The sequence below is a fragment of the Thermobia domestica genome, chromosome 16 (genome assembly GCF_964235325.1).
Source record: "Thermobia domestica chromosome 16, izTheDome1.hap1.1, whole genome shotgun sequence".
NCBI classification, from domain to species: Eukaryota; Metazoa; Arthropoda; class Insecta; order Zygentoma; family Lepismatidae; genus Thermobia; species Thermobia domestica.
Window position 1 is genome coordinate 99,001,084 of NC_137469.1, and position 72,089 is coordinate 99,073,172.

The following is a 72,089-nucleotide window of genomic DNA, read 5'->3' on the forward strand; positions in this document are numbered from 1 at the left end:
TTTTTAGTATTTATAAATTACACAAGATTATGATAAATCACACCACAATTATGCACTTTAGGAATTGTATATTTCGTCACATATATCGAATTTGACACATTAAAATAATGAACATTCAATTATTACAAGATGGTTCTTCGATCTTTCTATTGGAGCGTATTTTATACAATTTGATGTTTACATAGAATTGACCAACAACAGAGCAACAGCACTTTCAAACTTTCGCCGAGATGATTACGGAAAAAAGATCTCATCCAGTTCCTTACCAGAGGGTAGCGTTCCCAAAACTGATGCAACGTTCCCTCTTTGTACTGCCATACTGATGCGTTGCAGTAGAAAAGAGGTTGCTCTAGCGTCTCCTGACGATAAATAAATGTGGTGTCCGACTTCTTTTATGAAGTTAAGACCTTCGGGACCCCAGAAACCACCTGATTCGATAGCTTAGTGACAAAATGATATTTTTCAAGTAAGTTGCTGTACTTCCTGCGTTTTTCTGTTTCACGGCGAGCAGCCACGTTGCCAGCTTGTGCTGAAGAAGAATGCAGATTTGATGGGGCGAAGGTATCGGAACAATAAAATCCTATAGAAGTTCTTTTTCTTTCTTCCACGGTATTAGGGTCATACCATCTGGCCTCTTGCCGTCTGCACGATTGCATCCCAACGGTTCGCGTATAGAAGGAACGCCTGCTGAAATTAGTGCCCACATGATGATGTCGTTGATGCTGGAGTGGCGTGAATGTCTGCCCGCACTATTGGCACAGGAGAGTCCGTAAAGGCCCTTCTTGTTTACGACACTTCTACAGGCAGGACACCTGTGTTGTTCGCAAACATCTGCTCCCAAACGCAGTGCACTGGCAATTCGAAAACTGTCTTTGAGAAGATGCGATCCTAAAGAAGGTGATGGGATAGCATGGAGCCAAGCGCCTGCTTCAGGAGATGATGTAGCTAGGAGTCTGACCTTTTCTTCTGGATTATCGGATGATTGAAGTAGAGAAGAAAAGTGATGATTTATAAGGGGATCGTCCCAAGAGAATTGTAATTCTCTCTTATCAAGATCAGGGGGATCTGATCCCACGATAAATGACCACTTAGAAATGTTGTCGTTGACATCCGAATCCGTTACAAGGCTAAGATCTTGTTGGAGAATGGTCTCGATCAATGGCTTAGCGCCATAGAATGAAGACAGAAAGAATGAAATAGCCAGGTCCATGGCGCGGCAAATGCCGAGACCTCCGAGGTTAACAGGGAGGGACGCCTGCAACCAAGAATTATTGTTGAGTGAGCAACTTAGAATAGATTCTAGACCGGTTTTTAAGGTGTTGTCATAGTTCCAGAAGATCAGCATCCCGCCAAGATGGAGCACAGCGAAGAAAGTATAGCAGCCTTGGCATGGACAATGAGGCGCATAGTAAGTAAAAGGCAGAGTGTGCTGAAATCAAGGAAAGACGTGTAAAGAAGAATTCTAATTTAGAAATGTGTCTTTTAATATTGTTCGTCTTGCCTTATTAGATAATGTTGCTCCTAGTAAGCTGGCGTTATCTGTCGACATCCTTTGAATCCCAGGCGCGGCTTCGTCAAACAACTTGAAGAGGTTATTAGCCTGCTCATTGGAGACTCCGAGAAAGCTGACCTCACATCTGGAGAAATTCATTTGCAATCCGATTTCCTTAGCCTGTTTACGGATTATTTCTAATGTCTCTAGTACTGTATCCTTGTCACCAGCTACAGTTCCGTCATCCAAATACCATATGTTCAGTTCCGTATTGATACTGTTAACGATGGATTGTAAAGTTAGTGCTAACAAACCAGGACCAAGAGGGTCACCTTGTACGCCACGCTGAGAGATGTCTCCTAAGTATAAGTTGCTTGGTTGCGAGTAACACTGATGGACGTATCGATAAATTGACGGAAAACTGTTTTTTTTACCTGTATGAGCATAGCATCACGATTCAACTCGTTAAATGCGTTTCTAAAGTCTATCTTCAGAAACACTTTCTCCTGATGGTGTGGAAAAGAGTAGTACATACGAGCAGCGTGGACTGCTGCTTCTGCTCCATGTGAGAGGCATACCCCCAGTTGGTGTGGGGATAGAAAATGTGTTAGAGGTTCTCTAATTCTTTGACAAATGATTTTGGCTGACAATCTCCTCCACACATTGCCTACTGCGATGGGACGAATCCCACCACTTTTCTTCCTCAAAGCTATTAGTGATGCTCCAAAGAAAATAGGTCTAATTTCCGTGGGCACATCACCCGAAATAATCAGGTGTAGAAAATCACAGATGGCGTTAGTCAGGTTGTATTTAGCTTTGCAGTCTTGGGATAGTAGGAGGTCCTTTAATATTGAAGGACGGAGACTGTCCATACCTCCTGATGACCCGGAGGGAAAGGATTTAAGTGCCGTCGTAAGCTCGTCAGCTGATACTCTAGGCGCTACAATACTGGGCTCAATGAGATCGGGAGGTTCAAAAGGGTGGCTGTGAGCCGGATGTTTCTCTTTTAATGCTTCTAATACAATTCCATTCGGAGAAGCTATAGTATCTTCTGAGATGAGAATCCGTACTGCGTTGCGGACATCACCTTCTACTAATTTGTTCTCGACACTCTTGATGTTAAAAGTGGAATTTGCTGGTCGTCGAGCTTTGAAGGATTTTTAAATGTGGTTAGGAAGGGCTTCGCAGAGAGAATCAGACTAACATTGCACTGTTTGTTTAACCCGTGATGTTAAATTATTCACTTTGTCAACTTTTGATGGAACGCACAGTGTTACGTAAGGAAAAAAGAAGAGATCCATCCAAGCTTCTGAGTCGTTTGTATGTACTATCTTTTGCAATACCTCGCACAGAGAGTCTGCCACTGTAGCTCTAGATCCTCGAGGTACCCTGCTTAACATTGGAGTAGAAGACTTTAATCTTGCTAGAAGCTTATTGCATTTGTAGATCAACATCTTTCTTGGGTACTCGACATTATCAATGGATGATTGTGACTTCCGTGAAAGCGAGCATGCTTTGGTTTTATTGATTTCATAAGGGCACCTGCTAGACCTTTCAAACTAACACACAATTTGTTACAAAGCTTAAGGTAGTCTCATTAGGTCTATTTGAAAATTCAATGTTCTTGTTTAAAGCGGTATCATTTTGGGTTTGATTTTTTTTTTTTTTGACTAAATTTTGATTCTGATGCGTTGCTTACATGGGAGATATCAGCATTTATGGACCTGCAGTCTTTATTGATGTCATCGCTAATAAGAGGTAAAGGATTACTGATATCGTTAGAAGAATCCCGATCATCTTCCATATTCGTTCTTCGTTCTATACTTCTTAGTTACCCTATCAACGAGATAAACAGGTTGTCATAGCAACCAAAACAAGAAATATGTCGATACAAATCAAGGATCCTTGATACAAATACAAATATTTAAATTATTTTCTTTTATATTTTTCTTCTACTACTACTTCTTAACAGCTTGTGCCTTTTAAATAGCACTTTTGTCCCTAAATAGAAATAATATTGTGAAGAACATACAAAATATACATTATCGTTGTATGGTATAAGCGTTTATTTTTTTTCTTAATCCCAAATGCTCAGATATCAAGAATAAGAAGTGGGTTTACATGAGTGTAGTGGTGAGAGTTATTTATATTTGAAACGCATATATACCATTATCAATAATTGTTGATCCATTGCTGGATTAAGGTCTTTCCATAGTTTTGACACCCACCTATCTTGGATAATTTGTTTTTAAAATATTCTCAGTGCTACTTAATTTCGTCACACCACCTTGTATTAAGATGTTGTGTAGTTTCTCTACTTGCCACTTGTGGCATCAGTAAAAAAATTTGCTTTTGTCTACCTTGTATAGTTTGTTTCCTAAAAGAGTTGTATCTATCTACCTACCTGTCCATTTGCTATCTCTCTTCCTCTCTCTCGCTATATATATTCATGCTATTTTCAGGCTGCAAAAATCCGAGAATCTCAAGCCGGGCACAAGCGGGCCGGATCCTAAACTGGCCGGGCACAAACGGTCGGGCTCTAAATGGGCCGGGCACAAATAAGAACAACCAAGTCTGATGTGACAAGTCAATCCTTCAATATGCAATGGAAAACGAGAAATGTGTCGTCATAACACTGCAATGTCTGTTTCTCCTTTTCGAATGAGAAAAGCGTGTGAAAGGTTACCCAAGGTTTGCTTTCTATATCCTTATTCTGTCTGTCTATTTGTTATCTGTGCTTGCTCTGTCCAGCCATGTTTATTATATATTGAATTGAATTGGAGTTTAACGTCCCGTTCAGCAGCGAGGCTATATGAGACGTGGACCTACTGATTAACGTGGAATCCGAACCACATGAGCTCCCGCCGAGAATAGAACCCAGGTCTCCCACGCCAAAGGCGCGTACGCTTACCGCTTAGCCACGAAGGAGCTCATTTTTATTATATGATACAGCTTATGGACCTAAAAGCCTTATACTACACTCATTAGTGCGTTACGAGTAACAGAGAAGATATGTAAAACTGCTATACCGCATGTAATACTAATACTACAACTACTACTGCTAATACTACTATTCCTATTACGATTACGAATACTAGTGCTAATTCCTCTATTGCTGCCACTGCTACTACACTGTAAAAAATCGTTGTGTTATTTCAACGACATGCCTATGTGTTAATACACAATTGTGTTAAAATATAACACAAACAGGTGGTTAGAAGAACTCACTCTCCATTTGGAGTTGTGTGTCAAATGTCGGTAGTTGAAATGACACACAGCCTGTGTGTTAAATTAACACAAGTGTAGAATCTCCGGTGTTGTTTTCTGCGTGATTGCCAAATATGCTGGCCATCTAATTATAAAGGCTTTATGTCTGAAGCTACAGTCAAACACAGTAGAAAGCAATACTTAAACAAATTCAGGTATTCGCAAAATTTCAACGTGAAAACCTCACGATGTGTTCTCAATTGTTTTACATAATGTTTCTGAAGCAATATGTCAACAGCGACAAACAACACCGTATTACTGTGTCACTTCTACACTGCACTAGACCTCACCAGTCAAACCGAGGATTGTTTCAAAAATGGCGGAAAACCAGTAGAAACACGCTTAAGAATCAAACATACTATAAGGATATAGGCAGGGGTAACAGTGCGGGGAACACGAGGTGACGCCTTCTCCCCACCTCTAAAAAATATGTACTGCGTCCCCCAGTTTTTAAGAAATTACAATGGGCAAAGATAGGCAGTGGGATGGCGTGACGTCATGACGTTACCTACTGCTATTACTAGTAATACGAATACAAAAAATGAAAATGAAATCTTTGAGTTTTACGTCCCACGGTTATGCCGGTTAGGCTAAAGTAGACGGTGATGATGAGAAATAAATGACATGGTGGAATGAATAAAGTGGGAGGAAACGGGAGAACCCCGAGGAAACAAACGCACACGGTGTTTGTCCACCACAAAGTTCACTTAGCGCGAGCTGCGATCGAATCAGGGAGCCCATGCATCAGAGGTGAACGCTCTACTACTGAGCCACGTTCCAGGAATATCTAATCGGCCCTGGCGTCTTGGTGATTTATTTGATCATTATATTTTGTTATCATATTTGTAGCATCATACTATAAACAAAATAGGGACATGTAACACTATTTGGTAATATCTGCCTTGCTAATTGAACATTACTACAAATTGTGCTGATCTCATGAACACGTCAGTTCACGGTTTCGTCCTCTTTGTCTAATGGTAGCGTTACAAATTCTATTTAGTAGGTGAAAAACTTGACTTTATCATACGTTCTTTAGGTAACTACGGCTCAGGCCGTATTGATGATGATGGGATAAATTGGTGGAATGAAAACAGTGGGAGGAAACGGGACCACCACGAAAACTCCCACACACACGGTGTTTATCCACCAAAACGCTTACATAGCGCGAGCAGGGATCGATCCGACGACGTCTAACACCAGATGTAAGTAATTTACCTACTGACTGCCCATCGTCTGTTTAATCTTTACAGTATACTTCCAAGTTAATTATTGTTCAATTTGTAAGTTGGACTTCGATCTTAAATGAAAGTCAAATTATGTGGGATTTGTGCCTGTTATCATCAAATTCTTTACAAATCATTTTCTACCATCATTTGACAAACAAGTTTTTTATTACTCCTGTTATGACGCTAATATTTTTTTGCTAAATAGACTTTGGACAGTCACAAGGTTTATCTGTATGTAACGATTAATTAAGAGATTATAATGTAATAAAATAAAATAAAAAGAATATATCAACGATTAGAAAGTATGTAGAAGGTCGTTTTGGAAGAAAGTGTAAATAATTTATGTATTTTTCTTTAAAAAACAAAGAAATATGACATTTTAAATGTTACTTCCTTATTTATGAGATAGTATCGTCAGTTTAATGCAATTTGCATTTATAGGATATTATTGTGTGATAATAACAAGAAACTTTAGTACGAACCTGTAAGTACAAAATAAGATAAGTGTTGATTCTAGAACAAAACTGTAAATGTAAATTGAGATAAGTGTAAACTCTAGAGCAGAGCTGTCCAAGAAGTAGCTCGTTAAGCCTTTTCATGTGATCTGCAAAGCCATCATGATTGATGATCTAGTTTAATACTAGTAGAATGCCCGTTCTTATATATATATATATATATATATATATATATATATATATATATATATATATATATATATATATATATATATATATATATATATATATATATATATATATATATATATATATATATATATATATATAGGGTGTTTCAAAACATCGACAACTTTTCGGAGGTGATTCCTCACACCAAGATAAGGCAAAAAGTATAGTATACACCAACCTGGGTGCACAAATGCTTCCTTTCGGAGTTATAGGTTGCCGAAAACTTGAAAAAATGAACTTTAAAGGTACATAGCTCCAAAACTATGGGACCTACCGTAGTCGGGTTAAAATTTCACTTAGGAAGTAATATGTGCACTATCCAAAAATACATGTTTCAGAATCCTAAGGTATCCACGCAACAATTTTTATAGATATAGTTGGTTATAACTTAAATTATATGCCCGTAGCGAAACTCCCTCTATAAAAATTGTTATGTGAGTACCTTAAGATTCTGAAACAAGTGTTTTTTTGATAGCGCACATATTAGTTCCTAAGTGAAGTTTTGACCTGACTACGGTAGGTCCCATAATTTTAGAGCTATGGACCTTTAAAGATCATTTTGTCATGTTTTCTGCAGCCTAATAACTCCAAACGGAAGCATTTGTGCACCCAGGTTGGTCTATACTTTTTATCTTATCTTGGTGTCAGGAATCACCTCACAAACGTTGTTGGTGTTGTTTTGAAATATCGTGTATGCGTATATTAAGTGGCATATTTGTGTAAAATGTTGAAAATTATTGTTGTTTATCTTTGTTTTCGCAGGATTGCAGATAGCTCTTGGTAGATACAATTACAATAAGTTCTCGCAATAACATAATTTTAAACCATGTTGCAAACTTGACCAATGTTCATAATTTTTCCTCAACGGGTTAGGAAAGAAATTGCTGTAAAAGAAAAAGGATAAAGTCAAAGTTGAATCTACTTTTGAGACGCAGAAGACGCAGAATTGATTTCAGCAACCTGCCCTTTACTATCTATTGCCGTTTATGTTCTTTGACGAATAACGTTGAAGGCTGAAATATTTGACTTCTACCACTTCCAGTTTGAACAGAGGGTTACTAGAAGAGACAGAACACATTGTTGAGACGCTGAATTAATGTGAAAAAAAGCTTGTCGCTATCTCTGCCGTTTATGATCTAGAATTTCTGATTTCAGCAGAAAGATAATGGTATCTTTTCTTCAGATACTGAGTCGATTGTAAGAAAACTCTTGTTATTTGTGAAAGCATTTGTCCTATGGCGATCAACGTTAAAACCAAAAGTGGTTTATTTCTAGAGCTTCCGGTTTAAAAATAGGGTCAAAAAGAGGACATAGAAGATATTCTCGGGACCCTCAATTCGTTCCAAAAGACCCCTTGTTGCTATCTGCTACATTTTTTTGCTCTATGGTGATCAACATCGAAACCGCTGTGGCCAATTTCTAACAGTTCTTGTTTGAACAGAAGGTTAACAGAGTAAATCGAACCTATTGTTGAAACGCTAAACCGATTCAAAAAATCCGCTTTATTCTATCCTTTACCGTTTTTACTCTACGAAGGCCAATATTGAAACCGGAAGTAGTGGTGAATTTCTACCAGTTCTGGTTTTAGTAGAGAGATGTGGGTGAAGACGATATCTTTTCTTAAGACACTGAATTGATTCCAGAACACTGCGTTTTGCTATCTGTCACCGTTTTTGCTCTATGACGATCAACGTCGAAACCAGATGGACATAACAGTTCCATATGACTTCCGATAATTATGGAGCCAATAATTTTAGAAGTCTGATTATTAATGTAATACATTGCAATTACTTATTATAAAGGAACAGAGCATTGATAGATTCTTTTATGTTGCAACAATAAAACACTGCATAAGGATGATATTTTTTAAAATGCGTAAATATGGAACAAATATAAGTAGCATTTTAACAATAATTCAGACATATTCCTTTCAGTGAAGGCATTGGCCCAAATCCCGGGGAGATGGGGGGGACACTGGGGGACTGCCCCTCCAATAATCTGATTTGAAATGTATTTTTTGGAGAGAAATATGATAATTTGGTCCTATTGGCACTTCATCTACGCCTCGCCTGTCATAAAACAGGTTCACCTCAGAAATCAGATTTATCTACCGTAATATGAGTCTCATCTCCTCCTCCCTCAGAATAAGCCTTAAATCTGCCCACCTCCCAATGTTGAAGACAACTTTGCTCCCCTGATTCTCCACAGCATTGTTTTTCAACTTCATAAATATTTTGAACATCGCTGTAAAACAAAAAGATTATGGGAACGGTCTTACCCGTCCCCCCGAAATGTTGAAGACAGATTTGCACCGCTGAGTGAAGGAGCAGTTCTAGCGTCCTCTTTCTAATATACTATCTAGTGTACACCCTGTGGTATATAAAAAACAAAATGTACAAATGTTTCACGGTTAATTCCCCCTACACCACTGGACTGATTTTGATAACTTTGGTACATAAATGGGTGCTAGATCAATTTAGGTTTTTATTACACATGTACATTAGTTTACCGGAGTGGCTTATCCTAAGGGGATTTAGAGAGGGTTCAAATATTTATGCCAAAAATACAGTATCGCATGAGCCCTTCAAACTACAATAATGAAACTCGGTATATAAATTCCTTATTAAAAAGAGGGTAGACATATCAAAAGAATTTGGAAATTTTCCGTTCTAATACGGAAGGGGTCATTTTCTATATAAATAAAAATCAATATAACAATGTTTGATGACCTACTCTCCCTAGACCGTTGCACTGAATTTGATGATTTCTGGTATATGAGTGGACTATCACCTAACTTGGAATTTTTATCATATTATCGGCCCAGAGTGATAAGGAGTGAGAGTAGGGCATGGGAAGGTGTGACATGTAAAAATAATTAAAAACAACCGATATTAGTGTCTAATCCATAGTTAACAGAGTCGTTGAGATGAGTAGTAACCCTTCCCGATGACATTTAAATCCACGCCCATTCCATATTAGTGTGAGGGATGAAGGAAGGGGATAAAATGTAAAAGAAAAGAATCGAGAGCAACCGAAATTGGAGTGACATTTTCCGTGTCATTTAAGTTCAAAATTATTCCCCACCGGTATAGAGGGTGAAGAGTGAGGGTGGAAAAGTGGAAACATATGAAAATATGACCGATATTATTATCCAATCTATAGTTTTCGCTGTCGCTGAGATGTTTACCTCTAGAATTTGTTTATCACCACACAATTGAATCTTTCTCCGCTCTATAAGTTACTGAAATATTAAGTTTTAAAAAAATGAAAGTTTTAATCTACTAAATTTGGTTCACGGTATTAATCTATGTCGACTTAGGGAAAACTCAGAGTTAGTGTTCCAAATAACGAGTGGAAGATGAAATGACAAATGTTATCTTAAAAAAGAAACAAACGTGGTTGAAACAACTCATAAAACCGAAAAGGAAATTAAGTGTAAGACCATAAAAAAAAGTAATTTAACACTTGAGTACCATCAGGAAAAAGGAAAACGTCCATAGCCAGGAAGAAAAATATTTAAGAACTAAATATGGCCACACTACTTAAGCTACATTACATGAAAATGTAATAAATTAAATAAGGCAAATTAAATTAAAGACGCAGTAGTATACAGGTTATAATTATAGCTTTAACATATTCTAAAGATCAGGTATGAATAAATAACAAAGGTTTATTTCCTGCATATTCTGAAGTCACTAGTTACAAACATTACCAAAAATAAGAGAAAAGGTCCAAGACATGTAGCCTTCATTTGCTCTGTGTGTTGTAACAAAATTTCCAAGTGTGAAAGGACCGTTAGAGGTGTAAAAATAATGAAGATTTTAACGCTGCAGGGGTATAAAGGTCTTATAATACTTTTCCAATTTATGATAATGTTGAATTGTCTTAATAGTTTGTCAAATATGTTAAATTTGAGTTTATTGATACGTTCAACTAAATAACATGAAGCATATTGCGTGTTCAGTGCACAAGGAAGTCAAGTTCAATTTTGGTCATTTTAGACATAGGTTCATCTTTCAGTTCTCTATCTGAAGCTCATTTGAAAAATTAAAAGAATCATGTCCTGATATTCTAATTAATTCTTATAATGTAAAAATATAGTGTTTGCTTTCTTCATGTAGGTACTTAAGCATACCGTCCGGCAGGAGGTCATGTGGTTCAGATCCCATCTTCCACTGTAGGTTCACGTCTCATACATCTATGTGCTCTGAACGCCCCATATACTAATTACTGTTGTGGTCATTTTTGTTGCCATATCAAAATGTCGCTAAAATTATCTAAAATTTACATTTAATAATGCAATATATACGTACTTTAGCTATAGTTAACAATTGATATTTGATTTGTATCTATCTGTGATGAAATTTAAAACCGAATGTATAGATACGACTGTCACATCAGATGTAAACCAGAAAGAAAAATCTATCTTGAGGTTTTATCAGCCATTTTTTATCATCAATCATTTTCATAAATTTTTACAGTATAATTACATATTCCAAAACAATTATCTAAAACAAAACTCAGGGATGTACAGGTGACTGGGACTAGTTTCTTTACCTGCAGATATAAAACCTCAATTAAGGTTAAGAAAGAAGAGAGACGTAAAATAAAATTTGTAAAATAAATCCTTAGATTTGCCAGGAAGCTTACATCAATGTAGAAAAATAGTGCAGCCAACCAAGAGTTTGAATCTCATATTTAATTAAAATTTTATATTTTAAAAGAATTTTTACTTTAGACAATGGTAATAGTATACATGAGAACCCCCTGATCTGCGTTTCTTCTGTGTTCTATTACCACTTCTACATTAAATACCATAAATTTTATACGTAGTGCAATAGTGAGAAGTATCCATGTGCACAAGACATGCGATATGCGTTTAATTCCCCCCTTTCCCCCACACACATAGTCATAGATAAAGTACAAGGGCACTACACATGCAGATATAAAGTAAGGTAGGCCTACGTTCTTTTTTATTTTCGTATCACTCGCGAAGTAAATGAAAGTGCGTTTGTTACCCCCTTTTTAAGTTCGTAGATACTCAATGAATAATCCCTAAAAGTATGAGCGTCCAGCTCCTTCTGGAACTGCTCCGGTCTTACGTATACTATATCCTAGACAATTTATATTTTGATATGCTTTTTATGCTACAGTCCAATTTAAACAATTCGGTGTCATTAACAATATTTATTTATAACAATTTAGTAGTTTGAACATTTCAGCTTCAAATAGGTATTATGAACGGGTCACTTTAGTTACGGTTTACTATGAAACTACTATATAACTACTACAGTGTAACTATGAAACTACTATATGTTAAATATTTTTAACATTATAACAATTTTAGTGATATAGTCGATTTGGCTCTAAGGCTACGATTCTAATTATTTTTTACCGGAAAGGTTTTGGAAGAAGCGTAAATCTACACTGAGAAAAAAAATTGTAGGTGGCGTACTTAAAAAGATAGGTTACATGCGTAATTCCTGTAGTTTTTGGACTTAACGTACAACAGACGTATAACTGAAAACGCATGTTTTATAATACTTTCTAAATAAGTGTTCCATCTATACGTACTTTCCGTATGAAACAATGTAGGCGGTCAGGATCTTACATACAAATGGACGTATATAACATATAGCTGACGATGGTAACATAAGTATATGCATGTGATATACGGAAAACTGTTAGATGTCAGACATCCTGCAACGGCGTGATGTAACATCTAAGGGCAGTGCCTATGTAGCATACGGATAACGTATGCTCCGTTCTGATTTCTATAGTAAGCAAGAGGATACCGTATATTTGTACAATATACCGCTGTCCGGAGAACGGATTTTTCTCTGTGTAGTCAAATTACTATGAATTATTAATCTACAATCTTTTCATCATCAGCGATAATTTTCATCAACTTTGCACTGATTTTATTATGATACAAAATAACTATCAATAACATTTCTTAGTGATATAGGTAACTGGGACCTAGGTCTATAGCGGAAGATTTAAAACCTCAACTGAAATTATGAAATAGAAAAGAAACATCTTAAAAGTATCAATTAATAATAGTTAAACATCACTTAAATATTAAGTATTAAAACTGCTACTTCATAAATTCAAAACGATTCTATTAACATCAATTTATAAAGTTCATTGATAAATAACAATACAGGGTTTGTCCGGGAAGTAATAGGACTGATTTTATTCTGCCATGACTGTACTTCGGAGCGTGCGCACACCGACTGGATCCGGTAGAGGGCGTTCCTAGCTAACGAACGAGCGGCTGGTCAGTTGCAGGGGACTCTCGGGATAGCTTTTCTGCTCTCATTTTTCCCTGGATACTTTGCGCTCGGTGACGTCACATGGAGGTATCGCGGTATTTTTCAAAATAAGTGAAATTCTGCATAAACAATAACACTGCTGTTTCAAGATGGGGAAAAGTTATCTTACTTGGGCATTTATTCCGAAGTTGGGCGTCCGCTTTCGCCACGTTTTTTCGCTGTTATATCCTTTCCACATTTTCTGCAATTTGTTATTAGGTTCATTAATCCGTGCTCTTCATAAACTTTTAAAAGGTTTTGCTCGTTATCAACGTATTGCTTCACAAATGTTAAAACTGTTAGTTCATTGTCCTTGTACATTCGCCATGTTGATAACATAAATGCTCGTTACTTTAGCACAATGCAACTGTTTGGTTACCTTGCGCCAAGTAGTTCCCTCCGCTCGCCGTATAGTCCCATGTTTATAACCCCTTATATATAACACATAAACAGATTTTTCGAGACCATTATATATTATCAAGCACACAAACGATCAAATTATCCATATATTTCCTGTAAATTTTAAAAATGTTCCTGGAAACGGACGCCCAACTTTGGAACTTAACCCCTTACTTGTGCAGTAGCTCATTCTAATAACATAGGAAGCAATACAAATGAAATAATGTTCCATTGATTCCCTAAAAGTGATGAACTTCGAAGAAGATTGATTTCCCGCTGTAAGCGAAAGAACACTGTGAATAACGCACGAATATGTTCTGCTTACTTTTCACCAGAGGATTATCAAAGAGTTTGAAAAACCGAGCTTCTAAGTTTCCTGCAAAAGTAGTGTTTAAGATCTGACGTTGTTCCTTCATTATTGATACCAAACTGGCATGGGGAAAAATAAACTAGACACTAGTCAAGTTGAAAAACAGGTGTGTAACAACAATAATTAATGTTACTTTTATGACATTTGTTTCTGAGGGCCGGAAGCTTAAGGAGTTTATGTACGTAAAGCGAAGTGGAAGAGGGTACCAACGAGAATATAAATGTATACTCTCATATATTCTTTAGTTTAAATGATATTCGTAAGTTTTGTTAAGTATCTGAAACATTATTCTAGCAAAGTGCTCAAAGTGCATTTTGAGCAGAACATTCATAGGAACCTATTACGAACCTAACCTAACCTAACTTTACTTAATCTAATCTTGTTTAACCGAACTGTACCTGTTACGTACAAATCACATTGATTTTATTCCTTCTCGAATGCCACATCGTGTGACAAAATCATTTGTTCTGATCAAAGCGCACTCTTATCATATTCTTATAATTAAAGGGCTGGCTGAGAGAGAGGGCTAAGCCACAAAAACTAAATTCCGATAAATCGAAGAGCACAATGTAAGACAAATAACTGCAAATTTTCCCCTGTGAAGGTGGTTTTCTTATGTATGTATACCACTCTATAGATATCTGTGCAACTTATAACCTGTAATACATAATGTATAATGTGTTATATTGAGTAGTAAACAAATATTAGTAATGGAAAGGAAATGTTTTGCAGTCACGATTTCTGACATTTTGGTTAATACACACTAAATACAACGGGTTAGGTTAAATTTCTAACCTGACCTAACTTAACCTAACCTAATCAAATTAGGTTAGGTTAGATTCGGTTATATTAGGTTAGGGTGGATTAGATTTCTAACATAACCTAACTTATCCTAACACAACCTAACCTAATTTGTTACTACATATTCGGAATCTCTGAAATTTTGAATATGTTTGCTTTATGTATTTTACTACCTGAAATGTTCTTATTGAGAGGATTGGTTTATGGAAAGTATTTGAACTCCTTCCACCCTTAGAATTCACGTTTCAATGAAAGTGCAACGACAAAAATCCATAATGCCACTCCTTCCCCACGCCCAAAGAGGATGAATTTGGTTTTAATCGGTATCAGTGGTCACTATTAAGTGACCCTGAAAATTATGGACTGGACATCAATTTCGATTGTTTTTGATTATCTGTCACCTCCTTCCTATCTCCTCTCATCCCGAGCGAAAAAATGATAAGATCCTAAGTTAGGCCTGGATGCATTAAAGTACCAAAAATCGTTAAAGTTAATCGAGGAGAAGTTAGCAATCAAACATTGTTACAATGAATAGAAAATGCCCCCTCTGCCCCTTAAAACGGAAAGTTTCAAAAACAATGGGACATGTTTTTATTTAAGTTTTTATGAGGAGTTGATATACCGAATTTCATCTTTCTAACTTGATAGGTTCGTGAGATACTGTATTTTAGGTACAAATTTTGAACCCCTTCTACCCCTTAGGATTCGCCCTTTAATCAAAGTTATAAGGGCCAGGTCAACTCATGTACGGTACTAAAAATTATAAAAATCGATCCAAAGCTCTAGAATGAATTAGCAAGTAAACATTATATTCATTTTTATTTGTATATATAATTAATCATTATTGACGGTATTTATATGTTTATTACATTATATTGTCTCCTCTGTGAGTAGAAAAAACTCATTATTTGTATTTGGAAAGACAAGGAATATCATAATTATGTTTTGAATCCAGTTTTACGAATAAAGCGCGAAGTGTAACAAGCAGGCAAGTGAAAAAAATCTTCACCGATACCTCCACATGACGTCACGGACAGAGAGCCAATCAGAACGCTAATCGCGAACTGGGGCTACCTGTTATTTTATATACCTTGGGTCAGTTGTATCCGAGCACACGGAGAGTCAGAACAGGCTTTTTCGCGCGACGTGTTTCTCTGAGTGGTGCAAGCCGAAAATGCAGCGTTCGTTAGAGCAGAGGTACCCGATTAAATTCTGTGTTAAACTCGGTAAATCTGCGACAGAGACGTTTGATATGATCAAGCAGGCTTACCCAGATGATGCTTTAGCAAGAAGTGGCGTGTTTCGGTGGCACAAGGCCTTTTCGGAGGGCCAGGAAGAGGTCGCCGATGAAGACCGTGCTGAAAGACCTTCGACTTCGACAAACACCGACAATGTGACTCGTGTGCGCGAAGTTTTGAACTCAGACCGTCGACTAAGTATTCGTTTAATTGCCCAGATGTTAAATTTACCAAAAACTGTGGTTCATGAAATTGTGACGGAGCATTTGAACATGCGCAAGGTGTGCGCGAAGATTGTCCCAAAAGTGCTCACTGACGACCAGAAATTGCGGCGAGTGGAATTGTGCCAAGAAAATTTGAACATGTGTGAAAGTGACCCCCAATCTTTGAATAACGTAATCACAGGTGACGAATCATGGATCTTTGAGTATGATCTCGAGACAAAGAGGCAATCTTCCGAGTGGCACACGCCGGCGTCTCCTCGCCCAAAAAAGGGAAGAATGAGCAAATCCAAAGTGAAAACGATGCTCATTGTCTTTTCTGACATCAAAGGCATCGTCCACCATGAATTTGTTCCTCCTGGACAAACCGTCAACGCCGAGTTTTACGTGGATGTGCTCAAGAGACTCAAACGAAGGGTCAATCGGGTCCGACCAGACATCGGAGCCGACTGGAAGCTGCACCACGACAACGCCCCGGCTCACACCGCCTTTCTTGTGAACAGCTACCTGACCAAGGCCGGCATCCCAACGCTTCAGCAGCCGCCCTACAGCCCAGATGTGGCCGCCCGGACTTCTTTTTGTTTCCTCGCCTGAAACGCCCGATGAAAGGCAAGCATTTTGAGACGACAGAGGGGATCCAAGCAGTTTGCACCGCGGCTCTCAAGGCTATTCCGGAGAATGACTTCCGTGACGCCTTCAATGCTTGGAAATCGCGCTAGCAGCGCTGCATCGACGCAGAAGGAGCCTATTTTGAAAGTTTTTAAAGAATTGTAACGATTGGCTCAATCTTTTTTTTTAAAATCGACTCAGTCCTATTACTTTCCGGACACACCCTGTACGTCTCACTAAACAGGTTTACGTCCTTTCGTAAATTTCCTCATTTTGTTTTTAGTCACCTGAATTTGTTGTATTTGAACTTTGCTAATGAATTTTGACAATTACAATGTCTAAATATATCTCCTAAGTACCACAGATCGAGTTTCACGAAACATAATTTCTGTTCACTCTGATCACATACATGATAACGTTACGATAAAATAACATTTATAGTTGTGTTCTTTCCACACAATCAAGCTAATTTTATGCATATAAGGGTTATAATTATGATAATTATTAATGAAGCAATGGATGAGGATGTGCATATTAAATAAAATAATGAATAATAAATGCAATTCACAGTTACATTTACGATGTACGTTAATGAGATGTTTTAAGATATATTATTTGATATGAAAAGAATAATAATACGTTTAAGTTGCATTTACTTCAAGTCCTTGTAATTTATTTTATAGCTTCTGTTGCTACGATTTAATGTACTTTCTTTTGCTTGCATCAATTCTATTTAATTATTTCTGAATACTAATGTGACTATCGGATGCGAAGTTTCTTATTTACGTTACTCACTTTCCTGTTATCTTATGTCAAACTATTGTCTGCAATTGTTGATCGTGTCTTACTTGTTATGAGATACTAATGTATTTTGAATTATCGATTATCTGATTATATTATATAGGAGATGGAACCTAAATAAAACAATTACACTGAATCAAATTACTATATTAGATTATAGTTTTTGTATTCTGCTCGACGTTATATCTTCAAAGCAGAATCTAACTATTTTTTTAAAAGTCCGAACTTGTTCTTCAATGGATATCCAATTTTAAAACAAACAAAATCTATTTGTAAGATGTATTTTTAGTTAGAATTATGTGATGAAGGAGCTGATGCGTTATAAGAGCTGAAAAGCAGTTTGGATCCTAACGGAAAATTAGTGAACTGGGAATAATTATAGTTTATGGCAAACACGAATCAATGTTCACATTCATTGAAATACATCATATAGCTATAATATAAAAAATATATGTATTACATTGTATTCCCTGCTGGTACTTAGGGGGAAAAAACACGTCGGTCAGGATGATATTGGCGAAATTCGATTCAGGAGCTGACTGATTAGGCGGCGAGAACGCTGTTTATCTGTTTGAACTATTACTGGAGATTGTAGCTCTGCTTATTTTTAAAATCGTTAATTAAAGATACAGATACAAGAAAATGTATCAAAACAAAATTTGACGCAACGAATTAAGCATCAATCAATATAGTTTGCTTTCTGAAACTGGTCTTTTGGTTTAGCAGTAAAACCATTGATCTGGGTAAAATCTAGGAATAAAGTATGGATCTGTTTATAGTGGAATACGGAAATTCATTTATCATTCAAGGGAATCACTTCTAATGCATAAGAAATACACACTAAAAAAAGGGGAAAAGGGATCGAAGAGTGTTTTGATATGGATTTCCAATTGTCACGAACTTGATTAATTGAAGTTGAATGCCTGTTCTTAACACTGAGGCTGTACGATGTTGGGCCTTCTACTTAACATGGAATCTTACCCATCAGTCAGTTTCGCATCCAAAGCTGGCACCTCCCTAGGAGATAGAACCCTGAAACACACATACAGACAGAATCCATGTACGTTAGCCACTTACCCATGAAGTGCATTAATTGTCATAGATATTTTTAAGACTTTTGCTGTTGGGCTTATGTAGCAAATTCTTGTCAAGTGAGTGTATCAGGTAGTAGTAAAAAATGTAGGCATGTGAAATACATAGCATATAAATCTCTAACATTCGTTTTTTAAGATATATACGACATTTGTTGATATTGCTGATATTGGAATTGCTACAATATTATCGAGCTTCTCCGTTTGCACATTAGATCAAAAAGTTCACATTTTCGAATTATCTCTAGAAATTTATTTCGCCTTTACTTATTATTATTATTATTATTATTATTATTATTATTATTATTATTATTATTATTATTATTATTATTATTATTATTATTATTACTTATTGATTTTTTCAATCCTACGTCTTGTCTGCAAATTGCCTGCACCCTAGCGACATGTATTGGTGTCAGGTAGGAGGCAGTACAGCTAGCGACAACTATTAGCGCTAGCTAATAGTTGTTGACTGTCAACTAAGGTATTAGTGTGACTGACAGACTGAAACGTCTTGCTTTTATAATAAGAATTAAACATATCTAAACATTTCGCCTAGATATTTATGCAACCTGTAACTCAAAAATGTTTTGAGGTTTCCATATTAGCATTACTGACAGACTGCTCTTATAGCAAAGATTATTATTATTTAATAATTATTATTAACCTATTTCAGTGGAATTAAAAAAACAACATTGTGCTTCTGTGTGGAAATGAATAACAATAATGTGGTCAATTTATTGATTGAGTTTTAATGGGGACGTCAGCTCGAGACGATTTGTTTCCGTCACGATCAACACGACTGCTCAAACATGGACTGCCGTAATTATATGGGTACATCATTGAGCCAGTGAATGGGTCCAGCGTAAGAATTTTTTGATTTCTTGTGTGATAGCTAGTTTCATACAGAATTACTATTGACAATAAATTCAAGTTACCATGAAGAATTGAGTGCAACATTTTGACATCAACAATAATCCTTCTTTCAGACAACTTCAACGTATCCAATGACAATCTAACTTCATCTAAAGATATACGTTTATAACACCTGAATTTCCAACGTAGCCAAGCGAGGAAAAGGTTTTGGATCGTTTCCAAGGTATTTAATATATAATATGTCCTTCTGTTCCATATATTTGAACAATATTCCAGATGACATGACTTCTGACATTAGAATAATAGAGAATAAGAAAGGTTTTGACAGAATTGGTCTTTGGACATCCATTTCAGAACGCCAAGATTCCTTCTCGCTTTAGAAGTTATATCTGCAACGTGTTGTTCAGAGTTTAATAATAATAATAATAATAATAATAATAATAATAATAATAATAATAATAATAATAATAATAATAATAATAATAATAATAATAATAATAGAATATATATTTTTCTTTTGTATTCGAGAAAACTAACTTAAGTTGAACGTAAATGGATACGATATTCTCCAGAGCCTAAATTTCCTTCTGTCCTGAACAAAACCGAACTCACGATATTTTTGCTTGTACGAACAATGTGAGCTTAATATAGGTAAATGCAGTAAAGTACAAAATTATGCTACCTTAAAATATTTTAACAAAAATACGTGTATACGAAATTGTCTGACTCGTAAAAGGTGCTTTTTACTATTTGCGTGATGTGGTTGGAAAAGTTAAGAAAGTATTTTGTTCTAACTTGCCAATGAGAGTCCTTCCAAACAAGGATTTCTTGCAAATGGAGTAATCAGTAATATTCCATTACAAAATATTTTATCGTACATAAATTTTCATCTTTGCACTATGTATATCTATCTCCATTGCATTCTTTATCAGTTATTATCTAATTACGTATTAAACTGTAGGATTTTGCGTCATTCATTGAACTTTAAACCATAAAATAAAAGTAAAAATAATATTGGACTTTTGAACACGATTTCGAACACTTTGTGATGCCTGTTGTGCCCCCATCACGTAATGACACTCTTATCTCAAATCTAAACTTAAAATAGAGATTAATTGTTATACTTGTACTGCATATGTATATCCGTGTATCTGATATCTATATATTTGCAAAATATTATTCGAAACTATTTTCAATAGGTCATTACCTTCGTAAGATAGTTTTCATAACAAATGAAAATTAAAAGAGTAGACAGGTTAGCAAGTTTATCTACGGGGAGCATTATTATTATTATTATTATTTTTTTCAGGAAGGGGAGCAAGCTTTTACATGATAGAAACAAACTAAAAGTCCAGTTTCGGAATATTAAAGCATCATTTACTCATCACATATGCATATCATTTTTTTTAAAGCTATATCGCATCGCTGTTTGCAACAACAAAAAGAAATCATAGAAATGTGATGCAAACGAAATATTGTATCGCAGAATGCAATACATTTATGATCATAATGCATTATGTAAGTGAGCTGCTTTTCCAACAATAACAAAGAAATTAGTATATCATTGTCTTTCCCTCAAGACAGAACGGTTTTCTTTCTATGATAGATATCTAGTAAACGTTCAATAATAAGTATCCCCTCGCTCGAAAACTTAATTTTTGTCCTTTAAGTGTATATTGGGCTCTCAACAATAAAAAAACAATCTACAATTTGCAGATCTTCTCACCTTATTTATCCTCTTCCCAGAGAACATTATTAGTAATTTTCGATTTGTAATAAGTTTTTTTGATTATTGTCGCTTATCGCTCACAGTTGCACATGTTTTCATTTTGAAATCGGTTTTAATATGCAGTTTTTATTGTATTTTGTTTGCATTTCAATACTAGTTCGGATACCCGTTCTTCCCACGGGAAAAACAATGTTTAAAAACAATCTTTCAAAGTAAAGACATGCGAAAAATGTACATATAACGACTAGGAATACCTTTGGTATTGCCACTATTGATCCTCGGGTCAGCTGACATATCTATTCTTTCAGGATTTAATGCAAAATGCAAAAGGATGTAAACACCCAAAAGCTATCAACCTGTACTACAGAAAGAACTGTTGAGTTGCCTACCTCATAGGAACTAAGGTTCAGTGAGCATAAATTTTCCACCAAATTTTGATATCCCAATCCCTACTTGAGCCCAAACTCTAAAAAAAAAAAAAAAAAAAAAAAAAAAAAAAAAGGCTTTTGTGGCTCTAGGTGACTTTTTTATTCGAAAATTAGGTAACTCTAGATTACGTTTTTCCTATTCAAAAATTTGGTGGCTGTAGGTGACTTTTTCTATTCAAAAATTTGGTGGCTCTAGGTGACTTTTTCTATTCGAAAATTTGATGTGACGCAGTTTTTCATTCCTCGTTTATTAAGAAAAATAAATAGTTTAAAATTTTTGTTTAACATGTGTTATATTTAATAAGGTTATACATAAAAATATGTCTATCAAACTAAGAATAATGTTTAAAAAATATACTTTCCCGCTACTTGATCCTAATTACATTTTCTCTTTTTCACTTGCTTTTGCGACCCCATGAATTTCTCTCGCGAATTCGTCAGGTTGAGAAATCCTGCACTTTGGACTACACTTTATATTTCTAGAGACTGACTGGTCATAGAATTTGCGACAAAAATATTAAGTGTGCTTTGGTATATATTTTTTGTCTTAAAAAAGACTAAAACCTTTGGGGCCCTTTGTCGAGTGGGATTCGACATTTAATTTTGTCATTAGCAGTCTAATATCGAGTCACGCTTTTTGCAGTTGATTTAATAATACTCAACTAATAGAAATATTTCACTCCTTACCTTTTGGTGAGTGTTCACCTATTACACAGGCCTACAGAAAAAAAATTTTTTCTTGGTGCCTAAAATTTTAGAGCTGATTTTAACTATGTGTGGGGCGCTGAATCCAATAATGTAAGGAGTTTTTTTCTATCAGCTCTACTTTGGTAGATACAGGCTACTGTACCAGTAGTGTTATTTACGTTACAATGTATGTGGAAGAAATATTACAATCCAAAATAAATATGTAAATTATAAATGATGTAACCACTATTTCTGCATGCTTCTTGCAATAGTATACAAAATAAGCAAAAGAAATACAAATATTCTCGTAATAACAAGTTTGAATATGATCTTATAAACTCTGCAACTCAAATAAATCCTACTGTGCTCTATAGAGATTTCTATTTGGAAGAACGGCGCTCTTTTCTCATTAGTGCTGCTATCTGTCGGTACTAAACGGAAACTAGTCATATAGTAGTTCCAGGAACGTCCACTAGATTGCATTGGTATTCTACTTGGCTAGTGGATCGTAGTTGTTGTCTTGCAGGTGGAGTGACATGTTGGAACATGTGAGTTTTGTTCTGAAATCATAACTTGTATCGCGTATACTAAGGCTTTATATTTAACATCCGTGTTAGTGGCCTGAACATAAAATGAGTTCAAGTCGAAGAAGTTGTGTTAACCATCCTGATGTGTTTTGCTACATATGTGGTGAGTACACATTTAAAGACAATAGAAAACATATCAGTGACTTTGTAAAAAAAGCATATCATGCATATTTTGGTGTACGCCTAGGGGACCAAGATAAAACGTGGGCTCCACATATTGTGTGTAAAATGTGTACTGAACACTTGCGACAGTGGACAACTGGAAAAAGAAAAAGTCTTAAGTTTGGTGTTCCAATGGTTTGGAGGGAACCCACAAACCATGTTGATGACTGTTATTTCTGCCTGGTAAATGTTACGGGTATGAATAGAAATAACCGGAACAAGTGGACATATCCTGATCTGCCTTCAGCAAGACGTCCAGTTGTTCATTCCGATGAAATACCAATCCCAACGTTTCACCACTTGCCAGAGCTTTGTGAGACTGAAAACGAACGTAGTGAACATTCTTGTGACATGGATGATGGAAGTGACAGTGATTATGAGGGAATGTCAACAATTCCTCAACAGTTTAATCAAGATGAGCTAAATGATCTAGTTAGGGACCTTAATCTTTCAAAAGAATCGTCTGAATTACTTGCTTCCAGATTGAAGGAGAAAAACGTACTAGAACAAGGAACTAAAATCACATTCTACCGAACAAGGGAAAAGGAGTTTTTACCATTTTTCACTGAAGACACAAATCTCGTATTCTGTCACGATGTTAGAGGTCTCCTAGAACACATGGGTCTTCCAGAATACAATCCAGATGATTGGCGCCTGTTTATTGATAGCTCCAAGCGAAGTTTAAAATGCGTCCTTCTACACAATGGCAATAAATATGGCTCAATTCCAATCGCTCATTCAACACGACTGAAAGAAGAATATGAAGCAATTGCTTTGGTTATGGAAAAAATTAAATATCAGGACCATCAGTGGGTGATTTGTGTGGATTTAAAGATGGTGAACTTTCTTCTTGGACAGCAAAGTGGCTACACAAAATATCCTTGTTTTCTATGTCTGTGGGATAGCAGAGACAAAGCAAACCATTGGTCAAAAAAAGAGTGGCCGCAGAGAGACGACATGGTTGTTGGTAAGAAAAATATTATTAACATGTCTATTGTTGAGTGCGACAAAATCATTTTGCCACCTCTACATCTCAAGCTCGGTTTGATGAAGCAGTTTGTAAAGGCGCTAAATAAGGACGGGCCGTGCTTTGCTTACATGGGAAACAAGCTACCTCAGATCAGCACAGAAAAATTAAAAGCTGGAATATTTGATGGTCCCCAAATAAGACAACTCATGAAAGATCCGGCTTTCGTGGAGTCCATGAATGAGACTGAACGTAGAGCTTGGACCTCATTTGTAGAAGTTATCAAGAATTTCCTTGGCAATAATAAAGCTGATAACTATGTTGAGCTAGTGAACCAGATGCTTAATGCATTCCAAAAACTTGGATGTAATATGAGTATCAAAATTCATTACCTGCACAGCCATTTGGACCGTTTCCCAGACAACGTAGGCAGTCTGAGTGAAGAACAAGGTGAAAGATTTCACCAAGATATTAAAACAATGGAGGACCGCTACCAAGGAAGATGGGATGCCCATATGATGGCAGATTACTGCTGGAACCTAAAAAGAGACTGTGCAAAGAAACATTCAAGGATGTCACGAAAACGAAGCTTCCGAAGTGTTGAATAGATCGTTTTGAACAAATTATTTGATTTTTTATTCATAAAAACTATTATAAAATGTAGTTACAGAGTTATTATGTACTTGATGTTTGTGTTTATATGGTTTTCATTATTTTCAAAGTGTTCCAAATAACAGATTTAAATGTCATAGTTTTCTTTTCACTTACAGTAAAACAGCACCTATGCAATTTTCAACGTTGTAGCAGGTCAGTCTTGCAATTCCTATATCTCAAAAACTAAAGCTGTTAGGGGAAAACTAACGCCATATTTGGATTCAGCGTCCCAATTCTACTTCAAATCAGCTAAGAAACACCCGGCACCAAAACCACTGTAAGCCAGTGTTTTAATTAATATTCACATTTCAGCAAAATACAAGTTGACAATTATGACTATACTGCAAATTGTCATATGGCATCCCGATTTTTAGTGTATTTTTTATAGGGTATCCTGGTTTTTAGTATATTTTCATAAGGTATCCCGGTTTTTAGTGTATTTTTTATAGAGCATCCCGGTTTTTAGTGTAATTTCATAGGGTATCCTGGTTTTTAGTATATTTTATATAGCATCCCGGTTTTTAGTGTAATTTTATAGGGTATCATGGTTTTTAGTGTATTTTCATAAGGTATCCCGGTTTTTATTTTTATAGGGCAGCCCGATATTTAGTATATTTTCATAAGGTATCCAAGTTTTTAGTGTATTTTCATAGGGTATCCTGGTTTTAGTGTATTTTCACAGGGCATCCCGATTTTTAGTGTATTTCATAGGATATCCCAGTTTTCAGTGTATTTTCATAAGGTATCCCGGTCATTAGTGTATTTTCATGAGATATCCCGGTTTTTAGTGTATTTTCATGGGGTATTCCGTTTTAGTGAGTTTTCGTAGGGTATCCAGCTTTTAGTATATTTTCATGGGTATCCCGATTTTTAGTGTACTTTCATAGAGTATCTCGACTTTTAGTGTATTTCATAAGGTATCCCGGTTTTAAATGTATTTTCATAATGTGTCTTGGTCTTTAAGAATGAGAGGTCTACTGAATTTCTTTTCCTTTAGATGTTTCCCATTTAATCGGCACAAGAAAGATTTGTGATTTCATATTTTAAAACACACTTCTATTTCTTTTCAAAATTAGATTCGTAGTCCAGTGGTACATATGCTTTCTGTGTGTCCCGATTATTTGCTCGGTTCCTAAGTTAAGTAAGTTCCATCTCAACTGATCGAACGTTAAAACCTAAATCAAACACAAAAATTTTCCTGGAAGTAGAGACACATTTTTGTTTTATATTATTGCTCTTAGTTATTGAACATGTAACGTAAAAGCTACATGTTTTAAGCTACTGTAAATTTATACATATGTGTGTGTATGTAGAATCAGGGGTAAAAGTAGATCTGAAAAGGTAGGAGGACGCATGACGTCACGCCTTCTCCCGTGCCTATCTTTGCTCATTGTAAATTTTTAGGAAGTGGAGGGATGCCGCAGATATTTTTTTGAAAGTGGGGGTACGACGTTCCCCGCGTTCCCCTCACTTTTACCACTGTGTAGAACCTTAGTTAGTAAAGCAACTGTAAAAAATACAAAATTAAACAGCTACAAGCATTATTCAACATGTTAGCTGTGGCTTCTAAGCAAACTCAAATTAATTCATTTTAATATAAGCATTAATGTTCAAATTATTTTTCCAAGATATAATTCCATATATACATACAACATTTGTGACATTAGGTAAGTCTTCCTCCTTTAACTTGCAGTGATAAAATTTATTTTTTATGAATATGACTCCCGCAAGAGGCGCCACTGAAGAAGTTGTTTTTTTACGAATGCACTTCATGCTAGTTTAATTAACTTGACTCTTAATTTCTTTAACTTGCTACAGAGGTTGATTCAATTATATTGAGCCGAATTAAATGTGGAATTGTGCCGCATATGCGCAACCCATTGCCGTGAGACCGTTACGAGGCAAGCAAAAGTATCTCGTTAGTCACGTAGTAGAACAGTGAGATCGAGAGTAGTCTGATGCCGCCGAAACTGAATAGGTTCTGGGAGGAATTCATTGTGGCCCTTTTCGACACTAAGTTCACAGCGTCGAGTGTTGTAAAATGTGTCACGTGCGTAATTTTCGTGTAGATCGTACCATTGTGAATTGTATTATACGGGAATATGCAGAAATATGAGTTCTGGGCCCACTACTGTGTCTCCAAAGGGTTCATGATTGTGGTCGGTTTCTCGTACAAGGGCAAACTGTGTCTCCGAAAGTGAAGAGAAACTTCAAAATCAATACTGCGTTCTACCAGATTCATGTCCTGACTGAACCTATGGTTTTACATATTTCTTTACGAAACATCAATGTTGCAACAAATTATACGAGAATATTTTATTCACTGAACTACCTTGAGCTTCGGTAATGATTTTAAAAAAATACAGAACTTCTAACTTTCTAAACGAAGAAGAAATACATATATTTTTTATGATATTCTGTTTAAAGTACGATGGAAGGAAAAAAATAAAATGAAATTAAAAATTTTTTTAAAAAAACAATATTTTTATTTTGAGTTTACAACTACAAAACATAAAGTACACAACACAGTTCAGTTTTACAAAGTTTATTATCTAAAATTATATTAATTAATGCCGTTACGCTTTTTATGTGAAGGAAAAATATAGTAGTTGTACTCCTGGATAGATCATTATCTTTGTCTATGTTCATTTAATGTACTAGCACGATTTTTTAAAGGTAAAAATCTTTTTTGCAACAGTGAAATGTTTTATAGACAAAGTTCATTATTTTTCTTTTCTACAATTTCAACACACCACTAACAATTTAACTTCCTTGAACTCTATGAAGAGGTTTTAGGTACCTTCATAAAATATTCTTTTTTTAATTCTGAAGATTAAGGTTACAAGAAATGTAAGTTTACAAGTGATTCTGGAATTAATGTTTTAAGTATTGAGGATGACTTTTCTTTTTTTGATTTCAATATCAAACTTATAGTAATTACCAAAGAGTAATTAGGCACTCGTAAGGCAGAAGACTAGACTCGTGCCAAAGAGTAAGCAGTCTTGTAAAGTATATTAAAAGAATGGCTAACCACTTGCCTTTTTTAATGTTTTCTACTCATAACAAAATTATTAAATATTTTATTAACGAGGTGACAACAAAAGACTAGAAGATATAAGAAAATTTGTTTCGTACGAATGTTTCTATAAATATAGGTACAAATCCTACAAAGTAAACCATTTTATTCCTTGGTTGATAGTTAGGCTAGCTATACACTATGAGATAAATCCTAGGAAACATCTTAGAATTTATCTTAGGACAATTGTTACGACATATCTTGTATTAAATCCTACCCTTTTGTGAAATAAATATGAAGATTTTTCCTGTTTCACATCCTCCGAAAAGGTGCCAGGTCTCACAACGCATAGTCAGCAAGCATTGTTTCCCAGTGCCTTCTGCCTTGCATGTCTGTTGTGATAATGCATTGACTTTGTATTATATAAAAAAAAAATGTATGAACCTCGTATGGACTCATAACTGCGCAAATAGCATCTTTGCTGGTGGGGAGAAAACAAATTTGTTTTCACTTTCTATCACCTGATGTCGCTTGAATCGAAATCTTACGAATTTTCTTTCCGAAATAGAGGTGCTCTAAACAAGAGAAATCTCATAGGAACGTTCAGAACATAGAAAATGACATGCGATCTGATGCCATACACGTTAAAATTTTGATTCGAGGAAAAATCGTGAGATATTTCCTAGGATTTATCTCATAGTTTATAGCATGCCTTAGTCGTACGCAACTAAAAAAAAAAAAAAAATCGTACATTAACGAATTGATCTTAGAAAATCTTATGTTTGCAAAATTAGCATGCATTTGTTTTTTTTATTTATTATTATGAATGCATGATTAATCGTTCAATTAAACATTTAAATAATGATTTGTAATGGAATTAGAATTGAAATGTGGGGCAACGGTGGATCAGTAGTAGAGTGCTTACCTGTGGTACGTGGAATCCCTGGTTCGATCTCCGGCCAGGTAAGTTTATGGTGCCCAAAATCGTGTCCGTTGGCTTTCTCGAGATACTCCCGTTTCCTCCCACTTTTTCATTCCACAAATTTTTCCATCATTAGTCACCTGCTTTAATCATCGTCTCCCTTAGCCTAGAAGGTATATACATGGAACGTTAAACTAAAAAGAAAGAAAAACAATTGAATTGGTTTAGAATTATTTATTATTATGAATGCATGATTGACCGCACAGTTAAAAATGAAAATAATGTTCTGTAATAAAATTGGAATTGTACTGGATAAAAAGAGTAAACAACCATCGTTGCCAGGTCTTAATTCAGAAGCTGGATAAAACGACAGGAAGTCTATTGCCGGGGTCTTTATCCTCTGCTGGTCTGTAAGTCCGCATACTCAGCATGTAATGTGGGTTTCATACATGTAAATATTTTTAGAAATGACGAGAAAGGTGCATATATTTTTTTCACTCCCTGCAAATCCCTTGCCCCCGAGCTGAAAATCGAAAGAAAGAAAAGCTTCGTATGCGCTTAGATCTGGTAAAAAAAAAAAAAAAAAAAAAAAAAATCGATTTGTATACAAACTTTCGTAGCTGTATGTGACTCTGTTCTATTACAAAAGCTGATGATAAACAAATGAATTATTTTATATCCGTATTATTATTGAATAATAATAATAATTTTGGCACATAATATTTCAGTAGGGACAATTCCAACTCAAGAGCGTGCTATGTTGATTATTTAGAAACTTTTGAGGCATAGAATCAAACCTTAAAATACATTGAAAACCCGCTTTTATCCCGTCAAGTTCAGCCGTGAGTTTTCGACAATGGTATTAATGGGTAACTAGCATAATTTTAGTTTTCGTATATATATATATATATATATATATATATATATATATATATATATATATATATATATATATATATATATGTGTGTGTGTGTGAGTGAATGTGTGTGTGTGTGCGTTTCGATAGAGAGCAATACTTTTTGATAAACTTTTATTCTTTAAAACTTAATGGAATGGACTTTGAGAAACGTTTAATTAGTCAAACTTTTTTGTAATCTTATATGTTAAATATTTTCTCGAGAGAATTAATTAGCTAAACGTTTAGTTGGCTAAAAATTGACCTAATGGGAAAGTACTTACCTTTGGTGCGAGGAGACCCTGGTTCGATTCCCGGCCAGGTGAGTTTGTGGTACACAATATCCTGACGGCGAGTTTTCTCCCACATTTTTATCCTTTCAATTATTTCATAATCCTTCACTTTTATTAATCATCTGTTTCTTTTACTCTATAGAGTATAAACGTAAGACGTAAAAACAGAAATATTTTTATTCTTTTTTCCTTTTTACATTTTATTCTTTCGTAAACTTAAGTGTGCTAAAACTATATTTGAGGCTGTCTGTAACACTGTAAATATGCAGTAAATCCAACACTTTTAATTTAAAACCAGACTTACCGTGAATGGTGGAGAAGTGTTCTTTATATGCCGGAAGTTATTCTGAGTCAATTTCTATAGGGAGCAGGAGTTACAAATTGCTGCTGTCCCAGACTTTGATCGTTGCTTCTGATACCATTAAAGACCGAGGAATGAGTGTATTGAGACAAAAAAAAAAAAAAAAGTATGAACAAGGGTGCCCATGTTGTGGTTTCCAGGGGGGGCAAGTATAAGCGACATTACAAATGAAGTCTCAAATTTTGTGGTAACTATTGTAAAAAAATCTATTGGGTTTTCGATCTTCTGAAGTACAATTTCCTCTAGAGGGGGGCGAGTGCCCCACCTTGCCCCCCCTGATGGGCGCCCTTGGGTATAAGGACTAATTGCAGTAAGCGTTGACTTTAGTGGCAACACACAAGACCAAGAGTTGTTCCTCTAAATTCATAGAACAGTAAAATTTCTACGCTAATTAGAAGTTTTTGCCGTTTATATATTCCATTAAAAACAAGTATTACAGTATTTATTTTTATTTGTAGTTTAGCGTCCCTTTTAACACCGAGGATATGTGAAACGTGGGCTATAGCTTAACATGGGATCCGAACCATATGAGCACCGACTGTAAATAAAAACAGAGTTTTCCGCGCCAATACGCTACGAAGGAACTCGTTGTAATTCGTTTTATTAGACAATACAGTAATTTTTACAGTTCAAGAAAAAGTAAAAATAGATGCCGCGGAAGTGAATATTAATGACGTATACACAAAAGAAAATGAATTCTCTATTTTAAAAAAAAGATTAAAATGAAAGATATGTAGGAGCAGTTCCTCTTGAGTAATCAGTAATATTTAAGTCACGTAGTTACTGAAAAAAAAAAGTTTTTTAATTTGCAAGACAAGAACATTTTTTAAACATTAACTGAGTAATAACATACATAAACAACTTCTTACGATTACTGAACCACGTGATTTACGTGAATAATAGTATCTATTGTAGCTGTTACAATGTGTTAAGTGGCACATAATATCTTCAATGTATTTTTTAACGATGTCTTGTAACCTCTATACATACTTGCCTTCATTTTTGTTTCATTCAATACTTTTTTTTAATCTCCTGGCAAGAAGTAAGAGCCTACATTGGTTTTGCAAGTGGGAACTCGAAAATCTGTTTTCTCATATGAATTTCATGTTTTCTCATGTGTATCAAGGCCATGAGCAAATAAGAGAACATATTAAGAAAGAAGATTGATATTAAACGTATTATATTCTACAAGTTTGTAGTACAATGCCCTATTATTTTATTTTATTGAGAACTATTATGCAATAGTTTTCCGAAATTTACTGAAACTTGCTTCCTTTTTTTTAATTCTTTTGTTTCTTTCAACAGAAAATTTTGTAATTACTTCTTCCTTGTGTATTTCATGATTCTCTTCTTCTTCTTTCAAGTTGCGAAGCGTAATAATTACAAGAACACTGACTCGTGGCAACTATGCATTCCCATTAAAACAACAATGTTGCCAAATTGTTCTTTCTAAATACATTGAGGATAACACTTTCATACAATGGTTGTATTGAAGAGAAATAAGACAGGTTAAATGATTGCACTTTCCAGACTTAAACATAGATTTATGACACTATGCAAGAGTTAGAAGTCTGCACGGGCTCGGGCTTAAGCCCGACCCGTTCCGCGGGCCGGACTCGGGCCTACAAAACATATATCGCTTCGGGCTCGGGCCGTAAATTTTTAAATATACAGCCATATTTCTCGGACTTTTTCGGGCCTAGCTTTGTAAATATACTGTACAACGATGTTCACTTGACCGTTCTTTCTGGAGAACTTTTAAAGCACAACTGCGAAATTAAACCTCTAATTGATGTAAATAAAAATACAATTTTGCGTTAATTATTAAATTTCTGTAATTCGGGCTTATATCGGACTCATTTGATCATTTAGCTCGGGCCTAAATGTTAAACATATTTCGGACTCGGGTCGGGTCTCAAATTATAAATTCACGGGTCTGGCCGGGCCCGGGTTAAAAATTTCGGCCCGTGCTGACTTCTAGCAAGAGTACGGTTTAATATGGGATCCAAACAGTGGCGTAACAAATCTCTTCGAGGCCCCGGTGCAGAAGGGTAATTGTGGGACTCCCAATCAACGAGTTACAGTATTTCGAAGATATAACAGTTGCAGCTTGAAGTACGATAGGCATCCTCCTTATTATCCATATTAGAACAGACCCCCAGTTCTGCGGAGTTCCTTGCTTCAGCAGTGGCTGGCCCTCTTCTCTTGAGGCAATGAATATGTAACACCACTAAAACAAAACAAATAGCCTACAAGATCTTTAAATTTCAACGAACACTTTACAGATAAAGTTTCTATAATTGACGTAATGACATATCAACGTTCGGTTTTGTCGTTATTTAAATGGCTCTTTTGCTATTCTGGATTCAAGAGCCTAGCCTAAGCTTGCTATCTGCAAGACATCGTCCGCCTTATGCAGAGTCGTTTTGACTTATGATTATATGACTAAGCGTCTGACTACTGAAGGAATCTTATGTTAGTCGAACTCATTAGTATGGCACTAATCACGCGTCAATACAACTCTGCATAAGGCCCCGTCTGTTGTACACTCTAATCACAAAAAAACCAGACTGCCTTCCAGAGACTACCAGTACATTGAACTTAGATCTTTACGCCCTTCAGATCTGTGCTTACAGACAAATTTATTTTCCCTGCCTTCTGACAGAGATTAACGTGTGTAGTCTTACAAAAGGGTAGGGAGGTAGATAGATGAAAATCAACGTATTGGGTGATGCGGGATTATTCGAGCCTGAAAGCGGCAGGATTATCAAGAAAGTTACATTCAGAGAAGGAGCACTTCTGAAATCATGCTTCCGTGGTTTGATGGCTAGCATCACGGAACTGTAAAGCTTTTTATTTTAGCATGGGTTCGAATCCTATCTGCTAGAATATTTTAAAATAAAAGATCTGCTTTTTATTGCGAAGAGCATTTATGTTTCCTGTATCACATATGGATGCAAGAAAATTATAAATACGTCACAGCTACTTAATAATAGGAAATTAAATCACCTATATTAAACAAAATCACATATCCTCCTCGTCTTGTCTCTAATGTGCATGTGGTAATGGTTCGATTCTCGGTGGGAGAGAACAAAAAATTAATTTTACAATTAGTTACGTTCATTTATTACCCGTCTCATTTAATCTATAGGGCATAACCGTGGGGTGATAAACTTAAAAAAAAAAAAAAAATTCTTTTCTTTTATTCTCTCTATCTTTTTTCTTCCAATATATATTCTTAAACACAAAGCAATATGGGAAGATCTTAATCAAAGAATCTACTTATTCAGTATTTCGAACAGTAGTTCAATATTTTATTAATGTAATAAAATAAATACCTAGATTCAGTAGCCACCATTTGATTTTTCAGTGTTTATTATTATTATTATTATTATTATTATTATTATTATTATTATTATTATTATTATTATTATTATTATTATTATTATTATTATTATTATTATTTGCAGACGAAAAAGTACCAGATATTTTATGTGTTACAAAACCTTAAATTGTCCAGGAAAGTTCAAAATCCAGCGGTATTATTCAACCAACCAATACGATACCAGGGAAATAACACAAATAAGCCATTAGTAATACAAGTATACATTTTCCGTAACTCGTGATTTGCCACCTTAAAACAAATCTGAAATCGGGTTTATTTCCTGTTGGCCTCCAGGACTGTTTCGTGGTAAATCATCCGCAGCGGAATGATGTCCATACTTCAGCCAAGAAATAACTAGCTCGTCTACTTTGAGCTTGTTTAGCGGTGGGAAATTAACATTGATGAACAACAAGTTAGACAATGTTTGAGCACTTAGTCTATTTCTAATATCAGTTATCTATAAATTCATAAGGGAAAATCCCCGTTCTCACTCTGTCGTGGAAATTGATAATACTTCTACCCGATTCTGCAACTTCTCATCGACAATCTGCTTGTTAGACTTAAATCTGATAACGATTTTTCTCGGCAGTTTTGAAATACTCAACAAGAAGTATAATCTCTCTATCACCATACAACATCTTTTCCATATCGACCATGTCAGTTGGCAATGTCGACTCATGGAGAACAGAAACTTCATCTACCAAACCTTCGATAGGGAATCTTGTGCATAAATTATCAATTAAAGCCTGATAAACTGATGATTTCTTTTTTGTTTATAAATTTAATTTTTGTAATTACACATGAAGGTTTAATGCCCTTACCAAGTTTCCTACCCCCTCTAGAAAGCGAAAGGGAACGAGGTTCCTGGAAAGTGTTGAGAGGTGAATGGGAATTTCCCTCCTTCTTCCTCTTCAATTACCACACTGTTGTTTGCCATGGGCCAAATTACGATGAATTTCAATTAAATTATCGTAGTATAATTATTTCCATGATGCATTATCAATACTTTTCAGTGGAAAAAAGGATGAAATTTGAAAGTCCCAAATCAAGGTAAGCAGACCAACATAAAGGGGAGGGGGAGTAAAATTTTCAATATAATTATGCGTATAATCCAAACTTAAAAATTCAGTGTAATTAAGCTTACAGTACAAATTTTATGTCTATTTTTCTCACAACTTTATGGGTTGATTGCCGTGTGCTGTAAGCGCTCCATATAATAAACATAAGCTTCAGCAATTATTATAGTAGAAAGCAATGGATATATGAAGCAAAGCACTGTATTTTTTGTTTCTGATTTTTTTTCTTAACTAATATCGATCATTTTTACAAATCAACTCACTACGAAATTTCCATAAATATATTCCATAAAGGAGAATTAAAAAAAAAAATGCTAGGACACAGTCTGTTTATTTTCAATAAAGAGTTAATACACTGAATTTCAGCTCCATAATTTTAACGGCTTGCGAGATACTCATTTTTTTTCGCAAAAAATCGGATCGTCATTATCTCCTTAGGATGTTATGTATTATAATGAAAGCAATATAATATCCCAGTTTGGATTAAGGCCTAACTATATTCCAAAAGTCATTTCATTTGATTTTGCAATTTGACCGTGATGATCAGGCACACATAGTTACATTCAATTTTTTATATAATAATTTATACTAGCCGAACCTGCGCTCTTTACACAGCGCATCATTCATATATGAGCATGAATCTCCTTGTTATTCCTCACATCTGTACATGTCCCTTTGCAGACACAGGTGAAAGAAGTCTTGGTAAAAATCGGCAAGAGATACCGTAAAGGGAAGATTTTTTCGATTACTTTTTCAATATCTCGTACCGTTTGCAAATTTGAGCCTACTTCCGGTTGCAATTTTTAATTCAGGGGTGCCCACAAGGGGGGGCTATGACGCAAAGTGCGTCATTGAAATATTTGAGGGGGGTTAAAAATCTGTATAAATATGTTTGACGGAATGTAAAAATTAATCGAATTTTTTTTTTCATGGAAGAACACCTACGGGTAGACAATTGGGGGGGTGCGTCATGGACATAAGGGGGGGCACCACTGTTTAATTCATGTATGATCTGTGTTTTCTTTCTTCTTGCATGTAGTATGTAATAAGTAATTGCATAAACTAAGTAACTCTATGGCCTATGGAACCCGGAGGTTCAATGCCGCGTTCACAAAAGCTCTCCATTGACTTCTATTCTTAGCCAATTGGATCCAGTTTCTACTTTGTATTTCTATTTCTGCGAAATTTATCGTAATATTGTCCTCCCATTTGCACCTAGGTCTTCCTAATGGTAGTTTTCCAGCTGTCTTCCAGTTAAGATTTTGAAAGCGTTCGTTCTTTCTTCCATCCTGGCTACATGACCTGCCCACCTGAGCCTCCTAGATTTGATGACCCTAACAGGGTTGGATAAACCGTATAAATTATGTAGTTCCTCGTTATGAAGTTTCCGCCATTCTCTATTCCCGTTCCTCTTGGGTCTGAATATTCGTCTCAGGATCTTGTTCTCAAGTACTTTCAATCTATGTTCTTCGTTCCGAGTAAGAGACCATATTTGGCAACCATACAGAACAACAGGCATGATTATCGTTTTATACATTTTAAAATAAGCTAATACATTACACATATAATCAATTATAATGTCAGTGATATATGGTGTTCGTTGGACAAAACACTCCAAACAATAAAGATTCAACTTAAACTAGATGGAGAAATGGTTATCCGTTTTTCATCATAATTTGGCCATGAAACAAATACCTGAGAGATATGCAGCCCCTATATACAATTATACGGTGCTGGAATGTATAATAGGTAGGTTATGATGTTTTATTTTTTTTTATTTCAAAACTTCCAGTGTACCCGCAAAAATGTAATAAATAAATAATGGTAATGTTTTTTAAATATTGAGTTAGAACTGGACAATCTACGCAAAATTTGCAATCGATCAGTGAAAACGTCATCTTTCTAGAACCTGTAGCTTCCGAGATCTCACTGTCGAAAGGATTTGCCACAAACATATAAACGTCCACAAACGTATAGTTTAAAAACTCCGGAGATGGCAGCACAATTTATTTGCATTTATTTCGGAGAAGGCTTATTAAAAGGCAAAGGATTTGAACAATAATTTAAGAGGATAAACTTTGTGAAAAAGATCTCTTTAAGTAATTTATTTAAAGTACACCTTTTAAAAAATATTTGTCTTTGTTATAAACGTAAAATCACAAATGACCGTAAATCAAAGGTTTGAAAGCTAAAGTTATAGGTTGGAGCTCGATCGCTCTTAATTGCTATTGTAGCATTTTAATAGATAGATATTACAGTGATTCAAAAAAGTATTTTTTTCCAGTAGTTAGCTCCTCTAAAAACTCACAGGTCTCGAAAGCCAAGTAGTAGTATAAGCCCTATTGCTATTATTACAATTAAAAATATCAATATCCAAAAGTGCCTGAAGTTCTTTTTTCACTTGGTTAGATACTCACTTCAGGTAAGTAGGCAGAAACAAATGGAAAAAGAAGGGAAATGAAAGTCTTGAAAGTAAAACGAAGACAAATTTACCGGTCTTCAGAAGATACTGTCTACAATGCAGTGAGCAGAGTGGGTCGGTAGATCAGACTGAGTCGGTGGGAAGCAGTGGGTCAATATGGATGGTGGATCGCAGTAGACCACGGTGGGTGGTGGGTCGCAGTGGGTCACGGTGGGTGTGGGTCACAGCGGGTCACATGCTGTTGACTCACGACCCACTCAGAAAACTTGACCCACTCTATCTCTGATGCTAACCTTATAGCCATGAGAAACCTCCGTTCTCACCAGGGAAGGGTCCGAATGGGACACTCGAGTTGCCGAATGACATGTATCAGACATGAAAGAAGGTGTTAAACTATGTACATATGCAAATTTATAGCGGCTGAGGGCAACATGGAAAAGCAGGAGATCTGGAAGAAATATGGCCGACCGTAGGGCCCAGCAACAAAGAAAACTAAGGAATCACTCGTTCTACACGTGAATGGCCACAAAAATTAAGTTCAAATGTTTAGCAGTAAATGCATGATAAGATCTGCTATATCTGTAATTAACATCATGGCCGCCATATTAAGCGGTCATCTTGAATTCGGACTCATAATGTAAAAGAGAAAGTGGGTCATGTGGCATATGAAATAGCACTGAAATTTTATCAGGAATTCATTGGTATTAACCAGTTTGTATTAACTTTATTGCAAATTGGGGTGTAACATGCAAAAAAGTGAGGGGTTATTTGAACAAACTGTGGAATAACCTGTCGGAATAATGTTAGAATATGATGCGTATTTAAAAAAAAAAAAAATACAAAGAACATTTGCACATGCAAAAAGCTGATAATATTGCAGTGTTAAAGATGGATGGTTCTTGTCACGTTAAAACACCCGAAACAAAGGAGGGCTGTGGATTACAGGTACAATTATGAGCTGGTTCTTCTCAAAGAAAATAACATATATCATCACATAAGCAAGTATACTAATAAAGGTACGTACCAATCTATGAAGAACAGTTGATGGGAAGAGTATCCATAACAGTGTGATGAAAACACAAGAGTTGTTCTCACCTGATACGCTATCATCTATCTCTAACATTTGATATTCTTCGACCACTGTATCAGGCACGTAGCTAGGATTTTGTAATAGGGGGGTCCGTGACGAAATACTGTGGTTATCATACCATGGGCTCGATCATACTAAACTATTTTACTGGCAACATATGTTGGTCCGTTTAGTCAGTATTTTATAATAGGAGGGGGGTGACATGTAGTACTGTGGTTACACACCAGAGGCACGATACATCTAAACTATTTTACTGGCAACATACCCATATTGGTTTGTTAGGACACTAAAATGAGGATATGTCAGTAAGTATTTTAATAACAAACTATAAAGAAATCTCGAGTAAAAGAATATGTAAAACGTTTTGAAAAAGATATCTTCCGAGGTCATTCGAACTCAGTTCTTGTCTTCTTTCTTTTTCTTTTCCTCATCTTCATTTAATGCCGTCAAGGATGGCAACAAGATCTCTTTCGGCAGTAAACACATCCTATAAAATGGATTATTGTTGCCGAGAAATTGAAAATTTCTTCAATAAGTGTAACTGGAATCTATGTTGCCATGCTCATATTATTGGTGATTGGGAGCATTTCTTAAGTTCTACCTGAGAGTCTGTCTGTTGGAACCAGTTTATCGATCGTCATTTGTAGTCCATAGGATTAGCATGGAACTAGATGGAATTCGGTATGCTCCATTACAATAATGTACATATTTAACTTGAGTCCCCAGTTTCCACCACAACGTAGCTCCTCATAAGAAAGAGTAACCAAACACTTACTGTGGCTTTTTATTTTAAATGCTGGTTCTTCTTTCTTTTTTCTTTTTGTTTCATCCTTCCTTAATATTTTTTTTTCATTTCTGGTCTGAAGGGGGGGGGGGGTCCGGACCCCCCGGACCCACCCCTTGGCTACGTGCCTGACTGTATCAATATTTACTAAAAACTACATTTCTAATCTTCTGCACAGGTATTATTGTCGTACGTCCCAAACTTAAGCACTAATAATGACACAACTACCTGGGGATTCATATTCATGCCCACAAGAAGAAATATTTTTTCCAAATGATGAATTAGAATATACGTTGTCATTTTTTTACCACTTCCTCAACAGTGACTCACTGACCAAGGGCACATTAACCTTGCTACCAACCACTATATTTACTTTACTACTTCACTGATAACGCAGAGTTAGCATACGCGCCTTTGGCGTGGGAGGCCCGGGTTCGATTCCCGGCGGGAGCTCATGTGATTCGGATTCCACGTTAATAAGTAGGTCCCCGTCTCATATAGCCTCGCTGCTGAACGGGTCGTTAAACTCAAAATCAACTGAACTCAACTGATAACGCAGATACTAGCTAATGAGCTTTCTCGCGTATTTTCTGTCTGCAAACTGGACACACAGTAGGTGGCACGGACTCACCTTTGGTCTCTTCTTGTAAACACACTTTTCCTTTGATCTGTATACAACCAGAGTTCTCCAAGGTCTAGCTATTGCGTCACACTAGTAAGTCTATATCAGAGAACTTATATGCGTCTTTCTTGCATGTAACTTCTCAACTTGCAATAGTAACTACAAAATGGTTAACATCAATGTATTCCTGGTAAAATTTCAGTGCCATTTCATATGCCACATGACCCACTTTATTGTTTATACTGTGAATCCAAATTCAAGATGGCCACTTTGAATATGGCAGCCATGATGTTCATTACAAATAGCAGATCTTAAGTATCTACTACTAAACATTTAGCTTCATTTCTGTGAACATTCACGCGCGGAACAAGTGATTCCTTAGCTTTCCTTGTTACTGGGCCCTACGGTCGGAAATATTTGTTCCAGCTCTCCTGCTTTTCCATGTTGCCCTCAGCCGCTATAAATTTGCATATGTACATAGTTTTACACCCTCCTTCATATCTGATACATGTCGTTTCGGCAACTCCCGTACCCCATTCGGACCCTTCCCTGATCAGTGGGAGAGCTATACTGCTTCAGATCTCTCCTTAAATTGTAGGTCTCATTCTATTTTTATTACCTCTCTGTTCATTGCTGGAGTCAAATAAAAGTCAATCAACAAATTTAAAGGAGGAATAAAGGTAAAACATTTCCATTTACGTATACTTCTAGTGAGCTCCTTCATGGCTAAACAGCGTACGCGTCTTTGCCGTGACAGGCCAGGGTCCGATTCTTTGTGGGAGCACATTTTGTTCAGATCTCACATTAGCTTTCTAACACATAGACTATATATAATTAAATATTACGGTCCCAGTTCGTTTAAAATTACTTTAGTATCCACCAAAACTTACCACGATAATTATTTCAATAAATTAAACTATTTTTATTCCTTTTAAACTTCGTGTTTCCTTAATACTTATCATTCAATTCGCTGAAATTATAAATACACTTCAATCAACTATGGCTTCTTCACTTATTATATCTTTAACAGCATAAATAAAACAAGTGTAAACAAGTCTGGCCATAAGATTTGTTATCATGAGGTACCGAACTATTGCCCTTATTGCCCCATAACTAAATGTACAGAAACGTTATCATTGCAACCTGTAGGATCACATTTCATATAGTCTCGCTGCCGTGAGGGACGCTAAACCCTCATACAAACTAATCATTGTGTACTTCTAAATCGCTTAACGAACCTAAGCATCGAAACTTGGCATTAAACAAAACGAGTTACGGGCTTGAGACATTGAGTACAAGTAAATTCAGATTCAAGGACTTTGGTTTTAAAAAAAACTCAAAGAAAGGTTTTAAAAAGTCAAAGAAATTATAGTCCTGGACACTTTTAAATTGATTTTTTTTAAAGTTATTATTATTATCTTAATTAGAGAAATTGAAGACTTTGGGTCAAAAACCCGTCAAATCCAAACAGTGAAAGTGTAAAGGAGATAACTTTACAAGAGTTTCAGTTCATCCAATTTTCCTTCAAACTTGGCACATATATACTAGACCGAAAATAAATCGTCACATATTTTTTGTTTCTTTCGGAAAATAGGGTAAGGGGGCGAAGGGACCCCTTTTCAGAAAAGGGTCCCCTTGATTAACAGGGCCACTTTAAACAAACGGAACTCTGCCTATGTAAAGATGACTTCAAAGTAGGTGTTGCCGTTTTTGCGAGAAAAGGGTTGCAGAGGCAATTCTCCGATCGAAATGACAAAGAAACCCGCACAATCCTTACGGAAATTGGATTTCGGTGGAATTGCTAAAAACCGTGATATGTTGTAGATATTGTGTTCCTGAAAAAAGTCTCAGTGGGCACTACCACAAATCACTGACGGTTTGGTCACTACAGGGCCATTTTTTTTTTAAACAACCGAAGATAACGACAGTAAAATGAGTGTCTGGATTACAGTAAAATGACAAAAACCGTGATATGTTGTAGATATTGTGATCATGAGAAAAAGTCTCAAAAAGCACAACCACCAATCACTGACCGTTTGGCCACTACAAGGCCACATTTTTGGAAACAGCAGAAGGTAACGTTATTCTGGATTTCGGCGGAATTGCTTGAAACCGTGATGTGTGGTAGAGATTGTGATCCTGAAGAAAAAGTCTCAATTTGCACAACCATCCATTACTAACCGTTTGGCAACTACAGGACAACTTAAAAAAAAAGAAAAAAGAAAAAAGCTGAAGGTAACGTTATTCTGGATTTTGGTGGAATTGCTTGAAACCGTGATATGTTGTAGATATTGTAATCCTGAAAAAAGTTTGAACAGGCGTAGCCACCAATCAATGACCGTTTGGTCGCTATAGGGCCACTTAAAAAAGAAAACAGAGTGTAACGCTAACGGTATTCTGAATTTCGGTGGAATTGCTTGAAACCGTGATATGATGTAGATATTGTTATCCTGAGAAAAGGTCTCAAGAGGCACAACCATCCATTACTGACCGTTTGACCATTATAGGGGCACTTTTTTTTATTAACGAGCAGGCGGTAACGGTATTCTGGATTTCGGTGTAATTACTTGAAACTGTGATATGTTGTAAATATTGTGATCCTGGAAAAAAGTCTCAATGGACACATCCTTCAATCAGTGACCATTTGGCAATTACAGTGCTAATTTTTTTTAAAAAACAGCAGAAGGTAAGGATACTCTGGAATTTTGGTAAAATGGTATGAGACCCTTAAATGTCCTATCCCACAACCCGGAAAAGCGATGGGGAGAGTAGTGGCTAACTTTAAGCATAGACAGCATTCAAATGTTCTTCTTGCGGGACAGAGGAAAACCCTGGAAAGCCCTAGACATTGTTTTTCTCAGAATCACGACATCTACAATATATCAGTTTCATTTATTTACACCGATATAAAAAATATCGCTATATCCGTTTTTTTTTTTTTAAATCTGGACCTGTAGTGGCAAAACAGTCATAATTCGATGATTGTGTCCATTAAGACTTTTTCTCATAATGAGAAGATCTTCAACATATCTCAGTTTTACTCAATTTTACCGATTCCAGAACATCGTTATACTCGGCTGCTTTCAAGAAAGTAGCCCTGTAGTGACCAAACGATTAGCGATTTTCCTCAGGATGACAATATCTGCAACATATTACGGTTTCTGTCATTTTGACCGAAATCCAGAATATCACTATCTTCGGCTCGGCTGCTTTCAAAAAAGTGGCCTCGTAGTGGCCAAACGGTCAGTGATTACTGGTTGTACCCATTAAGACCTTTTCTCAGGATTACAAAAGCTAACAACATATCACGCTTTCAGTCATTTTGACCGAAATCCAGAACATCACTATCTTCGGTTGCTTTCAAAAAGTGGCCTCGTACTGGTGAAACTGTCAGTGAGTGGTAGTTGTGCCCATTAAGACTTTTCCTCAGGCTCACAATATCTACGTACATCATATCACAGTTTCAAGCAATACCACCGAAATCCAGAATAACGTTACCATCTGCTGTTTTCAAAAAAGCGACCCTGTAGTGGCCAAACAATCAGTGATTTGGTGGTTGTGCCCATTGAGACTTTTTCTCAGGATCACAACATCTACAACATATCACGGTTTTAATCATTTTTACCATAACCCAGAATGTTTTATCTTCGGCTGTTTTCAAAAAAGTGCCCCTGTAGTGGACAAACGGTGCGAGATTTGTGGTTGTGCCCATAGAGACTTTTTCTTAGGAACACAATATCTACAACATATCACGGTTTCAATCAATACCACCGAAATCCAATTTCCGTAAGGTTTGTGCAGAATCTTTTGTCATTTCGAAGGGGGTCATTGCCCCCTGCAACCCTTTTCTCGCAAAAACAACAAAACCCGTATTTCCTACTTTGAAGTCAGTCATCTTTGCATCGGTAGAATTAAGTTTATTTAATGTGGCCCTTGTAATGAATGGTCCTTTATTTGAAGAGAGGCCCTTTGCCCCTTCATTTATTTTCCGAAAGAAACCAAAAATATGTGTCGATTATATATATATGGGGGGGGGGGTGTTTGTGTGTGTGCCAAGTTTGAAAAAATCGGATGACGAAAAACCCTTGTGAAGCTATCTCCTTTATATTTTCACTTTTTGGACTTCACGGGGTTTTGCCCCCAAAGTCTTCAATTGATTCCTCATCTGCTGTTGTCAACGCATCCCAACAATTTAACTTAGTATTCAGAGAGAAATGGAACAGTGTCCGTACCTCCTATCTAACCCTGCCTAAGTCTGATGTTCAAGAATAGTTTGCTCTTGAGCATCTTAGCCTTCGTCTGTCAGCGCCGTCCCAATCATATCGCAATTACGATCGCTCACTAAGAAAATAAAGAGAATAATGAGTGTGTTTTTAAGTAATTCTTTATATCTTTAGTAGGACTTCATTTGTTGGAATAGCATTACGTTATTTTAGGATAAGTTGTCAAAGTAAAAGGTTCATATAGTCTGTCACTGGAAGGTTTGGCCCTCTTTCTTGGTTGACATATCACTGTCTCGATAATAACAAACGATTGGGAGAATACTTTCTTCTTATTGATAGATAACGATTAGCATTTCTATTGTAAGCTAGAACGATTAGCATAATTAAGCATTTTCATCTTTTTTTCTAAAAAATCCTTTTTCTCTCTTCCTCTCTCTCTGGAGAATCTAGCAATCTTACACAAAACTCATATCGTTGGGAATATTAGGCTTATCAAAGTAGTTAATATTAAACATGTGTAATATCCAGTGGCGTCGCCCTGTGCAGTTCACAAGAACACGCGAACCACGAAATATCATGAACTGTCTGTTGATCCTTAAGATATCTAATAATATTTAGAATATTATTATATTGTCGTTTCGTTTCTACTGTCCGCTTGCTTTAACCCTTGTGTATATGCATTCCATCATTACACCATGTTCACAACAGAGCTACGAATGTGATATACTGCTCTGTGTGTAATACAGAAGGGAAGCGCGGGCAGCTGAGCGGAGGAACTGTGGTCTCCTAACGTTCAAATCAAGAGTTGAACGTTCAGCGTTGACAGCTGTTGTTGACTAATTCCCGGTTATGTGGCGCTTTAAATAGAATCAAAGAATGAACTTCTGCAATTTAAAATAAAAGAATATAGTAAAAGAATATAGCTCATTCTTTCAATGTTATCTACACTTTTTTTTTTTAATCTCAATTTCTTGTAATGAAAATAAACTAATGGAACAAACAAAATTACGGTCTTTCAAGGTCGTACCAAGGGGGATGGGAGACTTAAAACCAGTGTTGGGTAAGTTACTTATAAAAATGTAACGCGTTACTAGTTACTTTACTTTCTCTTAAAATGTAACGCATTACTTGCCTCCAAAAAGTAATTGTTACTTTACTTCGAAAGTAACACGTTACTAACGCGTTACTTTTAGGTCAGAAACTTTAAAAATGTGTAAAAAATTATGACTTCAATTTTCCGTACTACTATTACTACCGCTATTATTATTATTATTATTATTATTATTATTATTGTTATTATTATTATTATTATTATTATTATTATTATTATTATTATTATTATTATTATTATTATTATTATTATTATTATTATTATTATTATTGCATGTTCTGAATCGCTTTATGTAAATGCAAGGACAAATTTTTACTTGATATATGAACATTTTCATATAATGTAACATTGATAAAATGCCATACTGCGTTACTCGTAGGGATGGACACGAGCGAGTTCGAGCGAGTTTTCTTTGACACTCGATTCGACTAGAAACAGACATATTTGAGCTCGACCCGAGAACTCGACTCGAATTGGGGTCGAGTTCCGAGTCGACTCGAGCCAAATCCGGTGTGTACCTTCGAGTACATTCTTCAAGTATATTACATAGACAGTATAATTATTATCAATGAAACTACTACTACTACAACTTTTATTATTATTATTATTATTATTATTATTATTATTATTATTATTATTATTATTATTATTATTATTATTATTATTATTATTTATTATACCAACACTGTATATAAAAACAAAGATAGGCCGTTTGTGTTTGAATACTAAAAAACTAGTTGATTGCCAACCACGGTAGTCGTGAAGTCTAGGAGTCAAGGACATTGTTCATGAGCTTCTGAATTTGGATTGAGGGTCTAGATTGAGTATTCGGGTTCGAGCCAAACACTGTTAAAAGTTGTAGGGCACTGGCCAAATATCTTCAAAACTGCTCGGCCCGGGCTTAGAATTGTTAACGACTCGAGCAGCTCGGCTCATAGCTCATTCACTATCGACCAGAACCGAGAAGTGAGCCGAGGCAACAGCTCACCCAACCGACTCGGCTAGAGCCCTCAATTGAGCCGAACCGAGCAAATGGCTCATTCCTACCAAGCCAGCTCGAGCCGATGGTTCACTGCAAGTGAACCGGCTCGAGCCATCTTCTCAGTTGAGCCGAACCGAGCTGAGCTTGTTATAAAAAATCTCTTGTGGTCTCGTTATCGAGACGAGACGAGATGCGAGCAGTGTCCCCTCTCGTGAGCAACACTAGAAGTATTCCATGGCTTTCGTTTTCCAGTGTAATCAGTCCATGATTTCAAGACGACTTAAAACAAACGAGCCATTTATCAAACTCGACTGGACTCGAAACTCGACGCAAAAAACTGAATCGGCTCGGAACTCGACTCGAGGATATTACCCTTGACTTGACTCGAAACTCGACTTGAATTCGAGTCGAGTCGAGTTTTAGCTTGACTCGTGTTCATCCCTATGCGTTAGAAAAATGGTTGCTTATTATTATTCTGCTAAACTAATTATATAATAATAACAATGTTGTTATGTAAAATTAAAAATAAAGAATATAGAGAAACATTACACTACTCTATAATCAACGGGACTCTAGGATAAGCAAACTGATCTGAAAGAACTCCAATATTACATACCACCAGCAAACTATTTTCTAGTAATAAACTAGGTCTGCTCATCAAAACACAGTTTATTCATATTAACCCCATACTGTAAATTGTTAATTACGGCACCCTAGTTGTTGATAAATATTTTCCACCAGGGCACTTCCGACACTTTACTTTTAAATTCTGTCCACCATCATCCTCGGTTCTTAAGAAAAAAAGTATTCTTTCAAATCTTCGAACGGTAAAATATTTTCGTTCTCCATCTTTATAAAAGCAACAGTAAAATAGACTACCGGTATCATTGTACTCCTAGTTCACTCACTGAATGTATTGATTTGAAGCTGTCAAAATCTACGACAAAATCTTCCAGGTGCTTGCAATCAGTACACGTGATTTCCCTAAGGCTGTCCTCATCTTCAAAAAACAGCAAGTGGCACTACGAACTTATCTGTTTCTCTGTGTGTCTGTGACTGTCGGTCACTGACATACATAGTTCATGCTCGATTGTTTCATTCTGAGAAATTCTCTTACAGGAAAGAAACATTTGTTTCCGAAAAAAATATATACCTATATTGTAGTTACTCATCCGAAATGTAACGCGAAAAAAGTAACGCAAACTAGGTACGTTACTTAAAAATTTGTAACGCGTTACCGTTACAGTTACTTTGGAAAAAATGTAACGCTTTACTAGGAAACGTTACTTAAAAAGTAACGCGTTACTTGCGTTACGTTACTTCCCAACACTGCTTAAAACCCTTCCCCAGAGATTCTTAAGTTAACGCAGAACAAAATTAAATTTTTAATTTATTTTCAACACTTCTTTCTACGAAATACGTATAATAATCGATTTTTCTTTCGGCTATGGTTTCCCTGCCAAAATAAACGGAATGTTTGTAAGAAAAGCGAATAACTTATCAAAATATACTGTACTTAATAATATTGGTACAATGATAAAATCTTATCTTCTGTATTGTGGGAACCTGAACGAAATTTAGGATCTGATTTTCCTATTTCAACGTTCATCTTTAACACATGCAAAATAGAAAAAAATAGGAGTATTGGCATTTGTACTAACGTACGTTTACCTGTAATGCTTCTAAAAACGCGGAAAGGTTTTTTCTTTGAGTGGATTGGGTGGGGCGTAACTTACTTCGGAAATTGTACTTCATGCGCAGAAACATTATTCGCTCAGTGTATTTTAAAGTGGCAAAAGTGAAAATGTGTTGTGTGGTGGTATACTGATTGACTTATAAATGTATTTGCTAGTATTTATTATTTATTTTTCATAATTTCCATCAGCTATGTACTGCTAAATTTTTTCTTACTGTTTGGTATACGTTCGAGCGTTTTCAAAACTATAGCTTATATTCATCTTTTTACCTTCATTTTATCTCTCAATTAAAAGTAAATATATAATGAACTATAAAGAAATTAGGTGGATATATTCCGTACACTCCCGTATACCCTCCTCGATAGGTTTGTAGTGTTAGGTTTTTCTAAAATACTTTCTTATAATAGTGAATCTAAGGGCTCTTCGATACAGAAGCATTTTTCGGAAGATTTCTTGTAAGAAATACCTATCATTATGCTATCCTATTTTGTACAGGCTTCTATTGAGTAATTGCAATCTAGTCGTACTGTATATCTTTTAGTATCCTGATAGGTTGTTAAAGTTTAGAAAGAAGATAGAACATAATCGACCGAACTAAACTATCATCTGGAGCTGAAAACTAAACTGTGTTCAAAGGGCCCCTTGACACAAGGAGCTCAAAATTGAAGTATCGAATTTTAGCAAAACTCTGGTGCTATCAGGAAGGTATGGAGCTGACACATTATGAAAACTATAGTTTCCGAAATAAAGTAATTATCATGGCAGACGCTGACAAAATATTAAAATATTTTATAATGAAGTATATGGGAGACTACATGTGACAAATGGGTACTTACAATACCAACCAGTAATGGCTTTTGACCCGGGAAGCTGCCATCACGTTTCATATGTTCAGCCACGTAGACCTGAGCATTCTCGATTTGGTAGATACCTAATGTTATTTCATAGTCTGTAGTTAGACAAGGAAATTCAGTGGGTGAAGTAGTATCACATGGCGTACAAACTTGCAATGTCCATCTACCAATGTCTCCCGTATCGATAACCTTTTGTTGCAGATGATTTGGCAGATTAGTACGTGGTAGTATAATAGCAACTTCTTGCATTTCATAGAAATCTTTAGTAAAGGGTGCAGCGAACTGGTTTTCCATGGCGCAAGGAATCAGAATATATGCACGAATATGTGTCAACGTTGCTATGGTGACTCTATTTCTGTATATTTTGATATACATATTTTTGGCCTCTACTGACCATCTGTATCTAGTGACAACACGTGAAAAGCTAGCATGCTGCTTCATGTTGTCTTGAGCCCTTTTGAATGAGAGCAGGCATGTTGGCAAGTATTTCTGCTTCCTGCAATACAGGTATGAGTCCCGAAATCGTCGCTGGACCAGAATGCAGTCACCAGCCTCTATGAAGTCGTGTAAGTTATTAGTAGCATCTCTGAACGAAGAGTTGATAGTGTTGACATCGTTATTTGCACCAACGAATGGGATTATAATATCGACAATAAACCCTGAAAATGTGACAATCATTGGCTTTACAAGAGAACAACATTTCTGTACACTGTGCGAACGTCTCTGAACACTGTAATTATTTGACTTTTCAGTATATATGTAAGTACCATCCAAACTAACACAAGTTTATTTGTTGGAATTCCATGTAATTTCTACTCTACTCCGGAACTTTGATGAGAACGAGATCGCGATCTATTTTTTAATACCTAGAATAGTGGGAACAAACCTTTCTAGCAAGACCTCGCGAACAAATTGCAGTGCTCTACATGCTCCACTTTCGTCTTTGTATTTAAACAGTGCAGCTGGAAAACTGTTTGACAAATCATGTCGCAGTTTCATGAGGAGCATTGCCAATCTGTTATCGATACTCGTGTTGGCACTTGGTTGCAAATGGGAACAGAACTGACGAAGGTGCATAAACTGCCCGCTTTTTACACCATTGAAAGCAAATAGGTCATTGTCCGAAACACAGGTAGCTTCAATAGCGTATGAAAAGGGTTCAGTTTGTACACCGTAACTGGTCATATTTGCTTCAACCGAAAGAGTTCCTTCACAAACACCACTAGCTACTAGAACTTCCTTAAGTAAGTTTCAGACTTTGCACCAACAATTTATACAGAGATAACTTCCGCTTCAAAATAGAAAGATTTCTCAAGCGAACCACGCAAGTAACTTGCGACCTGTAACTCCATTTCACCTACGAATCAGCGATAGAATATCCTCGGTAACCGACTGTCATGTCACAGCAATGTCACTCCGAAATGGTCACTCTCAGATTGAAATAAATCAAACGTTCAGTCCTGTAAACAGACACTATGAAGATTCTCTAGCATTCCTCTACAAATGAGCGATAGCACAAATACGATTCGCAGTAAGTAACGTAATCTAGCGATGTACTGTATATTGGGGTTTTCGTTGCTCCAGTTAATTACGCTTGCTCTATCCTCTCTCCCTACACTAGCTATAAACTATGCTGCTGCGATGATGATGTTGCTGATCTGGTGGTATTCTTCCCGAAGGTTCTTTGCGAAAGATGAACTCACAGGAACGTTATTTTGTGCGACATATGCTCCCGTACGTTGCACTTAAATATTCTCGATTTCTCACTTTTTGTCCGGCACAGTAGTCGGAAATTATAAAAGTCTCCATCGTGGTTTTTAACTATTATTTACCGGTGTATATGCTTTACTCGCTGTCCAAAATCCAGTTCCCTAAGGTGCCTAAAAATCTTCATTTGTCATATGTAGTGTCCCTTATACTCCATTATTTAAAAAAATGATATTTTGCTCCTGTCCGCCAAGATGATGTCTTTATTTCGGAAACTATATTTTTTCATAATGTGTCAGCCCTATACCTCCCTGATAGCACCAAAATTTCGCAAAAATTCGACACTTCAATTTTGAGCTTGTGCAAAGGGTCCTTTCATAGTTGATTTATGTAAATGGGTGACAGATTATGAAATGAAAATATCATTGTTTTGCTTTTCTTGCCTCTTATATGAAGGGAATTAGCAGTGGACCTGAATTGTGCAATGTATTTGGGAGATCTGATTGAAAAAGTAAAGAAGTATGAAAACTGTAAAAACACGTTAAAACTGTGCTGAATTTAACTAGTGCGAGCACCAGCGGCAAACCCATTCTTTAGTATAGAAGTGACTGATGTAGCCTAAAAAGATGTTATACTTCGTCTGTGCTCTTTCTATTCTTTAAAAAAAAAATCTATATTTCTTCATAGAACATAGATTGCATATTATTTCTCGGCTGCAGAATTACATCGGATCAATCGTACATAGATGTAGTGTCTTATAGTATTGGACCCCCGACCCAAACGTTGGACTCATCCAACAAAATTCTCTGGGTGCGCGCCTGGTAAGTGCACCAAATATTCTATCACGATTCGTTCGCATGGTAATTTCTATTAAGACTCATAATGATCTTGTAGAAGAAATGTTATTCTCTGACTTTTGATTGATTGCGTCCGATTTTTGGATGTTTGAATATGCTATATGTCTCCATTAGGAATTGAAGAGATTTTAAGGTGAAGACAATATATTCTTGGAACACTGACTACATATCAAAAAGGCATATCTCAATATCTCTGACCATTTTTACTGTATGGAGATCAATGTTAAAACCGACAGTTGTAGTGGACCACTTTCGGTTTTAGAAGAGATTTAAAGGGTGAAGACAGAATCTATTTTTGGCACACTGAATCAATTCCAGAAGACTACTGCTCGCTATTATCATTTTTGCTGTAAGTATGATTATCGACATTAAAGCTGGACACGGTTGAGTTCAACCACTTTTCTTTTGTATAGAAGGTAAGAGAGAAGATAAAACATATTCTTGGGATGCTGAATCGATTAAAAAAAACAGTTCTTATTATCTATTATCGCGTTTGGTTTGATATCTGTCAACGGATAGACGGATTGATAAACACAGCCTCTTTATAGTCCCATTATTTTGTGCATTGTGTAGTTTGAAAATCTAAGCCTCATTTAGATTCTGACAACAAAACTAGTGATTTTATTTTACCATGCATCATTAGTACCTAGTATAAAAACAATCCATAAAAGCTGATTTTAAACAATATACGAGTTGGCGAAGTGTCGTGACAGCCAATTTTTGTAAGATCAAAAATTTAAGCCACACTTGAACTTCTCATAGCTACAATTTGGATGAAAGTGTGGCTTCTTTACGAGTCGATATGATACGTTATTGGTGACATAAAAATTGCGATTCATTGGAAGTTTTATTTTCTTTCTTCAAAAAACTCAATCTTCCGGCTTCCCGAGCAATTTAGTTAGTTACGTGATATTTTTCTTCATTCAAAACTGCTATGATGTCATACAGCTATCAGACGGCATCTCGAATTCACATAAGTTAATGTCTAATTAAAATAAAAGGCCCATCCTTTTGGACAATTTAGAAGAGTAATGTATATACTTGGAACTTGTCCAAAAATTCCAGAATGCAAGGTTCTTTTACAGAATTAAGGTCGCAAAAATTATGATTCCATCTATGTTAATGTAGACCATCTTTTATTTTCCCCGGAAATGGAAGTGGGTCGTTCGTCCCTCATGACTCAGCAACTTTTAAACTAAGGTCCTCGTTGTTTAGTCTTTCTTGCTTTTGAGTTAATATCTTCCGCTCATTACAAAAAGGTTAGGCTATGCACACGCAAGTTGGCATGCTGCAAGTAACGGATTTCATCTGATATTTATCTCGTTGAAGCTCTTAGAAATAATGACAAATGCAAAATGCAGATAGCTTGAGAGTTATCTTCATAAATGGCATATTTATTAATACATGATGGCCTTGTTTGACACCCGTACAAAAAATTTCCTTATTATGGGTGACTCCTTGTTTTCTGCGAGAGGGTCTTTTAACCAACAAATTGATCTCGAGGGGCCGATGACCTTTTATAGAGGGCTGGGCTATCTACACACTAAAAGCAACTCAAAAATGTTCTTTAGGAAGCTTTCACCACACATACATCAACCACACATACATACACACATCTATCCATCCATACATACATACATATACAGGATGAAACTGAAAGATATGCAGAAACTCTGGAGGTGATTCGTGACATGTAAAGAAGACAAAAATGCCCTCTTGCATGGTGCATTGATGTGCACATCTTTCTATTACATTACAATTGTCAGGTTCGAGTTTCGGTTCCAAGCTGTCACTCGTACACGACGCGGAATTTGACAACATGCAAAGAACTTTTTGTCTTCTTTTGATATCACGAATCACCTCCCAGAGCTAGTGTATATACATGGGAAGCATGTTTATCCCTTATCACCTTAGAATACGTATTTCAATGAAAATGTAAGAACAATCCGTAATGTCACTCTTTTCCCATTTCCCATATCTTCGGCACTGTCGTCAAAGCCTTCGTTGAAAGTAAATGAATAAGTGAATAGATAAGGAAGAGGAACGCCTTTGGCGTTGCCGCCTCTGTCGATTCCCAGTTAGCTGACACGCTTGGGAAGAATAAGGAGTATATAATTTTTTCAAAGTAAAAAAAAAAGAAAAGAAATAAAAATGAAGAGCAACGCCTTTGGCATTGCCATTTCCATCTGTTCGATGATAAGGGATTGAGTGAAATATTTCGTATTGGTTATTAAGCACCAAGTGAGAATCCTGGGCGAATATTTTAGAGCTACGCATTCTGCAATGCCCTTCCTACGCCTTAATAAGGATCAATGTCTTTGGCGTTGCCACCTCTGTGGATCCCCAGGTCTTCTGATATTACACGGGAAGAATTAAGAGTGATAGCAATATATCTGGAGTTTCTATCCCCACATCTTCGTTAACAGTAAAGAATAAGTTAAACAAATAACTAAGTCCCCATGCCTTCGTATTATATATGTATATATCTTATATATAAAAGAGAACGCACAAATCCTTTGTTCCCTCATCACGCTAATACGGCTGAACCAATTTCTTTCATTTTTGGGGGGTTATTAGGATTTGGACCCTAGATGGTTTTTATCATATCACTTTAATTTTTAATTACCAGTGTCTTGAGATAATTGACCATTCAAGTGTCCATAACGTACAAATCCTTTGTTAGTTCATCATAGGTAAAAATAAACGTATTTATATGCAACCCGCATGACCGTGTCACTCGGCGGGTTAACATAAATGACAGGCGATATAATGTTAACATTTACTGCAATCTACTATGGTTTTTATCATATCACTTGAAAGCGAAAAAGTAAAAATTATCTAAGTAACAACGTTTATTGCGTTCCGGGGTGACCGCAGCGAAGCGGGGCGGGTTAACATAAATGACAGGCGATATAATGTTAACATTTACTGCAATCTTCTATGGTTTTTATCATATCACTTGAAAGCGAAAAAGTAAAAATTATCTAAGTAACAAAGTTTATTGCGTTCCGGGGTGACCGCAGCGAAGCGGGGTGAACGCTGCTAGTCTTATATATAAAAGAGAACGCACAAATCCTTTGTTCCCTCATCACGCTAATACGGCTGAACCAATTTCTTTCATTTTTGGGGGGTTATTAGGATTTGGACCCTAGATGGTTTTTATCATATCACTTTAATTTTTAATTACCAGTGTCTTGAGATAATTGACCATTCAAGTGTCAATAACGTACAAATCCTTTGTTAGTTCATCATAGGTAAAAATAAATGTATTTATATGCAACCCGCATGACCGTGTCACTCGGCGGGTTAACATAAATGACAGGCGATATAATGTTAACATTTACTGCAATCTACTATGGTTTTTATCATATCACTTGAAAGCGAAAAAGTAAAAATTATCTAAATAACAAAGTTTATTGCGTTCCGGGGTGACCGCAGCGAAGCGGGGCGGGTTAACATAAATGACAGGCGATATAATGTTAACATTTACTGTAATCTTCTATGGTTTTTATCATATCACTTGAAAGCGAAAAAGTAAAAATTATCTAAGTAACAAAGTTTATTGCGTTCCGGGGTGACCGCAGCGAAGCGGGGTGAACGCTGCTAGTATGGAATAAATAACAAAAGACAAGACGTTGACATTGTCATTCTCTGGACAACGCCAAATATAGTTAATAACTAAAAGCATCTCTTTTCGTTTTCCCTTTGAAAACAAAGAAACAAATGAAATAAGTAACAAAGAATAAACTTTTCGTTTGGCCTGTCAATTTCTGGGCAGTGCCAAGTGAAATAAAAAATGAATAGCAACCTTGGGTAATAAATAAATCAGTGAAACAAATAACAAAGAGCATCACCTTCGGTGTACCCTTGTCAATTTACGAGCAACGCAAAACGAAACGAATAACAGAGAGTAACGTCATTGAATTTCCTTAAAGAAACGAGTGAAATAGATAACGATGTTATTTCTCAGACAACTTGATAGGCCTGTTATTGCATAAACTTTTGGGTTAAATATTATTGGGATTGTTATCAATCATCACAGAGACCTCGAAAATTATGGATTCGATATTAATATCGGTCGTTGCCGATTATTTCTACACGAACGGCTTTCCGCCCACCTAACGATTTCTTGCCTAACTTGGACTTACGAGGGAAGGGCGCGATGCCACTCAGAAATAATTGTACCAAATTTGGTGTAGGAGTCGGTAATGGGAATAGAGACGAAAGTATGGAAGCATTCGTTTCGCAGGCGTCCGGAATTAGAAATAATGGGCCTTACAGTTCTGGGAAAGTTTGGCCTGTCTAGTGATGAGCGCAAGAGTCTTGGTCTTGCAGTTTTTGCAAGAGTCTTGCATGCAAGACCAAGACCAAGACCAAGACCAAGACCAGGAATCCCGATGCAAGACCAAGACCAAGACCAAGGGATGCAAGACCAAGACCAAGACCAAGACCATACCTGCAAGACCAAGACCAAGACCAAGACTCTTGCGCAAGAGTCTTGCACAAGTACCAACACTACTTGAATTTTTTATAGAATGTAAAAAGGAAGAAGAAAAATCATTACATCTTTCACGTGAACTTCTTGGCTCCAGTAAAAATACCGCCGGAAATCGGTTGTTCACGAGACGTCCGACAGCATAATTCTATGAATTGTTACAAGCTATAATAACTTCAGTGTCTGATTTACTTTGGTCATCATTTGATCATTCACGACGGCCCATGATTGGATTTTTGGGAAATTATATGAAGAATAGTTGTGTCCATAAGAAGTGGATAAGCAAAAATAAACTAGAGCATGTTATAGACACGGTAGCTCAGTGGCAGAGCGTTCACCTCTGGTACATGGGGCCCTGGTTCGATCGCAGCTTGCGCTATGTGAGCTTTTTTGCTGAACAAACACCCTGTGCGTGGGTTTCCCCGTTTCCTCGTACTTTCTTCATTCCACCATTTCTCATCATCACTGTTTCCCTTAGCTTCAGTGTTATAATCGTGGGACGTTAAAGTAGATATTTAATTTCATTTCCAAAACATATGAATGGTGTTCTTCTTCCAAAACTAACGGGAAATGTAGCATTGAACATCGGCAATTCCGTACACCATAGGTGCCGACTACATGGATATGGCCTTGGCTCTGAGGTTCAAGCATCCGTTGGAAATTTTTAATGTGTACTTATAAAATTAATATTGAAATAACATTTTCATGGCATTCACAAAAACTTAGCGCATGTGACCGCAAGTTTGATTTCATAGGTGAATGCTTATACGTTGAATAATTGTTTATCAATATAACTTATAGCCCCCTTAAGTATACGGCATATCTAGGATTCAACGATATAACATTATACAACAATAAATAATCTATATTCACAACTGAGAGTGATTTCGTACTTATTTCAAATAACTTGAAGTTTGATGCCGTTGTTATGTATTTCTAATGTAGGTCAAAAGTATTTATATAAATTGAGTATATATATATATATATATATATATATATATATATATATATATATATATATATATATATATATATATATATATATATATATAATAAGACAGACAGTTGAGTCGTTTTCAGTTTTCACTCAAATTATTCTAAAATATTGGGGCCGCGGTGGCTCAGTGGTAGAGAGTTCAGCTCTGGTGTTTGGTGTCCCGCGTTCGATCCCAGCCCCCGCCAAGTGAATTTTGTGGTGGACTACACCATGTGCGTGGGTTTCCTCGTGGTTCTCCCGTTTCCTCCCACTTTCTTCTTTCCACCATTTTCATTCATTTTTCATCATCACTGTCTCCTTTAGCCTAGCCGGCATAATCGTAGGACGTAAAACTCACAAATTTAATTTCATTTCATATTCTAAAATATTAAGAGGTTTAATTATTATTATTTTAATTTGTTCTCTCTTTTTTGGTCAATATTGCAAAACTTATCATCATCGTCATAATAATAGCTATTCTGCCATTATTGGCAGGTCACTTGCTGCAGCTGAGAAGCTTCGATGACTGTGGTCCTCAGCTAGTCTCTTCGTCTTAACGTAGCAATTTTCTGTCTTAATATCTTTCTTCAACTACGATCTCCTTCGCCCCCTCCCTCTAGCACGTCCCTCATAATACAGTTCCTCCTCAGCCAATGTCCTCCTTTTCATTACATCTAAAATTTTTCTTTTCTCCCCTACTGCTACTATGTCTAAAACCTTCGCATTCGTTTTCCGTTCAACCCAGCTGATTCTCTCCTTTTTTCTCCATGCCCACATTTCGAAAGTCTAACTGTTTCATCGTTTTTGCGTATGTTCTTATTTCTGCCCCATACAGTACATATTAGAATCAGTAAAACAAAATTTCAATATTTAATTGGGAGATTGTTCAATACAAAGATGAGCTAATCGTGGTAGGAAAGAAAAAAAATCTGACGCCTTTAGAGTGTAAAAATAAATTTGCAATTTATGGTATTTCAGTAATTTGTGCCGTCTTGGTTTTCTTTCATGCGTCTCACTGTCAGGGATAGCCTCCCCAGTTTGGGAACCAGTGGAGTATTGGATCTGTTAAAACATAAAAATATTACGAAATGTTGTGATTTATCTTATAAGTAGTGAAGCGTGATCACCCATTGAAAAAAAAAAAAAACAGTAAAGGTCATCGCCTATGTTGTACAGTATCATCACACTTACACGAAGGTAAAATATATTACATTTAGAAACATACATTGTATTTCCCTCACTATTGACGCAATGTAGGATTTATTATCCCTTATATCCAGAGTAAAATTTACTTATGAAAATCATAGATTTCTTAAAAGCAAAACTTGCAAGACTCTTGCAAGCAAGACCAAGACTGGGTGTGCAAGAACAAGACCAAGACCAAGACTAGGTGTGCAAGACCAAGACCAAGACCAAGACCGAGGGTTCCACTGCAAGACCAAGACCAAGACCGCATGTGCAAGACCAAGACCAAGACCAAGACCACCCGGGTCTTGGTCTTGGTCTTGCATTTGCTCATCACTAGGCCTGTCAATCAGATATTGATGGGAAGGAGCCTTTGCTTGCTGTTGCGGCCAATGCAGAGAAAGATAAATAAAGTAGAATGAAAACAGAAAAGATTAGCTGAACAAAAAATGCGCCAATGTCTGCCCTAAGTCCCACCAGGCGAATGCTGGGATACTAAATATATTAACTGCCCTTGCCATTACCCATTGGGTATGCATCATTAGTTAGCTTAATGAAATGGTATTAAGCAAATAAAGGAAATATATACACAAAAATAAATCGGATGTCACGAAACGCTCATGTTCACTTTATGTTGACACTATTAAAGGGCAGTATTTGTGAAATATGCGTGAGTTATATTTGGAATCTTGAACGAAGTTGTTCTTACAAGGCTGTTTTTGTCTAATACATTTTGCTGCTTTCTAGTGGTGGGTAGACCAAATTCAAGTATTTCCTTTATCCTTTGCGTTAACACAGTTGGTTAATGAATAGTCTTGTATGTATTCTAACGGATATTTTTGTCATGGCCATCCACAGTCGTTCCCATTTTAAACATCATTAATCCCGAAATATATACTTAAATTTTCTCAAAAACACACAGTACTTTAACTTTGGTGGGCGCCACGTCGTAGATATCAAAAGCCCGTACAAATGAATTCAGTTAAAATTGGTGGGTTCAAACATTTAATACTTGCGTACTGACAACATCTTATAGTGTAAAGAAATACAGCAACTTCATTTCGACCCCTTCCCTGGGAAACTTCTGGCGACGCCCATGAATTAATTTCTGTATATATTTTATTTTCTTAATATAATTTTATTAAGCTAACTAGTGATGCATATCCAATGGGTAATGGCAAGGACAGTTGATATATTTAGTATCCCAGCATTAGCCTGGTGGGACTTAGGGCAGACATTGGCGCATTTTTTGTTCAGCTAATCGTTTCTGTTTTTATTCAACTTTATTTAACTTCCTCTGCATTGACCGCAACAGCGAGCAAAGGCTCCGTCCCATCAATATCTGATTGACAGGCCATACTTTCCCAGAACTGTAGGGTCTATTATTTCAAATTCCGAACGCCTGCGAAACGAATGCTTGCATATGTTCGTTTCTATTCCCATTACCGACTCCTACACCAAATTTGGTGCAATTATCTCTGAGTGACATCACGCCCTTCCCTCGTTAGATGTCATCGATAGTATAGGCTGAAGAATATGGATAATTAATGAAAGTAAATCAGTGAGTGAAGATAATCGGTGTAATAAGAAAGTGGGAGGAAACGGGAGAAGCTGGAGAAAAGTCAGGGACACGATATTGTCCACCACAAACTCACATGATCTGGGATAGAACTCGTGACCCCACACATCAGAGGTGATCATTCTACCAGTTTAAAAAGAAAACTTTTCTGTCATTTTGGTTACTACTAGACTCGGCAGAATCATGAAAACAGAAACATTGAGAACAGTTAAAAACGCCCGTGCTATTCAGAGAGACTCGAAACCCCAATGTATAAGATCTCACGATTGTCAGTCTAACGCCACAAACCATTCGACTACACCAGAGTAGCGGGGACATGGTGGCTCATTGGTAGAGAACTGCATTCACCTCTGGTGCATGGGATCCTTGGTTCGATCCCAGATCTCACCAAATGGGCTTTGTGTTGGACAAACACCATGTTCATGTGTTTTCTCGGTATTCTCCCGTTTTCTCCCACTTTATTCATTCCACCATTGCATTCATTTCTCATCGTCAACGTCTCCTTTAGCCTAGCCAGCAGTAATCGTGGGACGTAAAACTGTCTAGACATCTCATTTCAATATTTTACACCACAGTGGCATTACTGAGTCTCCATACCCCATCTCATAGATATTAGTAGGTAACAATGTGTTTAGTATGATGGTTCATAAAAATATAAAATTCAGTTTTGAAGAAGCGTACACGCAATAGTCTAGTTATGCGGGACACATTTCGTAACGTTTGCGTCAACGCAACACAAAATGTACTGTTTAGTTTGTTATTTGATATACCGGTTTTATGACTTTTTGTACTTTTTTAAGTAGCAAAGGCATGTGCGGAATCTGTGGTCTTCTTTTTATACCGTTAGACAGCGGAGAAATGTTAGTATAATATGATGTTTAAAGTAACAATAATCAAATTAAACATATAATTTAATTTAGAGTTTCTTCCATATTTGAGTCTGTTCTTTGTCAAGAAAGGATGTCATATTTTAGAGGAAGTTTTATTTTTTAAATTTGTTAATAGATTTTTTCTATTTTCAAGAACTTATCAGGGTCAAACTTGGGGAAAAGGTAGGCTAGCCAATGGCAACCGTTTACTTTACGTTGTAATGCTGTAATTGGCCACTTCGCAGAGTATTAGCCTACCAAATAATTTGCCAACATAAATCCAAGAAACAAGTTCGTGTAACTCTAGCCGTTCACCTATGCTACTTGTGTATAATTTTTTTCATAGTTATAAAAAGTACAATTTGAAAATAAAAATATAACATAATTGTTGCCAATTTGTTAATTGGCCAACTCACCGTTTAAACTAACGTATTTTTCAACTTTATTTTCGCAATTTACCAATTTGCAATGATGCTAGCAATTTGCACTAAATAAAACTCCTTCATGACTATACGGTGAGCGCAAGGAGCGGTAGACGTGGATTCGATTCGCGGTGGAGCTTATGTCTTTGAGATTTCATATTAAGTTGAAGGTCCACTTTCATGTTGCCTCGCTGCTGATTGGCGCACTAAATTCTAAATAAACTTATCAGCCAATTAGCATAAGTAGGGCCAACCAAGTGTGCTACAAGTATATATACTAATTTGAAAAGTACAGTCTTGTTATAAAAAAAATCAAGCCACCCACTTCACATTAAAAAGGCATTATTATCATGGGCATCATACAAGAAACTGCAACCCATATTTACTTTATTTACTCTTGTTTATGGATAGGATATTGTTGCCTACGAAACGAGACGAGACGAGACGAGAAATTAATTCTTTCGTTTCATCTCATATTTTTTGTACAACTCTTGTCTCGTCTCGAAGAATTATTTCTGGTATCGTCTCGATTTTTATTTATCTTTTTTTCATCTCGTCTCATTTTATAATATCATGTACAAATTTATACTCTAATATTTTTTCTTTAATTTCATCTAAAAGTATGCATAACACTTCTCCGCTACGAGAGGTCCATAAGGGATGTGTTACAACAGTGGTGCCCACCCCCCTTATGTCCATGACTCACCCCCCCAATTGTCTACCCGTAGGTGTACTTCCATGAAAAAAATCTCTTTTCGATTAATTTTTACACTCCCTCAAACATATTTATACAGACTTTTTTACCCCCCCAAATATTTCAGTGACGCACTTTGCGTCATAGCCCCCCTTTGTGGGCACCCCTGGTTACAACAACATTTAAACCATATTTATTATTGTAGTATATTGTGTAATAATGTATGTATCTGTAAACGTTGATAAATACTCCTCATTATGTTCGGACAATCATTCTATCAATTTATATTTATTTTGTACTACGAATTATGTAATACTACAACACTATTTGAGATCTACGATTTTGTTTAAGATATTCGAGAAACATCTCGAAAATATGAATAGAATTGTCATGTTCTTCCTTTCGAATTTGAAAGTGTACTTTTTGTCTCATTTTCGAGAAGATAATCGAAACGAGACGGAAATTTCCGTCAGTTTCGATCAGAAACTGGATAAGAGTACAACTAAGAGTCGAATGTAACAGTAGACGAGATTACAACGCGTTTTGAAACAGTGATGAGAAATCAGAATAAAAATGACAAAAAAAAAAAAAAAAAAAAAAAAAAAAGCTGTCTCGTCTCGAAAAAGTCGTTGTTAAAGTGATGTTTCTTTTCGGAAAGTGTAACTATTTCTAATTAGATGAGCTCTGTAACGTCTCTTAGGGGCGTAGTGGCAGCATGCTCACCTCTAAGCAGTGTTCGTAGGTTTTCCCTCGACTGACACAAAATTTTCCCTTTTCTTATCAAATTTTCCCTAGTTTGTTAAGTGTCTAATAGGATTAGTTATCTGATAAGATTAAATTAGCTATATTGTAGGAACTACCGACCAGATTTGTTTTATTCATTTCCTTTTTGCTTCTATTTTTAAATTTACTGTTTATTCATTTTTCTTCTTCCTTTTTCTTTTTCTTTTTTTTTACAGAAAAAATATTTATTTATTTATTAAGTTTAACGTCTCTTTCAGCAGCGAGGCCATATGAGACGTGGACCTACTGATTAACGTGGAATCCGAACCACTTGGGCTCTCGCCGGAAATCGAACCCGGGTCTCCCGCGCCAAAGGCGCGTATGCTAACCGCTTAGCCACGGAGGAGCCCGACAGAAAAAAGAAATGTATCAGTTTAACTTTCCATGATTATGACCTTGAGTGTAAGGGTGACGATAATGATTAAAGCAAGTTAATGATGATAGAAGAATTAGAAAGTGTGAGGAAACGGGAGTACTCGAGAAAATCCACGGACACGATGTTGTTTAGCACAAGCTTACTTGACTGGGATCGAACCAGGGACCCCACGCACAGAGGTAAGCGCTCTACCACTGAGCCACCGTGCCCCCCCCCCCATCCAACCTACAATTGGTGCAAATTATGCTACTTTCAGCACACACAAACTATTGGTATTGTATTAGTTTATTTCTGAGGAACAAAGAAGAATTTAAGCATTGATATTGGTCAATCAGTCAGCTAGAGAATTTCCCTGAATCTTTTTATATTTTATCGAAAAATTCCCTTTTTTCCCTTTTTGATAAATTTATCTATGAAATTTCAATAGATTAGAGAAATTTCACTCAAACTACGAACACTGCCTCTGAGGCGAGGGTTCCCTATGAGTTTATGGTGAACAATATTGCATCATGGGTTTTGACCTACAAGGACGTAGAACATAAAAATTTCTTTTTTTTTCTGCTTCTCATCTCGTGGGCAACCTGTGGACAATTTTTTGAACAAGAGTGTACTAGGTTAGAGGCGCAATTAAAAAGACCCAGAGTATGTATGATATCAATATTCAAATCTGAATGTTACCGTACTTATTAATTAATAACGGGCACATTGACCTAAATCTGGTGAAAAGGAAAAATGAAATAATGAGACATCGTCTTTTTAATGTCACTTAATTCATTCAGAACTAAAATGTTTACATTCACTTTTCCGCTGAACAGAATAAAGTAGCGAATTGTTCTGTCATTGAGACAAGTATGCACGTATTGAGGAAATGAGGGAATATGAATCCACTCGTGCTTTTCTACTGAATAATTAACATTAAGAAACACCGTACTTTACAACTTAAGATGATAATGCATCATATAATAAATAGCCGAGAAAGATTGCTTACACGTGAAACAAGTCATTTATTTACATTACATTTGATCCCATTCCAAATGAGTGTTATGTTTGATTTGCACTGGAATGCAATGTAATGAGCCACACACACTAGGCTTAATCTAAAATTCATTATTGAAGGTCTGGAGTTTCTTGACCTAAAAATAGTACATACAAGTAATATATAAAATTACATTTAAAATCTTTAGTATTGGTTTTACAATAAACAAAAAGAGCGTTAAATTTACTAGAAATCTTTCTAAACACACAACTATTAATCATCAACTTAACTAAAATCCTCACATCTTAAGAAATTTCTCCTAATACAACATAATTCCAAATATCAGACAGAAAAAATAGTACTACTCTTACTGGAAAAAATAGTACTTAGATACAACATAACAGAAAACACCTGCAGGTATTAAAGATTAAATTCACAGACCTTAATTTAACATACGAACCCTGAGAGATAAAATGGATTCCTATATGTTAGATCCAAAAACCCAGTATCAAATCTATACAACAAAACTAAAAATAATACGTTAAAACTCCTTTTTATTATTTGAGCAGTACAGTCGAATTTGACAGATGATCAAGTCTATGAACATTGAAAAGTAGGAGAATCCTATTTTTTGTTTAAAAAAAAAAATGCATTAGAATTTGCTACAACACGGGTCTAACTCACCGACAACCAAGACAGTTGCTCAACTACTACTGTCTACTAATTGCAATATATATGTGCCCTATCCAAATATCCAAGTTTCAGAATCCTGCGGTACTTCCACATGTATTTTTGGATAGCGCACATGTTAGTTCCTAAGTGAAGTCTTGACCCGACTACAGTAGGTCCCATAGTTTAGGAGCTATGGACCTTCAAATTTCATTTTTTTTCAAGATTTCGAGAGCCTATAACTCCGAAAGGAAGCATTTGTGCACCCAGGTTGGACTATACTTTTTGCCTTATCTTGGTGTCAGGAATCACCTCCCAAATGTTGTCGGTATATATAGGGTGTTTCAAAACAACACCGACAAACTGTAAGAGGTGATTCCTCACATCAAAATAAGAGGGAAAAAACTTCATATGGACCTATGGCGAAAAATACATATTTTCAGAGCTAGGGCTGTCCAAAATCACTGAAACAGACTCTCTTTCGGATTCCAGAAACTGTGGATGGTGGTCCTTATCAGCATAAAGGAAGCCACGCATACACAATCCAAAAATATTCCCTACAGGGTGTAATTCTCAGATATGCTCTCAATAGAATTTCAGATATACCCTGATTTCAAGAATGGTCCAAAGTAGGCAGGAGGTAAGCCTTGACAACAATGGACATCCAGTGGTTCGGAGGGAAGTCGGAAGTGTTAGGAAACGGCAGCTTATTATTTATTTATTTATTTATTTATTTATTTATTTATTTATTTATGTGTGTGTGTGTGTGTGTGTGTTTGGAATAAAAGTGTGATGCGATGTATTTCGTCATGGTATATTTCACATTTTCTTCACTTATAAGCGTGAAAGAAAACATCGCAGCATGCGTTTTCCCGACTACGAGAGACCGTGCTGCTGACGATCCTTAACACATCCGACATTGCGCCAAATGATTCCGTGCTCACTGCTATCAAGGCTTATCATTTACCTACTTTGGACCAATCATAAAGTTAGAACATACAAAATTCGGTTGATGGCATGACTGGGAATTTCACCCTGCAGGGAATACTTTGTACACCAATTGAACATTAATGAAATATGCATATTTGGATTGCGTATGCATGACTTCCTTTATGCTGATAGGGACCACCATCCACAGTCTCTCGAATTCGAAATGAGGCCTCTTGATTTTTTTTTTTTTTCGATTTTGAACAGCCCTAACTCTAAAACTGTGCACTTTTTCCCACAGGTCCATATGAACTTTTTATCTTATTTTGATGTAAGGAATTACCTCTTACAGTTTGTCGGTATAGATCATTAACACCCTGTATATATATATATATATATATATATATATATATATATATATATATATATATATATATATATATAGATAGATAGATAGATAGATAGATAGATAGATAGATAGATAGATAGATAGATAGATAGATATAGATACACAGTAAAAAATGGTTGTGTTTATTCAACTCAATTTTAACACAGGGCAGTGGTTCCAGTGTGACTACCACTATGCGGTATTAGTTCAACACAGACCCTGCGGTGTTGGCGTTTAACACAGGGGATGTGTTACGTCTTTAACACCAACCGGTGTTGAGCGGTGTTAAATTCGGATCTGTGTTAGCATTTTCGGTGTTGATTCGCCACCATGTCAGGGTCGGTAGTGTGGAGAAAAGTGTTGAGTGTTACTTTTGGCGGTGTTGCACCAACTCGAAGAAAGTAACACAGTGTCAAGGCTTTGAATCACACCATGTCAAGTATCAATATAACACAGTCCTTGTGTTACTTCAACATCATTTCTTATTATTTCAACACACAATCTGTCTCATAATTCAAAGTCAAAGCCGTATAAGTAACACCGTTTTGGTGTTAATTCAACACTCTGTATTAAGATTCAAGGTCAGACCACTAGATTAACACCGTTTTTGGTGTTAGTTCGATTCCACTTCTGTGTTACTACGACATCTATTTCGATGTTGAAATAATTTCGTGTGTGGTGTGGATGTAACCATTTTCCTGTGTTGGTGTGCATGCTTACGCTTACTGAAGATTCTAATTTTAAAATAAGAATAGTAAACTACAGAAAACTTCATATAGAAAATCTTCATAAATATTTTGTTCGAGAATGATAAAAACTCTTACCTCTGTATGTTTGCCTCTTAATCGTGATTCTACTTGTTTTCCACCATTTTTGAAGCACAGTCCCCGGTTGACTGGTGAGCTCTATTGCAGTATAGAAGTGACACAGTAATACGATATTGTTTCTCGCTGTTGGCATATTTCTTCGGAAACATTATGTATAACGATTGAAAACACATCGCGCGGTTTGCATGTTGAAATTTTGCGAATATCTGGATTTGTTTAAGAATTTCTCTCTATTGTATTTGTCTGTAGTTTCGATTCATAAGCCTTTATAATTAGATGCCGTATATATTTGGCAATTACGAAGAAAACAACACCGAAGATTCTACACTTATGTTAATTTAACACACAGGCTGTGTGTCATTTCAACTACCGACATTTGATACACAACTCCAAATGGAGAGTGTGTTGTTCTAACCACCTGTTTGTGTTATATTTTAACACAATCGTGTTTACACATAGGCATGCCGTGGAAATAACACAACGATTTTTTTACAGTGTATAGATATAGATATAAGCGTGTACATAGGGTACAGCCATAAATAAATGCAAGTAACAATATATAGTTTAAATGTCAAACATATAATATTCGCCACAGGAACGAAGCCAATGATGGGAGCCAATAAAAAGCACAAGTTTCAAACTTGGTTTAATATCGTATATTAACAGTGATTGATAGATAAACCCAAAATCAGGGGTAAAAGGGCGGGGAAACGTGTGGACCGCCGTCCTCTTACTTCCAGAAAATATCTCTAGCGTCCACCTACTTTCTAGAAAAACCACAATGGACAAAGATAGGCACGGGGGACGGCATGACGTCATCCGTCCCCTACCTTTTCCAACCCACTTTTACCCCTGCCCAAAGTAACAACAACAACAACTACTACTACTACTACTACTACTACTACCACTGCTACTACTACTACTACCACTACTACTACTACTACTACTACTACCACTACTACTACTACTACTACCATACTACTACGACTACTACTACTACCATCACTACTACTACTACTACTACTACTACTACTACTACTACTACTAATAATAATAATAATAATAATAATAATAATAATAATAATAATAAAAGAAATGAACAAAAGTACTAAGAGTCTTAAAAGAATTCGGAACTGAGTTCTGATAGGACTCTGATATGTCGGAATGAAGTTCCCGAGCATTTCGTCCCCCTTTAAGCGTTGCACTTATAGTTTTACGCTAAAGTAAATTGCCAATATTTTCATGTGTTCCAAACTTGCTCTCATTCAGCTGGAAAGTTTCAAAAAAATGTTCCAATTTTACGCTCTGAAAATGGAAAGAAGCATAAGAAGACTTACATAAGAAGCAATAGTTCACAATAATTGGAAACTCAAATCAATATACTCGTATGACAGTAACCGTTATGCTCTGAACAAATTAGAGCAGCATATAAATACTCTACCATTGCATCCAAGGCTTCTATTAAACTGTCGGTGTGAGGTTCACCCTACCATAATCCTTCGGACTAGTCGAGATCTCTATTGTGCAAATAGTACTCTATTTGAGCTGTTAAAGCTAGCAACTTTAAAGGTTTGGGCTAATATTGTAGATACAACTTCCAAAATTTCTGGGATCTTCATACCACTTCTTAAAAAGTTTGGGCTAGTCAAGATTTTTATTGGTTCAGATAGTCCTTCATTTGGGCTGTTTGGGCTAGCAACTCTTCCAGAGATATAGGCTCTTAAAAATATGGAAATTAGTAGTTTTTGTATTAGGGATATTTTCAATATTATCTTCAATCAAGCTGATATTCTTATTGGGCTAGGTAGTACCCTTGATGGGCTACTTATCCCAAAGGATAACGTTTTGGCCACTGACAGAGCTACAGATTCCCCAATTGTGCAAGGCTAGGGTGAAGTTGGTCCTGCAAGCAAATATTTAGGGTATTCAAATTTTTTCCTGAACTAAATAGTGAAAGCCATTTTCCAGTTACTCCATTTGGGCTTGTTGAGCTAATAACTTTTATCGTATTGACTACTCTAGTTGCAGAGATATGGGCTTTTTATATTAAAAATAGTAATTTCGTGCTTTCTGTCTTGGTGATATCCCTGTTACGTTCAATCTAGCCGATAGTCTTATTGGGGTAGATGGTGTTATTCTAATTTTTAACAGTCGGTTATGTAGGAAACAAACCATACAAGATAGACAAAAGCAAGTTTTTATTATTATTATTATTATTAGATACTACAAGTGACCAGTAGAGTCCTATCCAGCAGCCTAATACAAGATGGTGAGACATAGCAGTGCGATATCTAGGAAAGGGATTGTCCTTGAAAGATGTTTGTCAAAAAGTATTGGAGAGACCTTCACCCAGCAATGGATCAACAATTGTTGACCCAGTTCTCATTCTTAATATCTGAGCATTTGAGATTAAGAAATAAACCTTGTTCTGAGAGATCATATGTTTAACTGTGTAGTTGTAAGAATTTCTAAATAGTTAAACTAAAATTTATTTGTTCCTGGGTAAAATTTACTGTTATGTCTAGGTATAACAAACGGTTCTACGAACTCGAATTATTTTAACAACCGGTTTTAGCGAACCTGCTGAATAGCACCACTGGGTATGTAGCATTTTTCTTGGTCCATTGCATTATACAGTAGAATTTGAGCCACTCAAGGAATAGAGATTCAGCTTCCCCAAATTTGTAGGGTGATATGAAGTTGATTCTACAAAAGTTGGGCCTAGTTAAGAATTTTATTGGGCAGATAGTACTCCATTTCTGCAACTTCTGACGTTTGGGCTAATCTACTTCCAGATATGTGTGCTATTGAAATCTGTAGAATGGATTTAATTATAGTTAGGGATATCTTCACTACTGTGTTAAATATTTAATTGAATCGGGAGTAGGACAAGAAGAATGTTCGAAAAATAAAGAACACTTCGCGATAGCAATTTCTGTGTAACTAAATATCCAATCTCATTACGTTTTTGGTATTTTGAGAAGTTGAAAGATCTTAACATACGTTACTATTGTCCAATAGGAATGTTTTTGTTTAAGCAACATTTTTGGACTAGCAAACCGTTTTCCAAAAGTAAGGTATTTTGGAATTGTTCTCGTTTTTCACTTATCGATTCGATTATTTTATTTCTAGGTCTGATAATACACTGACCGTCATAAATTAAGCAACAAATGGATATTCGTGTGTATAAGGAAAGTAAACACATGCTGATGAACAAACTGTTATTGAAATTGAAGAAGCACCTATTCTACGCCATACAGCAAGAAAAACCACCAAATGAAAATACATTTGTGGGAATGATGCTGGACGTAGGTGGCACTGAAACTGTGAAACACTGAAGCCGCAAAAGCATAGTTTGCTGACAATAAGAAGAAGGGATATGATCACCTCCCCTAGCCAGTCTTGGGAAGTAACGTAACGCAAGTAACGTTTCCTAGTAACGCGTTACATTTTTTCCAAAGTAACTGTAACAGTAACGCGTTACAAATTTTTAAGTAACGTACCTAGTTTGCGTTACTTATTTCGCGTTACATTTCGGGTGAGTAACTACAATATATGTATTCTTATTTCTTCGGAAACAAATGTTTCTTTCCTGTAAGTGAATTTCTCAGAATGAAACACTCGAGCATGAACTACGTATGTCAGTGACCGACACACAGAGAAATCGATAAGTTCGTAGTGCCACTTGCTGCTTTTGGAAGATGAGGACAGCCTTAGGACAGATTGCAAGCACCTGGAAGATTTTGTCGTAGATTTTGAAAACTTCAAATCAATACTTTCAGTAAGTGAACTAGGAATGCAATGATACCGGTAGTCTATTTTACTTTGATTGGTGTTGTTTTTATAAAGATGGAGAACGAAAATATTTTACTGTTCGAACATTTGAAAGAATATTTTTTTTCTTAAAAGCTGAGGATGATGGTGGACAGAATTTAAAAGTAAAGTGTCGGAAGTGTCCCGGGGCGGCGGGAAATATATATCAACAACTAGGATGCCATAATTAACGATATACAGTAAGGGGGTAATATGAATAAACTGTGTTCTGATGAGCAGGTCTACTTTATTACTAGAAAATAGTTTACTGATGGTATGTAATATTGGAGTTCTTTCAGATCAGTTTGCTTATCCTAAAGTCCCGATGATTATTGAGTTTGAAATTAGCTTTAAAAAGCGTGTATCGATTTTAGAGTTACTTGCAAGTTTTGATTCACCCCTAGTTCATGTGTTCTCAAATTATTACATGTAGTGTAATGTTTCTCTATATTCTTTATTTTTAATTTTACATAACAACATTGTTATTATTATATAATTAGTTTAGCAGAATAATGATAAGCAACTATTTTTCTAACGCATAGGGATGAGCACGAGTCAAGCTAAAACTCGGCTCGACTCAAATGCAAATCGAGTTTCGAGTCCAGTCGAGTTTGATAAATGGCTCGTTCGTTTTAACTCGTCTTGAAATCATGGCCTGATCAGACTGGAAAGCGAAAGCCATGAGAAATGTAAGGTAAGCAGTAATATGGAATACTTTTAGTGTTGCTCACGAAAGGGAACACTGCTCGCATCTCGTCTCGTCTCGATAGCGAGACCACAAGATATTTTTATAACAAGCTCAGCTCGGCTCGGCTCACTGAGAAGATAGCTCGAGCCGGCTCGCTTGGGGGTGAAACATCGGCTCGAACTGGCTTGGTAGGGATGAGCCATCTGCTCGATTCGGCTCAACTGAGCCGAGGGCTCTAGCTGAGTCGGTTGGGTGAGCTGTTGGCTCGGCTCACTTCTCGGTTAGGGTCGATAGTGAATGAGCTGTGAGCCGAGCTGCTTGAGTCGTTGACAATTCTAAACCCGGGACGAGCAGTTTTGAAGATATTTGGCCAGTGCCTATAACTTTTAACAGTGTTTGGCTCGAGCCCGAATACTCAACCTAGACCCTCAACCCAAATTCAGAAGCTCGTGAACAATGTCCTTGACACCTAGACTTCACGACTACCGAGGTTGGCAATCAACTAGTTTTTAGTATTCAAATACAAACCGCCTATCTTTCATGTTTATATACAGTGTTGTTATAATTAATAATATTAATATAAGTTGTTGTAGTAGTAGTAGTAGTGTCATTGATAATAATTATATTGTCTACGTAATATACTTGAAGAATGTACTCGAAACTACACACTGGATTTGGCTCGACTCGACTCGAAATTCGACCCCAATTCGAGTCGAGTTGGAGGAAATTTTTCGAGCCGAGTTCTCGGGTCGAGCTCAAAGATGTGTTTCTAGTCGAATCGAGTTTCAAAGAAAACTCGCTCATGCCCATCCCAAAGTGTAACGTAGTATGGCATTTTATCAATATTACATTATATGAAAATGTTCATATATCAAATAAAAATTTGTCCTTGCATTTACATAAAGCGATTCAGAACGTGCAATAATAATAATAATATTAATATTAATATTAATAATAATAATAATAATAATAATAATAATAATAATAATAATAATAATAATAATAATAATAATAATAATAATAATAATAATGATAGCGGAAGTAATAGTAGTACGGAAAATTGAAGTAATATTTTTTTTCACATATTTAAAGTTTCGGACCTAAAAGTAACGCGTTAGTAACGCGTTACTTTCGAAATAAAGTAGCAGTTATTTTTTTGGAGCAAGTAACGCGTTACATTTTAAGAGAAAGTAAAGTAACTTGTAACGCGTTACATTTTTACAAGTAACTTACCCAACACTGTCCATAGCAATACAGGATTCCCAATGTCATCTCATGCTGGTAATAAGTGTCTCTACCAGCTCATTTGGTATCTGGGTCCATTGTTGACGAAGAGCCCGTTGAAGATCTTGGAGAGTTCGTCGAGGGGGGGGGGTACAAGGCATGCAATGCGTCGCCCTTGACACCCCACACGTGTTCAATAGGATTGAAGTCCGGGAACCTCGATGGCCATTCCATTCGTTGAATATGGTGTTGCTGCAAGTACTGATTTACCAGTTGTATGGTGACGAGCATT